Source organism: Palaemon carinicauda, chromosome 40, assembly GCF_036898095.1.
Source record: "Palaemon carinicauda isolate YSFRI2023 chromosome 40, ASM3689809v2, whole genome shotgun sequence".
In the NCBI taxonomy this organism is placed as follows: domain Eukaryota; kingdom Metazoa; phylum Arthropoda; class Malacostraca; order Decapoda; family Palaemonidae; genus Palaemon; species Palaemon carinicauda.
In genome coordinates, this window is record NC_090764.1 from 16,846,341 (window position 1) to 16,911,340 (window position 65,000).

The 65,000-nt window shown below is 39.7% G+C and overlaps 1 protein-coding gene across 1 annotated transcript; it reads right to left on the reverse strand.

The window, feature by feature from the left end:
- Positions 1–9,486: 9,486 nt before the first annotated feature.
- Positions 9,487–56,297, reverse strand: LOC137631982 (RUS family member 1). The gene is made up of 11 exons (XM_068363966.1): positions 56,214–56,297; positions 53,416–53,551; positions 40,510–40,633; positions 38,574–38,734; positions 37,373–37,565; positions 35,665–35,783; positions 32,989–33,191; positions 24,090–24,223; positions 16,517–16,642; positions 16,073–16,205; positions 9,487–9,814 (listed from the first exon to the last, which is right to left on the reverse strand). The coding sequence occupies exons 2-11, from the start codon at positions 53,532–53,534 to the stop codon at positions 9,759–9,761; spliced, it is 1,368 nt and encodes a 455-aa protein (XP_068220067.1). The 5' UTR covers positions 53,535–53,551; positions 56,214–56,297; the 3' UTR covers positions 9,487–9,758.
- Between the last annotated feature and the right edge of the window lie 8,703 nt (positions 56,298–65,000).

The window sequence follows — 65,000 nt, forward strand, 5'->3', positions numbered from 1 at the left end:
ATTAGTAAAATAAATTTTTGAATATACTTACCCGATAATCATGTAGCTGTCAACTCCGTTGCCCGACAGAATTCTATGGAGGGATACGCCAGCTATCACAATACTAGAAGGGGGTGTACTTACCAGCGCCACCTGTGGCCAGGTACTATAGTACTTCTTGTTGACACCTCCTCAATTTTTCCTCGGTCCACTGGTTCTCTATGGGGAGGAAGGGAGGGTCGATTAAATCATGATTATCGGGTAAGTATATTCAAAAATTTATTTTACTAATAAAAATAACATTTTTCAATATTAAACTTACCCGATAATCATGTAGCTGATTCACACCCAGGGGGGTGGGTGAAAACCAGTGTACAAGATTAAAGGATAGCTAAGTATCCCATATTTCATATAACAGTTATCTCAAATAACAATGAAATAATAAGTACCTGGTAAGGAAGTCGAATTGAACCGTTACTCTGCCTCTTTTTTAAGTTCGTCTTCCTTACTGAGCGCAGCGTTCCTCTTGGAGGCTGAATCAACTCAAAGGTGCTAAAGTATATAGGGCTGCAACCCTCTACACAACCTCTAACCCAGGCGCTTCTCAAGAATGAATTGACCACCCGCCAAATCAAAAGGATGCGGAAGGCTTCTTAGCCTACCGTAACAACCATAAAAACAACAATAAAAGCATTCAAGAGAAAGGTTAAAAAAGGTTATGGGATTAAGGGAATGTAGTGGCTGAGCCCTCACCTACTACTGCACTCGCTGCTACGAATGGTCCCAGGGTGTAGCAGTTCTCGTAAAGAGACTGGACATCTTTAAGATAAAATGATGCAAACACTGACTTGCTCCTCCAATAGGTTGCATCCATTATGCTCTGCAGAGAACGGTTTTTATTAAAGGCCATCGAAGTAGCTACGGCTCTTACTTCGTGGGTCCTTACCTTCAGCAATGCAAGGTCTTCCTCCTCTAAGTGAGAATGGGCTTCTCTAATCAGAAGCCTTATATAATACGAAACCCCGTTCTTGGACATGGGCCTCGAAGGTTTCTTGATGGCACACCATAAGGCTTCTGACTGTCCTCGAATAGGTTTAGACCTATTAAGATAATACTTGAGAGCTCTGACAGGGCAAAGAACTCTCTCTAGTTCGTTACCTACCATGTTGGAGAGGCTAGGTATTTCAAACGATCTAGGCCAAGGACGTGAAGGAAGTTCGTTCTTTGCTAGGAATCCGAGCTGAAAAGAACATGTTGCAGATTCGGTCGTGAAACCAATGTTCTTGCTGAAGGCATGAACCTCACTGACTCTCTTAGCTGTTGCAAGGCAGACGAGAAAAAGAGTCTTGAGGGTAAGGTCCTTGAAGGAAGCTGACTGGAGAGGTTCGAACCTAGGTGACATAAGGAACCTTAAGACTACGTCTAGGTTCCAGCCTGGAGTGGATAGACGACGCTCCTTAGAAGTCTCAAAAGACTTAAGGATGTCTTGAAGGTCCTTGTTGGAAGAAAGGTCCAAACCTCTGTGGCGGAGAACTGAAGCCAACATACTCCTGTACCCTTTAATCGTAGGGGCTGAAAGGGATCTCTCATTCCTAAGATGTAATAGGAAGTCAGCTATTTGGGTCACAGAGGTATTGGTAGAGGATACTGAATTGGCTCTACACCAGCTCCGGAAGACTTCCCACTTAGATTGGTAGACTCTACGAGTGGAAACCCTTCTTGCTCTGGCAATCGCACTGGCTGCCTCCTTCGAAAAGCCTCTAGCTCTAGCGAATCTTTCGACAGTCTGAAGGCAGTCAGCCGAAGAGCGTGGAGGTTTGGGTGCAACCTGTCTACGTGAGGTTGACGTAGAAGGTCCACTCTTAGAGGTAGAGTCCTGGGGATGTCGACTAGCCATTGAAGTACCTCTGTGAACCATTCTCTTGCAGGCCAAAGGGGAGCAACCAGCGTCAGCCGTGTCCCTTCGTGCGAGATGAATTTCTGCAGAACTTTGTTTATTATCTTGAACGGTGGGAATGCGTAAAGGTCGAGATGGGACCAGTTCAGTAGAAAAGCATCCACATGAACTGCTGCAGGGTCTGGAACTGGGGAACAGTACAGCGGAAGTCTCTTGGTCATGGAGGTGGCAAACAGATCTATGGTAGGTTGACCCCACAAGGTCCAAAGTCTGTTGCACACACTCTTGTGGAGGGTCCATTCCGTGGGAATGACCTGATTCCTTCTGCTTAGGCGATCTGCTGAGACGTTCATGTTGCCCTATATGAACCTCGTGACCAAAGTGAGGTTTTGACTTCTTGACCAAATGAGGAGGTCCCTTGCGATCTCGTATAGGCTCCTCGAATGGGTCCCTCCTTGCTTGGAGATGTAAGCCAAGGCTGTGGTGTTGTCTGAGTTCACCTCCACCACTTTGCCTAGCAGGAGGGACTTGAAGTTCAGCAGGGCTAAATGAACTGCTAGTAGCTCCTTGCAGTTGATGTGGAGCGTTCCCTGTTCCTCGTTCCACGTTCCCGAGCATTCCCGTCCGTTCAAGGTCGCACCCCAGCCCGAGTCCGATGCATCTGAGAAGAGATGAAGATTGGGGGTCTGAATAGCCAACGATAGGCCCTCCCTGAGAAGGAGATTGTTCTTCCACCACAAGAGAGTGGTCTTCATTTCTTTGGTGACTGGGATAGAGACTGCTTCGAGAGTCAAACCCTTGTCCCAATGAGCTGCAAGATGGAATTGAAGAGGGCGGAGGTGGAGTCTCCCTAGCTCGACGAACAGGGCCAGTGATGAAAGGGTCCCTGTGAGACTCATCCACTGTCTCACCGAGCAACTGCTCCTCTTCAGCATGCTCATGATGCACTCTAGGGCTTGGCTTATCCTGGGGGCCGATGGAAAAGCCCGAAAATCCTGACTCCGAATCTCCATTCCCAGGTACACAATGGATTGGGAGGGAATGAGCTGAGACTTTTCTATGTTGACTAACAGACCCAGTTCTCTGATTAAGTCCAAAGTCCAGTTGAGACTCTCCAGACAGCGACGACTCGTGGAGGCTCTCAACAGCCAGTCGTCTAAGTAGAGGGAGGCTCTGATGTCCGATAAGTGGAGGAATTTTGCTATATTCCTCATCAGATGCGTGAACACCATAGGAGCTGTGCTTAGGCCAAAACACAGGGCTTGGAATTGGTAGACAACCTTTCCAAAAACGAATCTCAGGAAAGGTTGGGAGTCTGGATGAATAGGAACGTGAAAGTAGGCATCTTTCAAGTCCAACGAGACCATCCAGTCCTCCTGCCTGACCGCTGCTAGGACCGACTTCGTCGTCTCCATCGTGAACGTCTGCTTGGTGACATACGCATTGAGCGCGCTGACGTCCAGCACCGGTCTCCAACCTCCTGTCTTCTTGGCCACCAGAAAGAGACGGTTGTAGAAGCCCGGGGATTGATGGTCCCGGACTATAACCACTGCCTTCTTCTGCACAAGTAGCGACACCTCCTGGTGCAACGCTAGCCTCTTGTCCTCTTCTTTGTAGTTGGGAGAGAGGTTGATGGGAGATGTGGTCAGAGGGGGTTTGAGGCAGAATGGAATCCTGTAACCCTCCCTCAGCCAACTGACAGACTGGGCGTCTGCACCTCTCTTTTCCCAGGCTTGCCAGAAGCTCTTGAGTCTGGCTCCTACTGCTGTCTGGAGATGCGGAGAGTCAGTTTTTTCCTTTAGAGGCCTTGGAACCTTTCCTAGACTTGCTCCTGGAAGAGTCTGGACGGGAGCTTCCTCGGCTGGGGGCTCTACCACGAAAGGGCGGTATGAACCTCGTAGCAGGAGTATCAGCCACTGGGGTGCGATAAGTCCTGGGGACTGAGGTAGCAACCTTAGACTTACGAGCCGATGAGGCTACAAGATCATGTGTGTCCTTTTGTATCAGGGCAGCAGACAAGTCCTTAACCAGCTCTTCGGGGAAGAGGAACTTCGAGAGCGGAGCGAAAAGGAGTTGTGACCTTTGACAAGGTGTAATGCTGGAGGAAAGGAAGGTACAAAGCTGTTCCCTTTTCTTAAGAACCCCTGATACAAACATCGACGCAAGCTCGCCAGATCCATCTCTAATGGCCTTATCCATGCAGGACATTAATAGCATGGCAGAATCCTTGTCCGCAGGGGAGGTCTTCTTGCTGAGGGCCCCCAGGCACCAGTCTAGGAAGTTGAACATCTCAAATGCTTTAAAAACACCCTTCAGGAAGTGATCAAGGTCTGAGAAGGTCCAGCAAACCTTAGAGCGCCTCATTGCAGTTCTACGAGGCGAGTCTACCAGACTTGAGAAGTCAGCCTGGGCAGAGGCAGGTACTCCCAAGCCTGGTTCCTCTCCTGTGGCATACCAAACGCTCGCTTTAGAAGTGAGCTTAGTCGGAGGAAACATGAACGAAGTCTTGCCAAGGTGTTGCTTAGTCTGCAGCCACTCCCCTAAGATCCTTAACGCTCTCTTAGAGGACCTTGCTAGGACTAGCTTAGTATAGGTAGACTTAGCTGGCTGCATGCCCAGCGAAAACTCAGATGGTGGAGAGCGGGGAATAGCAGAGACAAAGTGGTCTGGGTATACCTCCCTAAGCAGAGCCAAGACCTTACGAAAGTCAATAGAAGGCGGAGAAGGCTTGGATTCATCCACGTCTGATGAGGGATCCAGGTGTGCCGCCTCATCATCAGACGCCTCATCACCAGAGTGTAGCGAAGAGATCGGAAAGGTATGCTGAACAGCAGAGTCAGAACGAGCAGGAACAACAATATTAGTGGTTTCCTCTTCAAGAATCTGTTGAGGGAAAACCTGAGGCTCAGACTGCAAAGGCTGAACAAAAGAAGAAGCAGAAGGTAGGCGCATGGGTGGAGGAGGCTGACTCCTGGCATGAGTGGCTGAACTCAAGGGTTGCGCTTGCTGAGTGGTTGGCGGAAGCGGAGTAGCAAGTTCCTGTTCCTGCGGTGTGAGCGGAGAGCGATGAGGTAGAGGCTGCGCAGAACGTAGTAAAAGTCTCGCAAGCTGAGGCTCCTGAGGCGCAAGGCTAAGGTGTTGTGGTGCTTGCCTTGTGGAGGGTTGAGCTCGCTGCAGCGAGAGCTGAGGAGACAGACTCATGGACGGGAGAGGTTGTTGTACCTCAACCGAGTGTTGCATCACTGGTGGAGCAGCAAGTGGAAGCGGAGGAAGAGAGGTATAAGTCTCCTGATCCCATTGCTGAGGTTGCCTTAAGGAAGGCGGAGGCTGTACACCACTGGGAACAGTAAACTCAGAACGTGGCTCAACATCGTACGCCTGGCAGGCGGTACTGCGGTCAGGCGGAGCGAGCGCAGGCGGAGCGAGTGCAGGCGGAGGCGGAGGCGCAACCTTCTCAGCCCGACACTCACTCATCAAGACCGAAAGCTGTGCTTGCATGGACTGCAGTAGAGACAACTTGGGGTCGGCAGACACTACGGTCTGCTGAGGCAAAGCCTTAACAGCAGAGATCTGTTGCGGCAGAACCTTACTCCTCTTGGGCGGAGTGCAGTCGACTGATGACTGCGGCGAGTCAGAGCTGAGCCAATGACTGCAGCCCGGTTGAGCACTCGCGGACTGGACTCTGCGTTTGAGTGGTCTAGAGACCTGAGTCCAGCGTTTCTTCCCTGACAATAGATCAGCGGACGAGTAAAAGACGGGCTCAATCGTCTGCAGGTGGGAGTGACGGTCTCTGGAAGACACGCCCGCAACCACCGAGGATACTTCTGTGCGCCGATCAAGGCCTGCCGAACCCTTTTGCCCTTCGACATTGCTTCTCCCCTGGGCTTGGGAGCTTGCAAGAGGTCCCGGACTGGGAGGACGACTGGCACGCACAGAAGTATCCTCACGCACCACACTGACACTGACACTAGCACTTGGCACTGCACTGACACTAGCACTCGTCACAGCACTGGCACTAATTCCACCCACTGCACTCTTGACCTTAAGTTCCTTGACTTCGGCCATAAGAGACTTATGATCACTTACCACTGACTCTACTTTATCGCCTAAGGCCTGAATAGCACGCAAAACAACAGACATATCAGGCTGAGGGCAAATAGTAGGTTCGGGGGTAGCCACTACAGGGGTAGGAAAAGGTAGGGGATCATGAGGTGAGGAAAAAAGTGAAGAGTGAGAAGAACTCCTCCTAACTCTGCCTCTCTCTAACTTAGTTGAATACTTCAAAAGACGGACAAAATCAAGTTCCGAAAGTCCGGCGCATTCCTCACATCGATTTTCTAACTGACAGGGCCTATCCCTACAGTCAGAACAAGCGGTGTGAGGATCTACCGAGGCCTTCGGAATACGCCTATTACAAGACCTACATCGCCTATGGGTGGGGGCTTGTGAAATGTCAGACATCTTGAATCCAAAGAGTTAGCCAAGTGGGGTTTCAAAATCAAGCAAAAGATCGTTAACCGTTAATCAGGACTATATAAAAGCTATCTAAGCTAATATAAGAAGGTTTCCAGTAAAACGACAGCCGAAATCAAAGAGAAATACTTCACCAAAAGCCGTGAAAATACTCCAAGAACATAAGCGTATCCCAGAACGTCTTGCCGGAAGCACGACAGAGGAAAAATTGAGGAGGTGTCAACAAGAAGTACTATAGTACCTGGCCACAGGTGGCGCTGGTAAGTACACCCCCTTCTAGTATTGTGATAGCTGGCGTATCCCTCCATAGAATTCTGTCGGGCAACGGAGTTGACAGCTACATGATTATCGGGTAAGTTTAATATTGAAAATTTATTCTTCAACTAACTAGAATGATCTCTTCTTTTCTAGAATTGATAATTTGAGAGAGTTTGGTATTCTAAATCACCTGTTCAAGAGGAAGATACAAAATGCTTACTTATGTCTCCAGAAAGGAGACCTTGCAAAAGATGGACTTCGCCCTTTGGATGTCGGGGATTTCTATGGAGTTTTCAGTGTTTATCTAGGAGGTAGTGCATATGGATTTGAATATGAGAAAGGTTTATAAAATCAAAATATTTGAAAAGCATTATAAAATGTAATAACTATGTAAAACTGTTTGATAATTACAGTTGTGCTTGACTAATATTAATTAGGCTATGTAAAACATATCCACTTCTCCAATTATGTATGGTTTTCATCAAAAACTCCATTTTGACAAGGGTTTTCATAAATGGATTCCTGATTTGAAGTCAAGATCTTCATAATATAGTTATGAGATGGAAATGTATAAACAATATATCAGCAATGCTCAATTTCATTATACATTTCAGTGTCAAAGGCTAGGGCAAACTGTAAGAAATATGGCAATTCTATTCAAACATATTTTTGAAACCTAATACACATCCCCTATACATTTCTAATAAAATCTTCCTCCGTTACCCTCAGGAATCCTTACAGCAACTATTGCCTTCATTCTCGAGATAACTATAAGGAGAAAAAATCATGATGAATGATACCTACTCAATTAAAGACCAAGAGACTGCATTCCTAATCTCACTGGAACTACGAGGAGAAACACCATAACTGCAATTCACTCTTGTGTTTTTATTAGCCTGCAAGTCATTGATAAGAAATTATGGAATCACACTTACAAAATCTTGTATCAATTGTAAAAGTAAAATAAAATAATTTTTTCAGATCTCAGAGAAGCACGTTAATCGAGGCAAAATCTTGGCCATTCCTCAGCGAATTCTCATATGTTCTGTTGCCACATCAAGTTATAGTTAATAAAATGAACCTCATTTAATCCAATATATCTTTACTCACTAATAAAATATAATTTTAATGCACCTAGCTTCTTTTTTCATTGAAATCCTTAAGTATCATAGAAAAATGAAATCCATGTTATGTTGTTTTCCCCAACCTTATGTCGGTTTCTAGATTAAGAAAGACAGTAGAAGGCAGGAAAAGATTGCAGAAGTACAAAAATGAAATTATCACAAAGCATAAGGTAAGCGTGCAGTCAACTGCAAAACTTGTACAGGACATTCGTACCAAACATTTAGGATTGGTACAATTAAAAATCTGAACAATAAAGAAAAAATCAAAGTATTTAAATTGCAAAACTAGTGCTGACATTGATGAATGAATGGCAATATGTTCTTAATATTGAAGGATTTCTGCATCTAGATTAATGAGAAGACGTTAGGAGGAAATACAATTACCAAAGACACTTTGTGAAAAAACAATGGTATTGGAGCTGTATAAGGTACCCATCAAGAGAAGATGGAGGAGATTTCAACTGAGATGTTAAGAATGTGGGAAACCCTGCAAAATTTTGTAGAAACATGTCACACAGAACAAGGCTTTGGCAGGACAAGAAGCAAATTTACCAGCAATGCAATGTCTCATTTAAAGGCTTAAAGGTTGCTCATGAATGGCAGAGGCAAAGGACAGTGACATTGACCTAGCAAACAAGACAAAGCCCTTGAGACTGACCATATATGCATATTATCAGCACCCTAGGCCCCTCTCCATGCAAGCTAGGACCAGGTAAGGCCAGGCAATGGCTGCTGATGACTCAGCATGTAGACTTATAGGCTCCCCCAAAACCCACCAACTTTAGCTCACTAGGAATGGTGAGGTTGTAGCTACTAAAGGAACTAACGAGTTTGAGTGGGACTCGAGCCCCAGTCTGGTGATCACCAGTCAGGGACGTTGCCAAATAGGCCACCATTTTGAATAAAAAAGCAGTTGTCTCTAGATAGATTCACTGTCAAAACTGAATGTAAAATGTAAAAAAAAGACAAGTGTCCATAAAACGTATATTAGTGATTTAGTTAGTGATAGTGAACGTCGTTCCAGAGAGAGAACTCTCGATAAAGTTCTGATGACGGGAGATTCTCTCTTTATGCAGTAATCCCTACCTCCTCCGGCGCCTCTTCTATAGCCTCCCTTACGCCAGCCAAGACTATCCTCAAAGGTAAAGTGCGAGTTAATTTCTCCATATTTTTATTGCGAATTATTAATTTGTATTCATTACTGATGTTGGGACTTGGGATTTATATTTTTTTCACTAAATTCCATTACAAAACCTACAAAAGTATAACATAAGCGTATTTATACACGTGTCGAACACATCAAGTATATTTCCTTTATTTCATATAGAAACAATTATTTTATTTTAAAAGCATTTTGGTTTGCGAGAGAGCTCCCAGAATGAATTAACTTATAAAACAAGGTACTGTACCATAGTATTCACTAATATGACCTTCCACAGTGGACCTCTACTGTGGATCTACTTTTCCCACTTAAAGTAGATTCAAGCAGTCTCCTGTGCATATTTATCTAATTTAGTCATTATGTAATCACAATATTTCATTTCTTGCTATATGTTATTTATAATACTGTATAACAAATTCAATTTTCATTGTCCTTCATTTTATACAGAGTTGTATAGTTCTTCTTTATATGGTTTTCATAACCTTTTGTGACCAATAAAAAAACTATTAGCATTATGAAAAATATAATATAATGTAGCCATATTATGAAAATGTTTAAAATTCCAGAAGTCTAAAAAACTGGGAAACCTTAAACTTAAAAGGAATTAAAAGATATTGCACCCTCATACAACTGTAACATTTAAAATTAGCACATCACACTTGGAAGTAAATAAATTTGGTCCTCGTTTTATATCAGGGAGGTAAAATTAAAATAATATAAATATTCTATAAAATAATAATAATAATTTGCCCCCTTCAGTGTGAGCTTTTATGATAGCAATAAGTGGATATCCACTCGAAACTCATTAAAATCATTTTGATGAGAGTTGGAATGATTCTTTCAACATAAAATTACTGTACAATATTCACATCTGAATTCGCCATTCTCCAGCAGCAAAAAGCAGCTTCTCTGTCTGCCAGCCTGAAAGATGGAAAATGTTTTTGAGAAGCAGTATTGTGATACAGTACAGCATCTAGCATACTTTGATCTGTACTGCAGATATTTTCATATTTCTTTTAGCTTTATTTCAGTTTCTTTTTAGCTTAGTCTATTACATATTTATTAAAACACAATTGTGTAAAACAATATCGTAAATTTGTTGGTTTTATTGATTCTTATCTATACTTAAAAGTAATTTCTTGCAAGAATCATATTCTTAACTATTTTCTTGAGACTTAAAAATACTTGAAAATCCTTGTATGAAATGCATAAGTTTTGGCAAAAATAAAGACTATTTTACGATTTCTGAAGCCTCTGTTAAGGTGGGAGGGCTCTTGCACCTTTAACAAGTTGATACATGGGGTTTGGCGTCAGTGAACCACTGGATTGAAGTGTTTATTAATTACATTTTTGAAGATTGTTAAAGGGTCATGAAAAATGCTGGTACTCCCCTAAAATGGCCATAGATTGTAATGTAATTGGTAAGGCTGGATAAAATAATAACACTTGACCTATCCATATTACTTAGAAGCTATTACCTTTGATGACCCCAATATATGAAAGTGACCAAGGTTAGAAGATTAAACAAGAAGAGTCGGTCAAGGTAATCTTTTTCTTCCTCGAAAGTGCAGTAATTTGACCAGCCTCAAGAGGGTCAACAAAGAATAAATCCTATTGTTTTTATGAGTTAGGTATCATAGATAAAATCATAAAAAACTTGTTGGTATCCATATTTCTCTTAAGGCTGAATAATGGAAGCAACCATAATTTCATAATTCCTGATCAAAATTGAATGTCTAGGTTTCAAAAATATTATCACAATCTCTTAAAAAATTGGGCAAATACAATAAAAAAATGTGTGCTCTTGGTCAATTATTTTATGAGCCTTATTAATAAAAACAACAATGATATGCCCTTTGAAAAGTCTTAAATCTTCTGCAAATGAATCCTCATATCATACAGAGAAAAAAGGGGGTCTTCCTTATTCACAAGCTAGACAGGAGGAGAGGGTTGCAGGGAATTGCCTATGACTCAGTTACAAAGCCCAAAACATATCAAAAGGCCAAAACTCTTTCCATTCTTGGTGTGTGAAACTACACTGAACATAGAATCAAGTTCCCTTATTTTGTGTAATTATGCTATCAGCAACGCAGTACAAGCTTGGGCATAAGCTTCAAAACTAAAGCTATACTAAGGTCTAACAGTCCTAAAAGGTGCTTCTCTATCAAAACTCAGGCAAATATGTTGAAGCTCACTTGACAAGCTTAGCTTAATGGCCCAGATCCAAAACAATAGTGAAAGGACATAAATGATATCCCTTATTGGGTGAAAAAGACACCTATTTCAATGTGTAGATAGTTTCCTACACATGGCATAATGGTAGTAAACAGGTCAAGGTATTTCCTACTACACTACCAGCAAAAGATTGTCTAATTAAACTGGCAAATAACTTGGAGCTCATTTGAAAAGCTTTGCCAATGGCCTAGCTTCTAAATGATAATGAAAGGACAGATTGATAGCCTTTACTGGTTGACAAGGATACCTATGTCAATCTGTCAAAAGTCTGTTACATATGGCATAAGGCTAGTAAGCAGATCAAGTATTTCCTAGTACACTACCTACAAAAGATTGCTTAATTAGGTTGGCATAGTTTTGTTGTGGATTATTTAGTGATAAGATTGGTACACTTGTATAAAAAGCTTCTCTTAATACAGCATTGATTAGAGACCTATACAGTATCTGTGAAAGTTGAGTAGGTTGAAGTTTGGGCAATTTCCTATGGAAATGAGATTTTCAAGGCAACTTCTTCCCGCCTGAAACCCATCTCAGAAAGTCAACCAGAGGGGCACTGAAGGCCAAGGAACCAAGTGAGTTTATCAAGTTTATTGGGATATTGTACAGCAGTAAAAGTTTATCCAACACCTAATTACAGAGAAGGGCAGGAAGAAATATGACTCCAGGTTGAGATACTACCGCTAGAGAGTTATGGGGTCCTTTGACTGGCCAGACAGTACTACATAGGACCCTTCTCTCTGGTTACGGTTCTTTCCCTTTGCCTACAAAGACACCGAATAGTCTGGCCTATTCTTTACAGATTCTCGTCTGTCCGCATACACCAGACAACACTGAGATTGCCAAAATATTCGTCTTCACCCAAGGGGTTAACTACTGCACTGTAATTGTTCAGTGGCTACTTTCCTCTTGGTAAGGGTAGAAGAGAGACTTCAGCTATGGTAAGCAGCTCTTCTAGGAGAAGGACACTCCAAAATCAAACCATTGTTCTCTAGTCTTGGGCAGTGCCATAACCTCTGCAACATGGTCTTCCACTGTCTTGGGTTAGAGTTCTCGTGCTTGAGGGTACACTTGGGCACACTTCTATCTAGTTTCCCTTCCTCTTGTTTTGTTAAAGTTTTTTTTTATAGTTTTTATAGGAAATATTTTTTTTTTTTTTAATGTTACTATACGTACTTAAAGTATTTTACTTTTCTTTATTTCCTTTCCTCACTGGGCTATTTTCCCTGTTGGGGCCCCTGGGCTTGTAGCATCCTGCTTTTCCAACTAGGGTTGTAGCTTAGCATTTAATAATAATAATAATAATAAAACATTGCTTCCCAATATAGCACCACTGAATGATGTATTGGTGAATTGTGGTTGAGGCTGGTGGCTAAAAAGGGTCATCAGTAAAGAACCCAAAGCTTTCAGAGCAAGTCACAACTTAGAGGGAAAAGACAATTTAGCAGACTGCACTATGTTTCCTTATTGGTCACCAGGCTGTACCTTTATAGGATGAATGTAGGGACTAGGATTATATTGAGATCCTCCAAACAAATTAAAATCTCTATCATCTACCATAGATAAGGCAGTGGTAGAGTTGTCCAATGTCACTTCAACCACCTTGTAGGACATGGGGTTTTGCAAAGATCTAAAGAGCAAGATGTTCAGATTTCAACTCTTGGAGATTTATATTCAGCTCTCTTTCTTCTTGGGACCAAATGCCTAAAGAGTGTCTTAAACAGTCACCTCTATCCTCCCTCTAGGTGTCTATACAAAGTACTGGCTGTGGACTAGAAGAGGAGAAGAAAGCCATACATTTTGGACTATGTTTGCTTTGACACCAGACAATGTCAGCCAGGGCAACCTGAAAAGCTGTCTAAATTATTTGCTAACAACTATCACTTGTTTAATTCCAACTGGGATTTCTATGCCAGATATAGATGTTTGGTACCAGCTTCTGTAGACTAAATTGGCCAGGAATGGTAATATGTTTAGGACCAACCCTAGATAAACTGCCTCCTACAGGTTTGCTTGGCTAATAACTACTAAGATAAGGTACCAGCACAGGATGGTGAGGTACCTAAGATGACTAGTTCTGTAGAAGAATCCTCTCCTAAGTAATTGAACATCAACTGCAGCCAACAAGTGGGAAAAACTTGAGAGGATGTTGCTTGCTTAAAACAAAAAGGTGTCAGCTATAGATAAAAAATTTATCAGACTGAGGTAAATAATGGGTCTACATCCTCTAGAGGGTTTGGGAGTCCCAAATATACAGCTTTGAAATTCTGAAATTGTCAATTACCTCTTATAATCAACTTTTTCCAATAAATAATCTTACCTTGCTGTCTAAGGGAGAAGAAATTGTAGCTTAGCTAGTCATCATCATATATCTTATCACACCAACATTGTATCCACTGCTTAGCGGCCTGATTACATTTGTAAAGGTCTAAACCTATACAGATTGGCCCTGTTCACACCCACAAAGTATGCGGTCCATTGTCTGGATGAGATGCCCAAATGGGTATTCAGCAGAGGGTGGAGGGGAGGGAAGACCCCATTTATGAAGATTGTAGCTTGGCTAGTAATTATAACTGTCTGAACATAAAGGCTACAACAGATATTTTGAGTTGTCATTGGAAGACAAATTAGTTCAGGGCTTTCTGAGTGGGGTGTCAGTGGACCTATGCAATTGTCTGTTTATGTTACATGAGTTTTATGATGACTTACAAATCTCAACAGCTTCAGATACTGGTAGACTTATGGAAGTGGGAAAAAGTGTAGCTAGTCTCCTCATTCCAGCTCTATTGGTCTGCTCTATTGGTCTCTTTATGGTTTCCTTTATCAGTTGAGCAGGGAAGATACAACTATCCATTCCATTAGCTACCATAAAGATTTTGAAATCTGATGCTGAGTAAATTATAAAGGCCATTTAGTATACAGTACTTAGTACTGTACAGTATAATTTTTCTTCAAGATGCTATTAGCTAAAACAAGAGCTAGTATTTCATTATTGAGGATAGACGCAGGCTCATAAAAGAAACCAATTTCTTGGCATAAAGCAAATTCTATGAATTATCTGCAGTACCAATGAGGCATCTCTTTCCACTCGTCAGTGAATATCATCTCCCTCAATAATCCTTCCTGAAACTATTGTACTCTAAATAATGTCAGTACTGCTGTGGAGCTGGGTACAGAAGAGGATATGTCCCTAACTAAGGCTTGATGCCCGGAGGTCCAGTTGAGCATGCATAGAGCATTCAGCATACTTGTACTTCCATCTAAAGATAGTGTCCGTAAAATGAATATAATCTGAGACTGGTTATTAGCTTATTAAAGCCAGACTGATAGATCCTGGCCTTAATTTCCTCCTGAATGCTGTTGGTAATTTAAAAAGTAAAGAGGGCTCTCCTAGTTTGGAAAAAAGTGCTTGGCCTTGTAGCTGAGGCTACATAGAGATTTGATTTATCTATCCAACAACACTATGTTTAAAACCTAGTGAAGAGCTTCTTTGACGGATAACTTGTCTAGTAAAAGAATCTCAAAATAGTCTACACTCTTGGGAAGGACTCAAACTTCAAGGTTCTCCCTAAAATACTTTTTTGGGGAAGAAATTTACTCCCTGGCTTTGTGCCAGGAGTAAGCACAGCTTCATCTTATTAGATATCTTTGAAACCACTGGAAGAAAAATTTCATATCCTTTTCTTGATCAAAAGAGCATTTAGATAATTTCAGGTTTACAATGGAAAAATTTGAAACCAATTCCTGCAGATACCAAACAAAACTGCCTTATTAAGCATCTGAGAGGATTAAGTCTCCCTATGGGTAGAAAATTCATTAAGCCCCTCCATATGCTTATCATTAAAATCGCACCTACATCAGAATTATGATTTAAAAAGCAGAGAAGCACAAAGAATCTGATCTTGTGCTATTTTATCAGAAACAATATAACTATTATCTGTATAAATATTAGGTTTGTTGTGAAAAAAAGTTGAAGACATAGAAAAATAAGTAGTTAGTGGTGAAACCAATTGGTATATAGGAGTGGGTCTTTCTCCTTCAGTCTTTACAGCAAAACTTAGCTGTTGGATACCCATGAGATACCACTAATTTTTTCATCATCGCTTCTTTCAAGGCTCACATGTGTATGAAAAAAGGACTCTACTTTCCCTATACAGTATCAAGAATGCAAAATTTCTGAACACACGAGCCTTGTTTGAGAATAATAAACTTACTGTTCAAATAAAATGTTTGATATTGGAGCAACCTATCCAACTACTCTATCTCCTTCCTTTCAAAGATCACACACAAAGGTCTCAATACATTTTCATTTGGCAAACTTATTCCTAACAGTGGATTACTTATGTAACCCTTCATATTTCATACCATTTCATTTTCATCCAACTCATAGAATCTCACCCATTACTGATGGTCACTCAACATACAATATGGCCTTCAGGGTGGGAACTCAATCTTACCTCAAATACTACCCAACATTCCAGGGTAAAAAATTAAAATTCCTATCAACTTTGACTAGTCTGCATCTGGGACATGGTGTACCAAGCTTACAACCAACATGATCTTTGAATAATTCTATTACATTCAAACTAATCAAACATAATAAAACTAGGTAAAATGCTACTTTCAACTGATAGTGTCAAGTAAGAAGAGTGCCTTTATACTGAACATATCTTTCAATTTAAATAAAGTTAATCAAAGAGTAAAACCTCAATTCAAGGAGAAAACATTAAAGACAGCTTATTATATACAACTTAGGAGCACCCCCACAACATGACGATAACATTAATATAAGTTCTTTAATACTAAAATAATGGGTTCAAGCAAGGCATTGGTTTGTATTTAAAAACATAAAATTACTTTAGTAATTATAGTTTCAATTTTGGACATAATGGAAGGTGATCCTTGATTACAAAAATATGTTTGTATAGTACATATAAAATAACCCACCTTTCATTCTAAGATGCTGCAAAAAGTCTGGATATGTCTTTTTACTATGCATTTTTACAGCTGAAATGATTTCACATAGGGATGAGGATGATGTCAAGCTTGGTGCCACATGCTCTGACGATAACACAAAATCCTGAAATTGGTATAGTAAATTTTAAGAAAATGTTTTGTTACATGAAATACTTATTAATCACAATCCTGTATAAACACTAATCTCATGTGGTTCTACAAGTTTTATATTTTAAGGAGTACTGAAAGCTCTATATAATGATCTTTATTTCTGAATTTAATCTTGTTATTCTGGTCTTGATATCTTTATAAGAAATAGTCTTCCTTTTCATAAAATATGTTATAAAAAATGGGAAAAGTCTGTTACTTCTAGGATGTTTAATGAGACCAGTCTTTGCATAAGAGCTATTACATAAAACTAAAATTTAAACATACCTCATACAGATGGGCATAATTAAGGACACTAATGTATGCAATGTAGAAGGCTTCTAACTCTTCTTGAGGAGAGAGGTCTTTTCGATATAAAATAAAAATATGTCTAGGTGACACTTCCCCTACAACCTGCAATTTTTCACAAAAACTTGTTAATGTGTGTTGTATTGAATATGAATAAAATTTGTATCTGAACTTGATGTGGCTTTATCTCATAACTTTCTATATAAAAACATTAATTTCTTCATAAAAATGATATTTTAATTATAAAATAAATTTTTGAATATACTTACCCGGTGAATATATAATAGCTGCAACTCTGCGGCTCGACAGAAAACATACTAAAAAACTCGCGAGCGATCGCTATGAAGGTTGCGGGTGTGCCCACCAGCGCCAACTGTCGGCCAGATACCACTCTTGTATGTAAACAAAACCTTCAATTCTTCTCGTCCCGCTGTGTCTCTATTGGGGAGGAAGGGAGGGTCATTTAATTTATATATTCACCGGGTAAGTATATTCAAAAATTTATTTTATAATTAAAATATCATTTTTAAATATTTAACTTAGCCGGTGAATATATAATAGCTGATTCACACCCAAGGAGGTGGGTAGAGACCAGAGTTAATTATGTTTACAGCGTATAAGCTAAGAGTTTTTTCATTTTGGCAGTTATCAATATAACAAAACCAAAATAAATAGGTACCTGGTGAGGAAGTTGACTTAGACGATTACTCTGCCTTGTAAGTCTGTCTTCCTCACGGAGCCCAGCGATCCTCTTAGGATGCTGACAGACTCCCAGGAGCTGAAGTATCAAGGGCTGCAACCCATACAACAGGACCTCATCAAACCCCTAATCTGGGCGCTCTCAAGAAATGACTTTGACCACCCGCCAAATCAATCAGGATGCGAAAGGCTTCTTAGCCTTCCGAACAACCCATAAAACAATATTAAAAACATTTCAAGAGACAGATTAAAAGGATATTGGAATTAGGGAAGTGTAGTGGTAGAACCCTCACCCACTACTGCACTCGCTGCAACGAATGGACCCAGTGTGTAGCAGTCCTCGTAAAGAGTCTGGACATCTTTTAAGTAAAATGACGCGAACACTGACTTGTTTCTCCAAAAAGTCGCATCCATAATACTTTGCAGAGATTTATTTTGCTTGAAGGCCACGGAGGTTGCTATATCTCTAACTTCGTGCGTCTTAACCTTAAGCAAATATCGGTCTTTCTCATTCAAGTGAGAATGAGCTTCTCATATTAAAAAAATCTGATAAAATATGACAAAGAATTCTTTGACATAGGCAATGAAGGTTTCTTAACTGAGCACCATAATGCCTCAGATTTCCCTCGTAATGACTTAGTACGAGCTAAATCGAACTTAAGAGCTCTAACAGGACATAATACTTTTTCCAGTTCGTTGCCTACGATCTCTGATAAGCAAGGAATATCAAAAGATTTAGGCCAAGGACGAGAAGGCAGTTAATTTTTGGCCAGGAAGCCAAGTTGAAGTGAACAAGTGGCTTTTTTCTGTAGAAAAGCCGATGTTCTTACTGAAGGCATGAAGTTCACTGACCCTTTTAGCCGAAGCCAAGCACACTAAGAAAAGTGTCTTGAGGGTGAGATCCTTCAGGGAGGCTGAACGTAATGGCTCAAACCTGTCTGACATGAGGAACCTTAGGACCACGTCTAAGTTCCATCCAGGAGTTGCCAAACGACGTTCCTTAGAGGTCTCGAAAGACTTAAGGAGATCTTGGAGATCTTTATTGTTGGAAAGATCTAAGCCTCTATGTCGAAAGACCGAAGCCAACATGCTCCTGTAGCCCTTAATCGTGGGAGCTGAAAGGGAGCGAACCTTTCTCAGATGTAAAAGAAAATCTGCGATTTGGGCTACAGAGGTACTGGACGAGGACACAGATGCTGACTTGCACCAGTCTCGAAAGACTTCCCACTTCGACTGGTATACTCTAATGGTAGAAGCTCTCCTAGCTCTTGCAATCGCACTGACTGCCTCCTTCGAAAAACCTCTAGCTCTTGAGAGTCTTTCGATAGTGTGAAGGAAGTCAGACGAAGAGCGGGGAGGCTTTGATGGACATTCTTTACGTGGGGCTGACGTAACAGATCTACCCTTAGAGGAAGACTTCTTGGAAAGTCTACCAGCCATTGAAGTACCTCGGTGAACCACTCTCTCGCGGGCCAGAGGGTAGCAACCAACGTCAACCTTGTCCCTCCGTGAGAGGCGAACTTCTGCAGTACCTTGTTGACTATCTTGAATGGTGGGAATGCATATAAGTCCATAAAAGACCAATCCAGTAGAAACGCGTCTATGTAGATTGCTTCTGTATGTAGGACTGGAGAGCAAAAGATTGGTAACATTTTGGTCAACGAGGAGGCAAAGAGGTCTATGGTTGGTTGACCCCAAGAAGCCCAAAGACTCTTGCCCACGTCCTTGTGGAGGGTCCATTCCGTGGGTATCACCTGACCCCTCCGACTGAGACAGTCTGCCAAGACGTTCAAGTCCCCCTGGATGAATCTCGTCAACAGGGAGATGCCTCGAATTCTAGACCATAAGAGAAGGTCCCTTGCGATCTCGAGCAGCGTGAAGGAGTGTGTGCCTCCTTGCTTGGAGATGTACGCCAAGGTTGTGGTGTTGTCTGAGTTGACCTCTACCACTTAGTTTCGAAAACGCTTCCTAATATCATCAAGGCCAAGTGGACTGCTAATAGCTCCTTGCCGTTGATGTGCATGCTCTTCTGACTTGAGGTCCACAGACCCGCGCATTCCCGACCGTCCAGGGTCGCACCCAACCCAAACCCGACGCGTCTGAGGACAACACGTGGTTTGGGTTCTTGACTGCTAGGGATAGTCCCTCTCTCAGACTGATATTGCTGTCCCACCATTTCAGGCATGCCTTTATTGGTTCGGAGACTGGGAATGATACCGTCTCTAATGTCTTGTCCTAGTTCCAGTGAGAGACTAGATGGAACCGGAGAGGCAGAAGGGGTAGTCTCCCTAGTGAGACAAACTGCTCCAGGGATGAGAGAGTCCCTACGAGACTGTTCCAACTCCTGACTGAATAAACGTTTTCTTTTCAGCATTAGTTGGACTTCGAGCAGGGCTTAACTGCGAATCTCCATCCCCAAAAATAGAATAATCTGGGATGGGATCAGTTGGGACTTTTAGGTTGACCACAAGTCCCAACTCCCTAGCCAGACTCAACGTCCAATGTAGATCCTGCAGACAGCGAAGGCTGGATGATGCTCTGAGAAGCCAGTCGTCCAAGTACAGGGAGGCTCGGATCCCCGATAGCTCGAAACTGGTACCCCACATTCCTGTAAACAAACCTCAGAAACGGTTGGGAATCCGGGTGTATAGGAATGTGGAAGTATGCCTCCTGAAGGTCGAGAGAGACCATCCAGTCGCCTTCCATAAATGCTGTCAAGACAGCCTGGTAGACTTCATCGTGAAGTTTGTCTTGACAATGAACACATTGAGCGCACTTGCCTCTTACGTACTCCTGCAGTGAACATGGCTGCCAAATCATGGAGCCATCCCTGAGGGACTTGTTCCTGCAGAGAACGTGGCTGTCAGATCATTGGAGCCATCCCTGAAAGCCTTGTTTATGCATGACATAATTGTACAGCAAAACTTCAAAATCTCGAAAACAGCTGTTAAGTTGACCTGTAAAATCTTGGAGCGTCTCATGGCCAGGCGCCAGGGAGAGTCTATGAGGTTTGAGAAGTCTATCTGGGCAGAGGCAGGAACTCCCAAGCCGAGAACTTCTCTCGTGTCATATCAGACTCTCGCTCTATACGCCAGTTTAAAAGAAGGGAAAGCAAAGGCTGTATCCCCCAAACTCCTCCTGGTGATAAACCAGTCGCCTAGCAAACGTAAAGCTCTCTAGGAGAGCGAGAGAGCACTAGCTTATAAAACAACGGCCTCGAAGTAGCTAGGCCTAGTGTAAGCTCTGACGTTTAGGCGAACGAGGAGCAGCAGTTACAAAAAGATCCGGACAAAGATCCTTAAAAATCAGCATGATTTATTTAAAGTCCATAGAGGGCTAAGCAGCTTAGGCTCTTCTCCGTCTGACAGAGTCCTCAAGGGAATATCAGTAGGAGGGGGAACAGCAACTTCCTCATCTGAAGGAACCTTGTCCGATAATAGCTGAGTCTCAAGCAAGGGAGAGACCTACCGTGGTGGCAATGCTTTACAAGCAGAGTCCACACGCACTGGTGCATTAGTAGCGGACCAGGACGCAACGTCATGTAACTGCTTGACAGTCTGTGAACTGTCAACAACAACAGGTGCGAGAGACCAGGACGCAACGTCATGTAACTGCTTGACAGTCTGTGAACTGTCAACAACAACAGGTGCGTGAGGACGCACAGCGTCCACTCGAGACTGCTTTGACCGCCTAGACTGAGCAGTCAAAACAACTCTAGAATGCGGAGGTTGACGCTCAGCGTCAAAACAAGTCAACTCCGATTGTTAGCGAATGTCCTGAACGTCAACAGGAGCATCAGCAAGTGGCCTAACGTCCAAATGTGGCTGAAAATCCACACGAGACCGCATCGAGTGTGGTTCTAAACAACCTGACTGACGTGACTTAGCTACACCAACGTCAACAGGACGCACAAAGGAACGTTAGGGTGGCTGAAAGCCAGGATCTCGACGAGATAAACGGCTAGGCTCAACGGACTTATCGGCAGAATAGTCTTCCATAAGGGAGGCAAGCTTATTCTGCATGTCTTGCCGTACAACCCATTTAGGATCAACGGAAATGGTTGCGGTAAGAGACGAGGGTAACGTCTGTGACCGCAAAACCTTGCCAACAAAAAGACTCTCGGAGTCTGTGTTACGCTTTTGTTAGGCGGCGAGCAGTCTTCCGATGACTGCATAGGGTCAGAGCTGTCCTAATGGCTACAACCAGGACGCTGGACCTGTCCTGAAAGGACTGACTTTCGCTTAAGGGCCTCGAAACCTTGTTTCAGGTTTCTTATGCGAAAAGCCTTCGGATGACAAGGAGAAAATCGTCTCTCTCGCCTTATGGTAGGGGTGATCTTGGTAAGATACACCCGATACCATAGAGGGAACGTCTGTTCGCTGATCAAGGCCTCTCGAACCCATAAGTCGTACGACATTACTTCTCCCCTGGGCTTGGGAGCTTGCAAGAGGTCCCGGACTAGGCGAACGACAGGCACGAACAGACGAACCCTCGGTCGCAACACTGATAACACTTTGCGCAATATCACTTTATCACTACGATTTTCTGTTTTGCACTTATTTCACTGAAATCGAAACTTTTACTGATTTCTACCTGAAGCACACAATTCTACCCTCATCAAAAGGTAGTAATTGCGAAATCAGTCGTATAATGCAAGCACATTAATACCAGCAAAAAACAGTAAACATATTTTAAGATAAAAAATTCAGTGGCTGGGGAAGAGACTAAACACTAGTTCATTCAAAACTACGTTTTCAATCTCTCACCGTACATTGCCTGGGGACGAGAATAAAAAACTAAAAAACGTTTTATCCTTTCTCCCCGTACAGAGACTAGGGACGAGAGTAACTCGAGAACAACATTACCCGCTTGAACGGAACGTTTTCTCTCCTCTCTCTCCCTCCGTCTCTATCTCTCTCTCTCTCTCTCTCTCTCTCTCTCTCTCTCTCTCGATTTCGCACCTAAGAGAAGAGCCCACTTACGTTTCGTCAAAAAAACATGTTATTTGACCAAAGGAAAAAACTGAAAGGTTTTTCAATTAAAAAGTTCCTTTAAAATAGAATTTAAAACATTTAAGCTTTGAAAGAAGAATGAACAAAACGTCAGAATCGATTTACTCTTTCTGCAAAGTGAAACCGTGATACTCTCTCTCTCTATCGTAACGATAGAGCGCAAACTGTGTAGCATAAATAAACTAAACGTTAGTTCATCTTTGAAACAGTACGAAGACTATTCAAAGAAAATCTTTCATAAAATATCTATTAAAAAATATTCATTTAAAAAGTTTTAAATCATTAGCTCTTTAAAAGCTATTTACGATTGAAAGGGCTCAACGTTGTTTAACTTCGGTTTCCAAGTTAGGACCGCCTACTCTCAGGAAAGGTCGCAAATAAACAAATCATTAAAATTTATTTTTATGTTTATTATAAATGGAAAGTTAATCGAAGAGGCCTAATAAAGGCGGTGAGATATAAAATATATAGAGGAAAATCTATAATTAATTTATAACGTGATAAGATAATTGCTAAAAGCCTAAACACACTTCCGTCTAAGGGAAGGGTCGGCCATTTAAAAGTCAAAGAAAGTTCATACTCTCTTTGTCATCAAAAATTAAATCTATCCAAAAACGAGTTCAAGATTTAAGATGAAGATAAAACACCTGCACTGCGAAAGCTCAAACCAAAATGAAGTACTTCACCAAATATGTTGAGAAAACTCCAGGTTCTACAGCGAGTATTGATACGTCTTGTCGTCAACGTCGACAGAGAAGAATTGAAGGTTTTGTTTACATACAAGAGTGGTATCTGGCCGACAGTTGGCACTGGTGGGCACACCCGCAACCTTCATAGCGATCGCTCGCGAGTTTTTTAGTATGTTTTCTGTCGAGCCGCAGAGTTGCAGCTATTATATATTCACCGGCTAAGTTAAATATTTAAAATCATATTTTTCTAGGAGATAGAAACCTCAAATTCTAAATGGCTCAGCACTGTGAGAATAAATTTAAATGAGCACCACCAAATTTATAACTTTTTTTATAAAAAATTGTTTCATACAAAATCATTGATTATGATTAGTCACTTATAGGTGTTATAAATAGTCCTTGTATAAAGGCAGAAATAAAATGGCAATTATTCAGTAGTGCATATGTCAAGCTGATCACTATAGTTTCAAGTTAAATATGTTAGATAAATAGTCTAAGAGGTTGTTTAAGAATGATCTTGAGATAAAAAATCCATGCTAGCAATTTAGAACAATACCAATTTCAATAATGCCTATAGTTTTCTGATTCATTGATAGAAATTTTCTTGAATATTTTACTAAATTCTGATATTTCAAATTCTTCAATGTTTCATTACTCGAATGATATTTTATTGATGTCATAACTAACGAAGCAGTTGAGAAATAGCTGTCTATATATTGAGGAAAGAAGAGAAAAAAAAGTCCCCTTTTGTGTCTTTTTTTATATTGGCTACCCCAAAAAATTGGGGGAAGTGATTGGTAGATATATATAATTTATATACTAAGATGCATAGTATTCCATGGAAAATTACTGACAGCCACTCTCAGCACCTCGTAGGTGCTATGATGAAAGGCTGCTGACAGCTGCATTCAGGCAAGAGAAGGCACACTTTTGAGCATTTTCCTATGCCAACAAGTTTCTAAACTTTTCCAAGAAAAAAGTGCCATATGAGCATATGTGATGGGTGAGAAATTACTGTAGCCTAATGGTTTTGCATGAAAAAGATTATCATTTTCTCTTACTTAAATTTTCTATAAGTAAACATTATCACTAATCTAACAAAATAAATTAACTATAAAATATTCAATATATAGAATGACTAAAGAGACTTACCATAAATTTCTCCTGGCTAAAATCTTCTAAAGTCCCCTTGAAATAATTTCCAAGATCACTCTCATTCCTATTTATCTGGAGCACTTCATGGAAAGAACATCCCAAAGAAAGTCGAAATCCAAATGCAAAATAATCTGAAATAATCATTTACATACAATCTATATGTAGGTTTTTTCTGTAATGCCTTTCATATTTCAATATTTTTCATTAAAGAAATCCCGCTATGACAATTTCCAAAAACCTTATAACAAAACAGATGAACCATGAGGCCATAGCTTGAATAAAGTTGGGGGAATGATCATTGAAAACAAAAGGATGAATAAAATAAAATAAAGAAAATTTAATTTACTCACTAGAACAAATCATAAAATAAAAATGTCTCTAGAAAAAAAAAACCATAGAAATAATAGTGTAATAATTTTTTAAAAGGAGTGATACAGTGCTATTACTGTTTGAGATTATGAAAAAGTTCCTTAAATTACCTAGTTTCCATAAATTGCAAGTTACACCTGTTTATCTGCTTGTACACTTATAGTATACTGCTGTATAACCTAACTGAATATAAAGAACCATCAACAAAAGTGTTTGTTAAATATTTATGCATACAGAGGAAGTAATCTTAATAAATTTCAATAATATAATGTTAAGAGACAATTTAGAGTTTAAGGTTTAGGTCATTTTTGCGATACAGTTCTTTTTACACTTAGGTAAGTCTTTGTGAAATTCTTTCACCAATGGCATGATTCTTGAGTGCAAATTAACTTTTGAGAAGCAAATTCATTTTGTTTCTTCTTCAATTACACTAAAAATTGGCTTAAAGTATTTTAAGAGTGTATACTATAATAGGTTTATAAAAGGTAAAAATTATAAAGAAAGTAAAAAATATGACAAATTTTCTAATTAAAAAATTTTACTCTAGATTTATGTATCTACTTTGCGTTTTTTCAGTTGGATTACTGTACATGTATTGCTAAAAACATCTTTTTTACATATTTACGCAAGTGCATCCAGTCCCGTATGCAACCTTTTTCTGACCAAGGTACCCATTTATTTACTGTTTTCCTCAAGAATTTGAGGGAAAAATATTTATGTTTGTAGCCCAAATACAGTAACAACACCATTTTCTATGATTTTGCACAAAAAATAATACAAGTTAGACGATAACTAAATATGACTAAAGCTTAAAATTTACCCAGAAAAGACGCATATGAGAATACTGTATACTATCGTAGCAACATCTTACTGGTGTGTGGGCATCTAGTATATGTATTGCATATATTTCTAGATTTAAGGAAAGAGGCTCACCACTGCTTTGTAAATAACTGTGAAGTATGATGAGCAGCATCCTTATTATCCCCAGTGCTGAGGAAAATTACCGGTAAAAGCCCATACGTATGCAAACTAATGTATATTCAACCAATCTTTACAAAAAAATTTGAAGCCAGATTTCTCAAAATACAGTATGAAATGTTCAGAGAAAAATTACTAATGTTTTTGGCTTTTTTTAATATTGATGAATCTTTATAATTTAAATATGAAAAGATAGGGAATTTTATAGCCAACAATCTTTAATTTCCCCTTAAAAAAATAAAAACTTCAATATGAGAAATAATCATTTTTGAAAGTGACTTCTATACATTGATAAAATAAATATAAAAATAAAAATGTTAAGAAAACTTCCAATGAATAATGTTTAGCACACAAAATTATCTTTCAAATGTTTCTAAATTGAAAATATCAGTTGAGAAACAAAACTTTAATAGGACTTTTAAGTAACCACAAAATATGTTATTTTTATTAATAAAATAAATTTTTGAATATACTTACCCGATAATCATGTAGCTGTCAACTCCGTTGCCCGACAGAATTCTATGGAGGGATACGCCAGCTATCACAATACTAGAAGGGGGTGTACTTACCAGCGCCACCTGTGGCCAGGTACTCAATCATTTGTTGTTGACACCTCCTCAATTATTCCTCGGTCCACTGGTTCTCTCTGGGGAGGAAAGGGAGGGTCGATTAAATCATGATTATCGGGTAAGTATATTCAAAAATTTATTTTATTAATAAAAATAACATTTTTCAATATTAAACTTACCCGATAATCATGTAGCTGATTCACACCCAGGGAGGTGGGTGAAAACCAGTGTACATGATTAAAGGATAGCTAAGTATCCCATATTTCATATAACAGTTATCTCAAATAACAATGAAATAATAAGTACCTGGTAAGGAAGTCGAATTAAACCGTTACTCTGCCTCTTTTTTAAGTTCGTCTTCCTTACTGAGCGCAGCGTTCCTCTTGGAGGCTGAATCAACCCAAAGGTGCTAAAGTATATAGGGTTGCAACCCCTACTAAAGGACCTCTACACAACCTCTAACCCAGGCGCTTCTCAAGAATGAATTGACCACCCGCCAAATCAAAAGGATGCGGAAGGCTTCTTAGCCTACCGTAACAACCATAAAAACAACAATAAAAGCATTCAAGAGAAAGGTTAAAAAAGGTTATGGGATTAAGGGAATGTAGTGGCTGAGCCCTCACCTACTACTGCACTCGCTGCTACGAATGGTCCCAGGGTGTAGCAGTTCTCGTAAAGAGACTGGACATCTTTCAGATAAAATGATGCAAACACTGACTTGCTCCTCCAATAGGTTGCATCCATTATGCTCTGCAGAGAACGGTTTTTATTAAAGGCCATCGAAGTAGCTACGGCTCTTACTTCGTGGGTCCTTACCTTCAGCAATGCAAGGTCTTCCTCCTTTAAGTGAGAATGTGCTTCTCTGATCAGAAGCCTTATATAATACGAAAGCCCATTCTTGGACATGGGTCTCGAGGGTTTCCTGATAGCACACCATAAGGCTTCTGACTGTCCTCGGAGAGGTTTAGACCTCTTGAGATAATATTTGAGAGCTCTGACAGGGCAAAGAACTCTCTCTAGTTCGTTACCTACCATGTTGGAGAGGCTAGGTATCTCGAACGATTTAGGCCAAGGACGTGAAGGAAGCTCGTTCTTTGCTAGGAATCCAAGCTGAAAAGAACATGTAGCCGATTCGGTTGTGAAACCAATGTTCTTGCTGAAGGCATGAACCTCACTGACTCTCTTAGCTGTTGCAAGGCAAACGAGAAAAAGAGTCTTGAGGGTAAGGTCCTTGAATGAAGCTGACTGGAGAGGTTCGAACCTAGATGTCATAAGGAACCTTAAGACTACGTCTAGATTCCAGCCTGGAGTGGAAAGACGACGATCTTTAGACGTCTCAAAAGACTTAAGAATGTCTTGAAGGTCCTTGTTGGAAGACAGGTCCAAACCTCTGTGGCGGAGAACTGAGGCCAACATACTCCTATATCCTTTAATCGTAGGAGCTGAAAGGGATCTCTCATTCCTAAGATGAAGAAGGAAGTCAGCTATTTGGGTCACAGAGGTATTGGTAGAGGATATTGAATTGGCTCTACACCAGCTTCGGAAGACCTCCCACTTAGACTGGTAGACTCTACGAGTGGAAACCCTTCTTGCTCTGGCAATCGCACTGGCTGCCTCCTTCGAAAAGCCTCGAGCTCTAGCGAATCTTTCGACAGTCTGAAGGCAGTCAGCCGAAGAGCGTGGAGGTTTGGGTGCAACCTGTCTACGTGAGGTTGACGTAGAAGGTCCACTCTTAGAGGTAGAGTCCTGGGGAAGTCTACTAGCCATTGTAGTACCTCTGTGAACCATTCTCTTGCAGGCCAAAGGGGAGCAACCAGCGTCAGCCGTGTCCCTTCGTGCGAGACGAATTTCTGCAGAACCTTGTTTATTATCTTGAACGGAGGGAATGCGTACAGGTCGAGATGGGACCAGTTCAGTAGAAAGGCATCCACATGAACTGCTGCAGGGTCTGGAACAGGAGAACAATACAGAGGAAGTCTCTTGGTTATGGAGGTGGCAAACAGATCTATGGTAGGTTGACCCCACAAGGTCCAAAGTCTGTTGCGCACACACTCTTGTGGAGGGTCCATTCCGTGGGAATGACCTGATTCCTTCTGCTTAGGCGATCTGCTGACACGTTCATATCGCCCTGGATGAACCTCGTGACTAGAGTGAGGTTTAGACTTCTTGACCAAATGAGGAGGTCCCTTGCGATCTCGTAAAGGCTCCTCGAATGGGTCCCTCCTTGCTTGGAGATGTAAGCCAAGGCTGTGGTGTTGTCCGAGTTCACCTCCACCACTTTGCCTAGCAGGAGGGACTTGAAGTTCAATAGGGCTAGATGAACTGCCAGCAGCTCCTTGCAGTTGATGTGGAGAGATCGTTGTTCCTCGTTCCACATTCCCGAGCATTCCCGTCCGTCCAAGGTTGCACCCCAGCCCGAGTCCGATGCATCTGAGAAGAGATGAAGATTGGGGGTCTGAATGGCCAAGGATAGACCCTCTTTGAGAAGGAGGTTGTGCTTCCACCACAGGAGAGTGGTCTTCATCTCTTGGTTGATAGGGATAGAGACTGCTTCTAGAGTCGAACTCTTGTCCCAATGAGCTGCCAGGTGGAATTGAAGAGGGCGGAGGTGGAGTCTCCCTAGCTCGACAAACAGGGCCAGTGACGAGAGAGTCCCTGTGAGACTCATCCACTGTCTCACTGAGCAACTGCTCCTCTTCAGCATGCTCATGATGCACTCTAGGGCTTGGCTTATCCTGGGGGCCGATGGAAAAGCCCGAAAACTCTGACTCTGAATCTCCATTCCCAGATACACGATGGATTGTGAGGGAATGAGTTGAGATTTTTCCAAATTGACTAATAGACCTAGGTCTCTGATTAAGTCTAAAGTCCAATGAAGATTCTCCAGACAACGACGACTCGAGGAGGCTCTCAACAGCCAGTCGTCTAGGTAGAGGGAGGCTCTGATGCTTGACAAGTGAAGGAATTTGGCTACATTCCTCATCAGAAGGGTAAAGACCATAGGAGCTGTGCTTAGGCCAAAACACAGGGCTTGGAATTGATAGACGACCTTTCCGAAAACGAATCTCAGGAAAGGTTGGGAGTCTGGATGAATCGGAACGTGAAAGTATGCGTCTTTCAAGTCCAAAGAGACCATCCAGTCCTCCTGTCTGACCGCTGCTAAGACCGACTTGGTCGTCTCCATCGTGAACGTCAGCTTGGTGACATACTCGTTGAGAGCGCTGACGTCCAGCACCGGTCTCCAACCTCCTGTCTTCTTGGCCACAAGAAAGAGACGGTTGTAGAAGCCCGGGGATTGATGGTCCCGGACTATAACCACTGCCTTCTTCTGCACAAGAAGCGACACCTCCTGGTGCAAAGCTAGCCTCTTGTCCTCCTCTTTGTAGTTGGGAGAGAGGTTGATGGGCGAAGTGGTCAGAGGTGGTTGAAGGCAGAATGGAATCCTGTAACCGAACCTCAGCCAACTGACAGACTGTGCGTCTGCACCTCTCTTCTCCCAAGCTCGCCAGAAGGTCTTGAGTCTGGCTCCTACTGTTGTCTGGAGAAGCGGAGAGTCAGTTCTTTCCTTTGGATGACCTGGATCCTTTCCTGGACTTGCCTTTGTACGAGTCTGGACGGGAGCTTCCTCGGCTGGGGGCTCTACCACGAAAGGGCGGTATGAACCTAGTGGCAGGGGTATCAGCCACTGGGGAGCGGTAAGTCTTAGGAACTGAGGAGGCAACTTTAGACTTACGAGCCGAAGAAGCTACAAGATCGTGCGTATCCTTCTGTATCAGGGCAGCAGACAAGTCCTTAATGAGCTCTTCGGGAAAAAGGAACTTCGAGAGCGGAGCAAAAAGAAGTTGAGAACGTTGGCAAGGTGTAATGCTGGCGGAAAGGAAGGAACACAGCTGTTCCCTTTTCTTCAACACCCCTGATACAAACAAGGACGCTAGCTCGCCCGATCCATCTCTGATGGCCTTATCCATGCAGGACATTAACAGCATGGCAGAATCTTTGTCCGCAGGAGAGGTTTTCTTGCTGAGGGCCCCCAGGCACCAGTCGAGAAAATTGAACATTTCAAACGCTCTAAACATCCCTTTCAGCAAGTGATCCAGGTCTGAGAAGGTCCAACACACCTTCGAGCGCCTCATAGCAGTCCTTCGAGGCGAGTCTACCAGACTTGAGAAGTCAGCCTGGGCAGAGGCAGGTACTCCCAAGCCTGGTGCTTCCCCTGTGGCATACCAAACGCTCGCTTTCGAAGTGAGCTTCGTTGGAGGGAACATGAAGGAAGTCTTGCCAAGATGTTGTTTAGACTGCAGCCACTCCCCTAAGATCCTAAAAGCCCTCTTGGAGGATCTAGCTAGGACAAGCTTGGTATAGCAAGACTTAGCTTGTTGCACGCCCAGCGAAAACTCAGAAGGTGGAGAGCGGGGGATAGCAGAGACAAAATGGTCTGGATAAACCTCCCTGAGAAGAGCCAAGACCTTGCGAAAATCAAGAGACTGTGGAGAAAGCTTGGATTCGTCCACGTCTGATGAGGGATCAAGGTGTGCCTCCTCATCATCCGAAACCTCATCCCCAGAATGAGGCGAAGAGATCGGATACGAATGCTGAACCGCAGAGTCAGAACGAGCAGGAACAATAACCGTGGTGGACGGAGGAGGAGCAGTAAGTTCCTGTTCCTGTGGAATGAGTGGAGCGTGATGAGACCGAGGCTGCGCAGAACAAGGTAAAGTTCTCGCAAGCAGAGGTGTCTGAGGCGCAGGATCAGGGTGCACGGGTTGAGCTCGGTGCAGCAGCTGAGGAGACTGACTCATGGGTGGAAGAGGTTGTTGTACCTCCACCGAGAGTTGCACCACCGGTGGAGCAGCCAGGGGAGGTGGAGGAAGAGTGGAGTAATCCTCCTGATCCCAAACAGAAGGTTGCCTTAAAGAAGGCTGAGGCTGAACAACACTGGGAACAGCGAACACAGAATGAGGCTCAACATCGTACGCCTGGCAGATGGTGCTGCGACTAGGTGGAGCGAGCGCAGGCGGGTTGAGCACAGGCTGAGCGGGTGCAGGCGGAAGGAGTGCAGGTGGAGGAGGAGGTGCAACACTCTCAGCACGACACTCACGCATCAGGTCCGAAAGCTGAGCTTGCATGGACTGAAGCATAGACCACTTGGGATCAGCAGAGACGGCAGCAGACTGAGGTAAAGCCTTAACAGTCGAGCTCTGTTGTGGCAGAACCTTACTCCTCTTGGGCGGAGTACAGTCGACAGATGACTGAGGCGAGTCGGAGCTGAGCCAATGACTGCAACCTGGCTGAACACTCGCGGGCTGGACTCTGCGTTTAAGCGGTCTCGAGACCTGAGACCAACGTTCCTTCCCAGAAAGAAGATCAGCGGACGAGCGGAAGACGGGCTCAATCGTCTGCAAGTGGGAGTGACGGTCTGTGGAAGACACGCCCGCAACCACTGAGGATAATTCTGTGCGCCTAACAAGGCCTGCCGAACCCTTATGCCCTTCGACATTGCTTCTCCCCTGGGCTTGGGAGCTTGCAAGAGGTCCCGGACTGGGAGGACGACTGGCTCGCACAGAAAAATCCTCACGCACCACACTGGCACTAACACTAGCACAAGGCACTGCACCGACACTAGCACTCGTCACAGCACTGGCACTAACTTCACCCACTGCACTCTTGACCTTCAGCTCTTTCACTTCGGCCATCAGAGACTTATGGTCACTTACCACTGACTCTACCTTATCACCTAAAGCCTGAATAGCACGTAAAACCACTGACATATCAGGCGGAGGGCACACAGTAGGATCGGGGGTAGCCACTACAGGGGTAGGAACAGGAAGGGGATCATGAGATGAGGAAAATAAAGAAGAGTGAGAAGAACTCCTCCTAGCTCTAACTCTCTCTAACTTAGTAGAATACTTTAAAAGACGGACAAAATCCAATTCCGAAAGTCCGGCGCATTCCTCACATCGATTTTCTAACTGACAGGGTATGTCCCTACAGTCAGAACAAGCGGTGTGAGGATCTACCGAGGCCTTCGGAATCCGTCTATTGCAAGACCTACATCGTCTATGGGAGGGGGCTTGCGAAATGTCAGACATTTTGTTTTCAAGAGTAGTCAAAGGGAGATCCAAAAAACAAGCAAAAATTCGTTAACCGTTAAACTGAACTAAATAAAAGCTATCTAGCTAATATCAGAAGGTTTCCAGTAATGCGACAGCCGTTAATCAGAGAGAATACTTCACCAAATATCCCTGAATAAACTCGAAGACCATAAGCGTATCCCAGAACGTCTAGCCGGAGGCACGACAGAGGAATAATTGAGGAGGTGTCAACAACAAATGATTGAGTACCTGGCCACAGGTGGCGCTGGTAAGTACACCCCCTTCTAGTATTGTGATAGCTGGCGTATCCCTCCATAGAATTCTGTCGGGCAACGGAGTTGACAGCTACATGATTATCGGGTAAGTTTAATATTGAAAAAACATTGTTTTAATAGGGCGAGTCCCTTACATAGATGTAAGTTTTGTTTGCATGTACATGCTGTAAATCTGTGTTCCAGTGTTGGTTGTGGTAGAGGGTCCTCAGTGATTGCATGGAAATTTGTTTCTCTCTATTTTCCCTTCTTTTAATTTCTATTCCTCGTTTACTGTATAATTTTCTTTTGTTTCAATATTCATAAGGTTCTCTATGTGTATATATCTTTTATGGTAAAAGTACAAATGAGTTAATTTTCAATAACATTTTTATATTTCTGTTCATTAGCTATCCTTTCATTAATTAGTTATTTTCATTTATAATGTATAGTATTTTTACATCTAAATTGTAATTGTGTTTGCATATATTAAAGTACAAAAATGAACATGTCACCTTGCTGCCAGAAAGTGATAAATCACTTAAACTATATTTGAGGAAACAAATTTAATTGTATACACAGTACTTGGTTATAATCATTGAATTTTTTCAAGATAAATGTTTGGTAATGTACTTACCAGGAATAAAAGCAGGACCAAATAAAAGAGGTTCAGCAAGATTAGTTTCCTCAATTCCAGGAATGGATGACCTTGTGAACCAAGTAGATAGAACGTGTAGTAATCGAGGTTTGTTGAGCGACTCCATTTTAACGGCCCGTACAGCGAAGTAGTTGGTAAGGAGGTGCAAGCCAACGCATATAAGAAATGTTATCCAAGTGAACCTAACAAAAGAAAGACAAGATTAAGAATCTTGAACAGTAAGGAAACAAATAAAAATTACCGTAATTAATTTTCAATAATTTTTTTACTACATATAAACCTCTTCTTTAAAAGTTTAATATCACCATATTTGTGCACAGACCACAAAAAAAAAGTAGAAACAAAAAGAAAAAGTTTGGTTACAGCAGTTCACAAAGAATTGGGTAAAAGACTAATGAAAGATTTGAAGGTTAAGCTTCATGTTATTAAAAGCACATCTCTAAATTTTCGCAAAACACCTACTTTGGATAAGGCTTTGGTGGCTGTTCAATTCCATACCACATCGGTATTCGCTAAACATTATCTTAAAGAATCCTGGATTGCTTATCAGGAATTCTGGGCTTTAGATTCTATAGTGGCTGCTGGTAACAAAGTTAAATAACATTTTTGGGCTAAGTTACCGTAATTTTCATTTTTACTGACTTCAAGAATTTTACTTTTAGTTAAATGGTGTTGGGGACTTTATTTAGGGAAATAAACTGGAGTCCCGTATGTCAAAATGTATTTTGAGATGGTTTATCAACAATAATCATTCTATACTACAGGTGAATCTAGAAAGTTAATTATTTCTATTATCTTAAAAACTATAACTAACCAATCTCATTCCTTCACTGGCAATCCACATCCATCAAAGTATGGGAGTCAGCAATATGAACATCATATACATGCAAATACTCCCCCCACCCCCCCACACTGACTTGTGGTGTCAAGGGGTAATGGAATAATTTAGACTTTGAGACTGAAGACAAAGGCAGTATAGCTTATCCTAGCCAGTAATTATTGCCATTAACTGCTAGACTGTTTCATTACTTTACTAGAGGTATAAATCTACTGAAAGGAAAAACAAGGAAAATTTTTAGTCTAGATAAATGTCAATAAAACCAAAATAACAGAGAGAAGCTATACGAACATCAGATAAGTATAGAAAAATAATAGAAAATTTTATGATCAAAATTCCGTTATTCATTCATATCAAGGGAGCCCGGAAAGCTCTAGTTTATCTAGAAGCTTGTTCAATATTGTATTACAGTATACTATAGCTGTCTTTGACTTACAATCTACTCAGCTCATCCATTCAAGTTTATGACCAAGAAAATTTTCAAGAAAATAAGAAAATTAGTCTAAAAATTAATTTTACAAACTACTGTACATATAGATGGCTGAGCATAACCTAAAACTTTCACATAATATGTTCTGCTCTAAAAAAGATGATGAAAAATTACTTAAAAACAAGAGCAATGAGAGATTTCTGACCTCCGCCAAAGATTAATGAAGTCATCCATATCCTAAGATCTATCTGTGGTGGAAATTTTCTAAAAATCTGTCAATTTGTTTTGACGTTATCTTTAAAATGGCAAAAAATGCAAATCCGGATCATCTCCAAAATTTAATGGGGTCGTCCATGACCTAAGATCTACCTATTGACAAAGTTTTGTCAAAATTTGTCGAGTAGTTTTGGCGTTATCTTTAAAATGGCGAAAAATAGAAATCCGGATCTTGGATCTGGACCCAGATCACCTTTAAGATTTAATGGGGTCCTCCATGACCTAAGATCTATCTGTGGTGAAACTTTTCTCAAAATCCGTTGACTAATTCTGACGTTATCTTTAAAATGGCAAAAAATGCAAATCTAGATCTACCGGATCCGGATCCAGGTCATCTATAAAATTTAATAGGGTCGTTAATGACCTAAGATCTATCTGTGGTGAAAATTTCGTCAAAATCTGTTGAGTAGTTTTGACATGATCCTGTCCACAGACACAAAGACAATTAAAATAAATAAACTAGAATCTGGATCATCTCCAAAATTTAATGGGGTCGTCTATGACCAAAGGTCTATCTTCGGTGAAAATTTCATCAAAATCCGTCCAGTAGTTTTGACGTAATCCTATCCACAGACAAATAAATAACCAACTTGATCGTAACATCTTTGGTGGCGATTTTGAATGCATAACTAAAGGCATTATGCAAACATTAAACTGTGTCGAACTTGAGACCATTATGATTCATGTCCAATAGACAGGAACCAAATCCTTTCACAATCTGATGACTATCTATGCTATTTCAGACGTCATACTACTTCTAAAGAAAAATTAGTCTCTGCATAAGCATCAAACTTAAACAGCCCACCTATCAGAAACTGGGTAATCATGTTCCAAAAACATATGATACTTGTACAGTATACAGTATATTACTGTCAGTGAGATATCTAGAAAAGTACAACTGAATTTGCAATGGTGAATATGATAAGCAAATTCAGAACAGTACAATGTAGATATGAACTATTTCTAATAACAAACATACCGTCGAAAGGGCCTATGCATAAAAAAAAGTATTTAAATTACTTGTATATAGGCAATTCTACAGTTGAATTGTTCTTATTCTAAAGTCTATATAAGCAAAACATTACAAAATAATCACTGCTCTGATCCTTACACTTGACTAGTCATAACAAAAGGGAGAATGGTGATATTTGTGATAAGCGCTGCAAGATTGACCATAGTTTCCTGGCTACCATCCTTAGCCGAGACTTCTGCCATATTGTCCCCACGGGCCTATGGAGGAAAATAAAATAATTTATTACCAATTTCTTAATAAAAACAAATCAAAATAAATATGATTTGAAAACCTATAATAAATTCTCAACACAAAGTAAAGAGATTTCTTTGGTAAATCAAAGACTAAAAGTTTTAAATGGCTGTGAAAGCAATCCACTATCCTAAAATACATATCAAATACAGTATTAGCGACAATAAAAAACTAACTATATTTTCCCTTATATGACAATGACTTGACAAAGCCTGAAAAAAAATTAAACATGCAATTACAGTACTTTGGACAAAACTAATCTTTTCAAACCAAACCGATCACAGTACTGTACAGTATAACCATGTTCACTTAGGAATACGGTATATCAAATTTGATATACAGTGCATCAGGTCTTGTCAAGAATAAAATGTCGTGCAAAAAGTCGTCTTGTTTGAAATATGATGCATATGCTAAACCTTGTATAACCCTGTAGATTTCATTTATTGCACAGCCCTTGCTTATAACAATGTCATTTTTTGTGTATTTTTATTTTTTATTTTTAAGTAAATTCTTGGTGAATTCACTATTCATGGGTCCTAAGAAGGTAAGTGAGATAACCCAAAGAATAGAGAGAATCATTAGAATCACTAAAAATAATCAAGGAAAAGAGTGAAAATTTGAGATTATTAAAGTTTTATTAAAAGGAGACTCTCCTTGCAAACAATAACATCTCTTCCCCTTCTTCCCAACCATCCTCGTAGGCTATCAACTTTTCTCGACAAGGTTAAGAGTGATTAAATTTCAATCAATTTCATCTACTGTTGTCTATGTGTTGTATTTAAACGTTCTAGTAATAATTATATGATAAAATGTATGTGAAGGTCCTGTAAAGAGTAGGGTTCCCCTGCTGTATGGGACCAGAAAAGCAGTCCTTAAAGTTAAATACTGTAAAGTAAATCACTTTATACAACACCATTAATGCATAGTATGCCATATAAAGTATTGTTACCAGAATTATTTCACTTCCCTTTATTTCTTGTGGGAAAAATTTATTTGGCAAACATTGGTTTCTATATAAGTCCTACATACTGGAAGGAAATCACGACACATCCCAAGGTACTATTGTATTAATAATTGGCAAATTTTGTGGTTACAAAAGTCTCTCATATGCTTGAGCCTCTCTTGGAAAGAAAGATTGTAAATGGAAATTAACCAGAGGTACAATAAAGCATATGTGTGAGCAGATCTGTCTCATTATTCATGTCCTTTTAGCAAGAGTTACAAGAAATTAGCAAGCAAGGAGACAGAATCTACCATAATAAATATGAGGTGTTGTAAAAACAAATGAAATTTGTTTACAAAAGATTAGCACATAAAAGAAAACTACAATCACAAATAAAAGGGAAAAATATTTTCTGTTTCTCCAAAAGCTTCATAATATGAATCTCCCTCTATCCAATAGAGAAGTAAGACTTATAAACTCAATCAGGTGAAAAAACTAAAGTGACAAAGGAAAAGCATTCCACCTTTCATTCAGGTTGCGCTAAAATAATGGTTTTGAGATAAAGTAAATGCGGTTTATTTCTAATAGCAAAATCTACAAACAAATACGAACCTGATGATAAGTGAATGCAGCCCGTGTAGACCCACCCGCTACTCCAACCAAAGAAAGCATCACAGCTGAAAAACACATAACAGCAAGGAATGGCACTGGTAAAAGGGGAGCCACCAGTTTCAAGAAATGGCTTAGATCATTAGCGACATCAGCAAACAAACGCCATTGTTTACTGTTACAGTCCAGCTGACTTCTGAAAAGAAAAATTGGAAGGTAGGATGTATAAAAAGATATCATTGGGCAAAGTACCATGGTATACTTAAAAAAAGAACTTATTAGAAACTAATTCAATTGAAAATGAAAATCTTTAATGTTAAATAATCTTTCTTACATCCAATCTCTGGATTGACAATCTGACTGCATGGGAAAAAAAAAAACCTATGTTCAGTCAGCCAAACAATGTACAGTATATGCTCTGACAGACTCATTAAGGATACTGTATGCTGATTGGCTCTTCTGATCCTAAAAGGGATTGAAGACTTGGGGAGAGAAGAGTTGCACTTGGGGTGGAGGGAAAATAGCGCAAAATATCGATCTTTGATTAATGGTGTTTTCTCTCAAGTGAGGTAATGTTTCTTAGTGTCAAAAAGTGTAAATTGTTCAGCCATATGAGAGAGAGAGAGAGAGAGAGAGAGAGAGAGAGAGAGAGAGAGAGAGAGAGAGAGAGAGAGAGAGAGAGAGAGAGAGAGAGAGAGAGAGATCATTCATGTTTTGCAGTTGTTATATATACTGTACAGTGCATACTTTTCACTTTTGTACAGTATATATTGTATGGTAATGTATGCTGTTTACTATTATAGTATACAATATGTTATGACAGTGCATATAAAACAATACAGTACTGAGTACACAGTATGTTAACGAAGACACATTTACAAACAAATGTAAGAGATAGTAAAGTAAACAGAGCAATCTTACATAAAATTGAGTAATTTATGTTGTGTTAAACATGCCTCGACTGGTTTAACAGAGCAATCCTTTCCTTTGGTATTGTTTACATAGTACAGTATTTCTCATGACTATAAAATCAATGTTTCAGAACTTCTCTACAAGCTTCTAAAGAACTGCATTCTTCCAGCTTTAATTCTTGGCTATGAAAGAACTCCACTCCTATGAAATTATGAATTAATATCCATTCTAAATGAATAGAAAATAGATCTCCACAGACTACATATTTCATTGATGCAAAAACATTACGTACCCTCTCATATAAGCAAAAACAATTGATGCAATCATTCCACAACCATCTTTCAAAAGCCAAGTAATGGTTGCTGCTAGTGTTGTTGCAGAAGCTTCTCCAACTCCTAAACCAGCCAGAGCTGCCTTTAAGCTGAGCGCTCCAGCAATGCTACTGCAGTAGGCCTGGAAATAAAGTATTGTGAAATTACTCTTTTAAATAAAATTACAGGCAACCACTTCTTAATTATTAGATATGAGATAAACCCTTGATAATTTGACTTCTCTTTAACTACTATATTAATTTGGAGAATCCGACAGTTTCAGAAGGTAAGATGGTTTCTAGTATAAAATATACAGGTAAGTAAAATTTGGGGTTTGGAAAAGTTTAAATATTTTGATTGAAATAAGAAACTACTGTATGTATTAAATCATTATGATAAAAATTTTGAGAAAATGTAGCTTTAAGAAACAATATATACATTTTGTATATAAAATACATCATCAGGATAGTCTGAAAGCACAATATTTTTAACAAAGCTGGTAAATATAAGAAAAAAGTAGCCTTTAAAATTGTTTCCTATTGAATAAAAAAAAAATAAAAATGCTATGCCACATTTATTAAAAATAATCTAACATAATACATTATACTTATTAGATATTGAAAAATTATCGTCAGAAAATTTCAAAATTCTAATTCCCTTTTGTTATGATTGTTAGCCTTTACAATTTGTCACCACACTGTTGAAGTAAAAGATTCGTGGATATACAGAACATCTACTGCATTTAATAAGTGGTAAATAACAACTGATGAAACATTTTGCATTCTATTAATTTTTACATGAACAAAGCTGTATGTGACACAAAGCAATTAGGGAAACATCAATAAAAGGTGTTGATACATGGTGTATGTTTAGGATTGTTGACAATTCAATGTTAACTATTACAGATAGCTTAACTTATAAACAATATGCACAAATTTTATCCTCATCTCCTCCCACGCCTATTAACGCATAGGGCATTGGTTAGACTTCGCCAGTCGTCTCTATTTTGAGCTTTTAAATCAATACTTCTCCATTCATCATCTCCTACTTCACACTTCATAGTCCTCAACAATATAGGCCTGGGTTTTCTAACTATTCTAGTGGCTTGTGGAGCCCAATTGAAAGTTTGGTGAGCTAATCTTTCTTGGGGAGTGCAAAGAGCATGCCCAAACCCTCTTCATCTACCACTCACTGTGAAATTATCCATATATGGCACTCAAGTAATCTCTCTTATAGTTTCGTTTCTGATCCTGTCCTGCAATTTAACTCCCAATATTCTTCGGAGGGCTTTGTTCTCAAATCTACAAAATCTGTTGGATATTGTTTCATTGTCATACCACAACTCATGTCCATACAGTAACACCGATCTCACTAAACTGATATATAGCCTGATTTTTATGTAATTTCCGACAATTTTATTTCCAAATTTTACTACCTATCCATTGTCTGATTTGCTTTTTTAAATCTTTTATAAACTCAAATTCTAAAGATCCTGTATTAAAGATCACAGTTCCTAAATATTTAAATGATCCCACCTCATTAATCCTTTCGCCTTTTATAAGGCTTATTATTTGTTATACTTAACAATTCTTGAATTAATGATGAATTCATAGTTCTGCATTTAATAGGTAAATTTTTCATTCCATATAATTGCTTCATCAAAGTACAATTCTCGGGTTGTGGTACCCTGTTGGTAACATCCTTGCCTTGTATTCGCCAGACCTATTATATAAGGGACTTATCCGTACTTTATTTTAACTTGAAGAGTAGAAAATAAACAGTATATGTGCAATTCTCTTAATTTCTCTGGAGGTTACACTATATTATATATAAAGTGTAAATGGTTATTCTAAATCCCAATAACTTATCTTGCAAAGAGCACAAAGGGATTAAAGTACAGTGTACATCTACACTCACCTGAGCTGAATCCCAGAACTGATAATGAAGATAATCAGGAGAAACTGAATCTGGATATCCTTGAGGAAGAAATGCTTCACGAATCCAACTCTTCACATTTTCCCAAGACATCACTACATCAGAGCTGAGCAAAGAGTAATGTTTCAATTCATTAGACATATTTGTTGTCAAACATCAAAAATTCTAAAAGTCATCTAAATTTTTCCTAACTATACATACCAAGTCCTTTAATAGAAAATCGATTCAAGCGCATCTGGAAATTGGCAGTTAAAACTTACAACAATTTGTTGGCAGTAGCCAGCAATTACCAAAAGCAGGGAAGACCCATCCCTCTTGCCAGTACACTGAACAGCCACTTTGATTGCATCTGAGACTTATCGGGGAAGATGAAGGCTGGAGGGTAGTACAGTTAGGAAAAATGATATTTTAATTATAAAATAAATTTTTGAATATACTTACCCGGTGAATATATATAGCTGCAACTCTGTTGCTCGACAGACAAATAACAGTAAAAACTCGCCAGCGATCGCTATACAGGTTGCGGGTGTGCCCACCAGCGCCAACTGTCGGCCAGATACCATACTCGATGTAAACAAAGACTCAATTTCTTCTCATCCCACTGCGTCTCTATTGGGGAGGAAGGGAGGGTCGTTTAATTTATATATTCACCGGGTAAGTATATTCAAAAATTTATTTTATAATTAAAATATCATTTTTAAATATTTAACTTAGCCGGTGAATATATATACTGTAGCTGATTCACACCCAGGGTGGTGGGTAGAGACCAGTTAAATATGTTTACATCGTATAAGCTAAGAGTTTTTATCTCATTTTGGAAGTTATCAAAATAACAAAAACAAAATAAATAGGTACCTGGTAAGGAAGTCGACTTAGACGATTACTCTGCCTTGTAAGTATGTCTTCCTTACGGAGCCTCGCGATCCTCTTAGGATGCTGACAGACCCCTAGGAGCTGAAGTATCAAGGGCTGCAACCCATACAACAGGACCTCATCAAACCCTTAATCTGGGCGCTCTCAAGAAATGACTTTGACCACCCGCCAAATCAACCAGGATGCGAAAGGCTTCTTAGCCTTCCGGACAACCCATAAAAAACAACATTAAAAACATTTCAAGAGACAGATTAAAAGGATATGGAATTAGGGAATTGTAGTGGTTGAGCCCTCACCCACTACTGCACTCGCTGCTACGAATGGTCCCAGTGTGTAGCAGTTCTCGTAAAGAGACTGGACATCTTTCAAGTAAAATGACGCGAACATTGACTTGCTTCTCCAATAGGTTGCGTCCATTATACTTTGCAGAGATCTATTTTGCTTAAAGGCCACGGAAGTTGCTACAGCTCTAACTTCGTGCGTCTTCACCTTAAGCAAAGCTCGGTCTTCCTCACTCAGATGTGAATGAGCTTCTCGTATTAACAATCTGATAAAGTATGACAAAGCATTCTTTAACATAGGCAAGGATGGTTTCTTAACTGAACACCATAAAGCTTCAGATTGGCCTCGTAAAGGTTTAGTACGATCTAAATAGAACTTAAGAGCTCTAACAGGGCATAAGACTCTTTCTAGTTCATTGCCTACGATCTCCGATAAGCTGGGAATATCGAAAGATTTAGGCCAAGGCCGAGAAGGTAGCTCATTTTTGGCTAGAAAGCCAAGTTGCAGCGAACAAGTAGCTTTTTCCGACGAAAATCCGATGTTCTTGCTGAAGGCATGAATCTCACTGACTCTTTTAGCCGAGGCTAAGCATACCAGGAAAAGAGTCTTAAGAGTGAGATCTTTCAGGGAGGCTGACTGTAAAGGCTCAAACCTGTCTGACATGAGGAATCTTAGTACCACGTCTAAATACCACCCAGGAGTAGCCAAACGACGCTCCTTAGTGGTCTCAAAAGACTTAAGGAGGTCTTGCAGATCTTTATTGTTGGAAAGATCTAAGCCTCTATGCCAGAAGACCGATGCCAACATGCTTCTGTAGCCCTTGATAGTGGGAGCTGAAAGGGATCGTCCTTTTCTCAGGTATAAGAGAAAATCAGCTATTTGGGCTACAGAGGTATTGGTCGAGGATACAGAAACTGACTTGCACCAGTCTCGGAAGACTTCCCACTTCGATTGGTAGAGTCTAATGGTAGACGCTCTCCTTGCTCTAGCAATCGCACTGGCTGCCTCCTTCGAAAAGCCTCTAGCTCTCGAGAGTCTTTCGATAGTCTGAAGGCAGTCAGACGAAGAGCGTGGAGGCTTTGGTGTACCTTCTTTACGTGTGGCTGACGTAGAAGGTCTACTCTTAGAGGAAGACTTCTGGGAACGTCTACTAACCATCGAAGTACCTCGGTGAACCATTCTCTCGCGGGCCAGAGGGGAGCAACTAACGTCAACCTTGTCCCTTCGTGAGAGGCGAACTTCTGTAGTACCTTGTTGACAATCTTGAACGGTGGGAATGCGTAGAGATCCAGATGTGACCAATCTAGGAGGAAGGCATCTATATGTATTGCTGCTGGGTCCGAGACTGGGGAGCAATAGATTGGAAGCCTCTTGGTCAGCGAGGTTGCAAAGAGATCTATGGTTGGTTGACCCCAAGTGGCCCAAAGTCTCTTGCACACATCCTTGTGGAGGGTCCATTCGGTTGGAATTACTTGCCCTTTCCGAATGAGACAATCTGCTATGACGTTCAAGTCGCCCTGGATGAACCTCGTTACTAGGGAGATGTCTCGACCTTTTGACCAGATGAGCAGGTCCCTTGCGATCTCGTACAACGTCAGTGAGTGGGTACCTCCTTGTCTGGAGATGTACGCCAAGGCCGTGGTGTTGTCCGAGTTTACTTCCACCACTTTGCCTCGAAGGAGATACTCGAAGCTTTTCAAGGCCAGATGAACTGCCAACAGCTCCTTGCAGTTGATATGCATGCTCCTCTGACTCGAGTCCCCACAGACCTGAGCATTCCCGACCGTCCAGCGTCGCGCCCCAGCCCAAGTCCGATGCGTCCGAGAAGAGAACGTGGTTGGGTATCTGAACAGCCAGGGGAAGACCCTCTCTTAGGTTGATATTGTCCTTCCACCAAGTCAGATAAGACTTTATCTTTCCGGAAATCGGGATCGAGACCGCCTCTAGCGTCTTGTCCTTTTTCCAGTGAAAAGCCAGATGGAATTGCAGAGGACGGAGGTGTAGTCTTCCTAGTGATACAAATTGCTCCATGGATGACAGCGTCCCTACCAGACTCATCCACAGCCTGACTGAGCAGCGTTCCTTCTTCAGCATCTTCTGGATGGATAGCAGGGCTTGATCTATTCTGGGGGCCGACGGAAAAGCCCGAAAAGCTTGACTGTGAATCTCCATCCCTAAATACAGAATAGTTTGGGATGGGACCAGCTGCGACTTTTCCAAATTGACTAGGAGTCCCAATTCCTTGGTCAGATCTAGAGTCCACTTGAGATCCTTCAGACAGCGACGACTGGAAGAGGCTCTGAGAAGCCAGTCGTCCAAATAAAGGGAGGCTCGGATGTCCGATAAGTGGAGGAATTTGGCCACATTCCTCATCAGCCTCGTAAATACGAGAGGAGCTGTGCTTAGGCCAAAGCACAGGGCCCGAAACTGGTAAACCACATCTTCGAAGACGAATCTCAGAAAAGGTTGGGAGTCTGAGTGAATGGGGATGTGGAAGTAGGCGTCCCTTAGGTCTAGCGAGACCATCCAGTCTTCCTTCCTGACCGCTGCTAAGACTGACTTTGTGGTCTCCATGGAGAACTTCGTCTTTGTGACAAAGACATTCAGAGCACTGACGTCTAGCACCGGTCTCCAACCTCCTGTCTTCTTTGATACTAGGAAGAGACGGTTGTAAAATCCCGGTGATCGAAGGTCCGAGACTTTGACCACCGCTCCCTTCTCTAGCAAAAGAGACACTTCCAGTTTCAGGGCTTGTCTCTTTTCTTCCTCTCTGTACCTGGGAGAGAGATCGATGGGGGACGTCGCTAGAGGGGGTTTGCGTACAAAAGGGATTTTGTACCCCTCTCTGAGTAACTTCACAGATTGTTGATCTGCGCCTCTCTTCTCCCAGGCTTGCCAGAAGTTCTTGAGTCTGGCTCCTACTGCTGTCTGAAGTTGCGGGCAGTCAGACTCTGCCCCTAGAGGACTTGGATCCTTTCCTCTTCCCTCGCTTCCCTTCGGCACGAGCACCTCCTCTGCTGGAGGCTCTGCCACGAAAGGGCGGAATAAAGCGAGACGCTGGAGTGTCTATCCTCGGTCTAGCAGACAATGTAGGCAAAGGGGGAGCTTTGCGAGCCGAGGACGCAACTAGATCGTGGGTGTCCTTCTGAACTAAAGATAAGGCAATTTCCTTTACCAAGACTTCAGGAAACAGGCACTTGGAAAGGGGAGCAAAGAGTAGCTCAGATCTTTGGCATGGCGTCACTCCAGCAGACAGGAAAGAACAGAGAGACTCTCGCTTCTTCAGGACTCCGGACGTGAATGAGGCGGCTAGCTCGTTGGACCCATCACGGACGGCCTTGTCCATGCAGGACATAATGAGCAAGGAAACATCCTTATCTGCAGAAGAGATTTTCCTGCTCAGGGCTCCTAAGCACCAGTCTAGGAAGTTAAAGACTTCGAAAGCCCTAAATATCCCTTTAAGAAGGTGGTCCAGGTCCGATGGTGACCAACAAATCTTCGAGCGTCTCATGGCAAGGCGGCGGGGAGAGTCTACAAGACTTGAGAAGTCGCCCTGGGCAGAGGCAGGAACTCCCAAGCCGAGAACTTCTCCCGTGGCATACCAGACGCTCGATCTAGACGAGAGTTTAGATGGGGGAAAGGCAAATGCTGTCTTCCCTAAACTCTTCTTAGACTCTAACCAGTCTCCCAACAGCCGCAAAGCTCTCTTGGATGAACGAGAGAGAACGAGTTTAGTAAAGGCAGGTGCGGTAGCAGGCACGCCTAATACAAACTCTGACGGCGGCGAACGAGGAGCCACAGAAACAAAGTGGTCAGGGAACAACTCCTTAAATACAGCCATGACTTTTCTAAAGTCCAATGATGGTTGAGTTGCCTTAGGCTCGTCAAGTTCTGAAGGTTGATCCTCTTGTGGTTCAGCAACGTCCTCATCTGATTGTTCCTCATCCGAAAACTGATGAGGAAACGGCAACGGAGTGGGCAACGTTTGGCTCGCTGAGTCCGGTCACACTGGTGCATGCGTGACGGAGCCGGACGCAGCGTCATGGAACTGCTGCAGAGTCTGTGAACTGTCAACAACCATGGGTGCGCGAGGACGCACAGCGTCCACCCAAGACTGTTTAGACCGTCTGGGTTGTGCAGTCAACACCATACCGGGTTGCGGAGGTTGACGCACCGCGTCAAAACAAGTCACCTCTGATGGTTGCTGAACGTCCTGAACGTCAACAACCACCTCCGTGCGTCGCCTAACGTCAACGTGCGGCTGGCAACCCACACTGGGTTGCATCGGTGGAGGAACCACCTCAACTGGTAGACGCGAGAAAGTAACCTCAGCGTCAACAGGACGCACAACAGACCGCTTGGAAGGTTGTTGGCCAGAAGGTTCAGCAGCAACCTTCTCCGCATTAAAGTCCTCCATCAAGGACGCAAGCTTGGACTGCATGTCCTGCAGCAACACCCATTTAGGGTCTACGGCAGCCGGTGCGGCAACAGACGGGGTGAGCGACTGAGGCGGTACCGCTTTGCCTCTCTTAGGCGGCGAGCAGTCATCAGATGACGGCAACGAGTCCGAACTGACCCAGTGGCTACAACCGGGACGTTGGACTTGTCCTGAAGGGACCGACTTACGTTTCAAAGGACATGAGACCTTGGTCCAAGGTTTCTTACGAGAAACACCTTCGGACGACGAGGTAAAAACGGGCTCTCTCGTCTTACGTAGGTAGGGGCGATCTTGGGGAGATACGCCTGATACCATGGAGGGAACGTCTGTTCGCTGATCAAGGCCTCTCGAACCCATGCGTCGTACGACATTGCTTCTCCCCTGGGCTTGGGAGCTTGCAAGAGGTCCCGGACTAGGAGGACGACAGGCACGAACAGACGAACCCTCAAGCGCAACACTGTTCACAACACTTTGAGAAACACTAGGCACTTTGTCACTTCCCGCGGCACTTTGGCACTTTAGTTCCTTAACATCCGCCATGAGTTGATTGCGGTCACTTGCAAGGGACTCAACTCTCTCCCCCAAGGCATGGATAGCACGCATCATGTCAGCCATCGATGGTTCCTGAGTGCTAGGAGGGGGGTTAGGAACAACCACTACAGGGGAAGGATTAGGTTGAGGGGCATGAGGAGAGGAAAAATCTACCGACCTAGAAGAACTTCTCCTTACCCTATCTCTCTCTAGTCTGCTTGTATACTTCTCAAATTCGATAAAATCGAATTCCGAAAGGCCCACGCATTCCTCACACCGATCTTCCAATTGACAGGTTTTACCCCGACAATTGGAACAAACAGTGTGAGGGTCGAGAGAAGCCTTTGGAAGATGCCTATGACAGTCCCTAGCATTGCATTTTCTGAACTTTGGAACTTGTGAAAGGTCAGCCATTTTGAATTGGTCAAGGGAAAATTCCAAAAAACGATCTAAGTCATCAACAATGAATCCGATACAAAAAAGAGTTCAAGGATTATTTGAAGAAAAACCCTGTACTGCGAAAGCTCAAAACCAAATTAAAGTACTTCACCAAATATGATGGGAAAAACTCCAGGTTTCAACAGCGAGTAAAGTACGTCTTGTCGACACGTCGACAGAGAAGAAATTGAGTCTTTGTTTACATCGAGTATGGTATCTGGCCGACAGTTGGCGCTGGTGGGCACACCCGCAACCTGTATAGCGATCGCTGGCGAGTTTTTACTGTTTTTTGTCTGTCGAGCAACAGAGTTGCAGCTATATATATTCACCGGATAAGTTAAATATTTAAAATTACAAATTACTGCTCCTACACGAATTAAAACCTTTGTCCTTTAATAGGGGATTCCCTTAGGTGGAAGGAAGTCCTTACTACAAAACTGACTGGCTAAAATCTCAGGATTGCGATGAATAGTATCCTATACACCTTGCAAACCAGGGTCTGAAGTACTGTTAGGCTCACAGCCCAGGTAACAAAGGTTGTTGTAAAGAAAATTTTCATAGACTGGTAAATATGACAAGTAAGGCATAAAGAAATTTACAAATTTGCCTGTAAATATCCATCCTTCCCCAAGTATGGAAGAACAGTAGAATGAACACTTCTATGTAACGGTAATGGATAAACTGCTAGCTATAGCTGAGGTTTACCTGTACTGTAACTATATCCATCCAGCTACATAGGATTCCATCAGCTATACCCGAAGAGATAGGAAGAAGAGAGAAAAGGGGGTAAACACTCTCACTCTCGTCCTAGGATTACGTTGTAACCGCAATCTTAGTCGTGATACTTTCAGTACTATAAAAGAGTTAGGGTCACTACACCATTTGCTGAGCAGCAATCCTAGGTCAGAGTACATTCCCATAAATAATGCACAGTAAAGGCTGTCAGATGCTTCCATACTCCAGCGTCTAAAACTTAAGCCACTAAGAGATTTTTCTTGAAGGCTACAGTAGCACCAACTCCTCAGATACGATGGGGATCTGGAACGTAATACTCTGATGATAGTCTCCTGCAGCCAAAAGGAGAATGTATTTCAAGTGACTCCATTTTTTATCCTATCAGTGCTAATGAACAAGATACAAAAGTAACTCATCTGGATTATTAGTTACAGTACTGTACTTCCATTAGCATTGAAACTGTAAAGGAATCAAGGATTTTTCAGTTCAAACTACGAAATCTGGAACCAAAGATAAAAAAAAAAACCAGCCTCCAATACTCAAAATGAGAGAATAAATGCTGGTCCCTGTAGGTTACCTACACACTTAGTAAGCAGGAAAAAAATTTTCAGGGTAAGGTCCCTATCTGAGGCTTGCCTCAATGGTTCGTAAGGTGGTCTCTTTAAAGACAGCAAAACGTCTGCTTCATACAACTTTTGGCTGATGTTTTTGACAGTAAACAGAGTAATGAAAAACTTGAACTTCCTCATTCCTGTTTTCCTGAGGCTAAACTAACTAGTTTAGCTTTTCGATCTCGTGAGATTAAAGCTCTGTTGATGGACCTTGATGCTTATGGAGGTGTAGACCCAAATGGTATTTTTCCTTTGTTTTTTATAAAGACAGCAGATTTCTTAGCTCCAAAGTTATCTGTTATTTTGCGCAAGTTAGCAAGAAGAGGAGCTTTTAGCACTAGTTGGAGAATTGGTAATGTTACTCCTCTATGTAAATGTGTTTGTGGTAGCTCAAGTCCCACTGATTACCGCCCAATTTCCATAACTCCCATATTATCTAAAGTTTTTGAACGTCTTCTGGCAAAACGTCTTAATAGGTTTGCTGAAGGTAATCATCTACTCCCTAGTTTGCAATTTGGTTTTCGTAAAGGCCTTGGAGCATGTGATGCCCTTCTTACAATCTCCAATGCTGTACAGAAATCCCTTGATTGTGGTCGGGAAGTTCGTATGATTGGCCTTGATTTTAGTGCTGCCTTTGACCGTGTTAATCATGAGGCCCTTGTTTTCAAACTGAAACAGTTGGGAGTGGGTGGGTCGTTTCTTAGCATTATTATTGATTTTTTAAGTAATAGATCTCAAAGAGTTGTTGTTGATGGGCACCATAGTGATTATAGGAATGTGATATCCGGTGTTCCACAGGGTAGTGTTCTTGGCCCATTACTTTTCATACTATATACACATGACATGTGGTTTGGCCTAGAAAACAAGCTTGTTGCATATGCAGATGATGCTACTCTCTTTGCATCAATTCCATCCCCTGAATGTAGATCTAGGGTTGGTGAATCCCTTAATAGAGATTTAGCTAGAATTAGTGCATGGTGCAAATTATGGGGTATGAAGTTGAATCCTAACAAAACTCAAAGTATGATTGTAAGTAGGTCAAGGACGGTGGCTCCTCAACATCCGGATCTCAGTATTGATAATGTTTCTTTAAATATGTATGACTCTTTCAAAATTTTAGGTGTGATTCTCGACAGTAAATTTACTTTTGAGAAACATATAAGGTCTCTGTCTTCTTCAATTGCACAAAAAATAGGCTTATTGAGAAAGTCTTTCAAGATTTTCGGTGATCAATCTATTCTGAAGAAGTGTTTTAATTCTTTCATTCTACCTTGTTTTGAGTATTGTTCTCCTGTTTGGTCTTCAGCTGCTGATTCTCATCTTAATTTGTTGGACAGAAACTTACGGTCTATTAAATTTCTTATTCCTGATCTAGATATTAATCTCTGGCACCGTCGTTCAATTAGTTCATTATGCATGTTGCATAAGATTTTTCATAACTCTGACCATCCTTTACATTCAGATCTCCCTGGACAATTCTATCCTGTTCGTAATACTAGGCAGGCAGTTAATTCTAATAGCCAGGCCTTCTCCATCACGAGACTCAATACTACGCAGTACTCTAGAAGTTTTATTCCAGCTGTTACCAAGTTGTGGAATGATCTTCCTAATCGGGTGGTTGAATCAGTAGAACTTCAAAAGTTCAAAGTTGGAGCAAATGCTTTTTTGTTGACCAGGCGGACATGAGTCTTTTTATAGTTTATTTATGACATATTTGTTTTTGATGTTGTTAATAGTTTATATATGACATGTCTGTTTTGACGTTGTTACTGTTTTTAGAATGATTTATTGTTAATTTGTTCTCTTCATTTATTTATTTCCTTATTTCCTTTCCTCACTGGGCTAATTTTCCCCGTTGGAGCCCCTGGGCTTATAGCATCTTGCTTTTCCAACTAGGGTTGTAGCTTGGATAGTAATAATAATAATAATAATAATATGGATAATTTCCAAAACGAGGAAATATCCAATCCTCTCAGTCTCAGTACTGTGCCTGGTTCAAGGTTGGATAATACCCTTTTCTGTCGAGACTGAGAAGTGTCTTTCTTTTCTTAGGTAAGCTAAAAAGTCTACTGTTAGTGGAATGGAGGCTCCGAGAGAACAACGGCACCCACTAAAGAAGATGGTCCACTTTGCATGGTACAGATCAGTGGAGGATTTTCTGAGGCCTCGCAATATATCCCGCGCTGTCTCATGTGAAAAGCCTTTCTCTCAGAAGAGGTGCTGGATAACCTCCACCTGTGACGTAAAAGGGATTCCATTTGTGGAACCTCTGCAGTTGGGGTTGATGGAGCTAAGCTCTCTCAAAAACTCTACTAGTAGGAGTAGAAGGTTCAGGTACCATTCTGATTTAGATCATTTCTGGTTTACTAGAATTAAAACTTGTTTATCTTACTTCGAAGAAGGAAAAATGTCACAGAGGCATAGATGCCAAGGCTGCCTAATTTGGCGCTGGTGAGGAATAGACTAGCAGCTTGCTGACAAGGCTTATCTCATACATGTTTACTGACAGGGAACCCCACAGTCAGGAGTGTTGTCGCTGCTTTGGGATGTAAAGACTATTCTGATCTAACTATCTGGCCCTTTCAACTCAACTTATCTGCTATAACATTATTCTTGTCAGGAATGAACAGGGCTCAGAGGACTACAGCATTGCAAACTACCCATAAGGGCACCAACACAGCTATCTAACAGAGAAGCAGTGGGACTGTGCCGCCTTCCTTGTTCACATATGTTATTATAGTTGCATTGTCGTTCATCAATGCAACCGAGTGACCAACAATAAGAGGTTGGAAGTGCTGAAGTGCTAGGTAAGCTGCCTTCAACTCCAGAACATTGATATGTAGAGACTTGTCCTTGTGTGATCATTATTCTGATTTAAGATGGTCCAGGAGATGGGACCCACCCTCTCTTTGACACATCAGTAAAAAGAAAATCTGGAGGGATATACTCTATGGGAGATACCCAAAACTGATTTTCCTAGTCAAGCCACCAAAGTAAGTTGGGTTTGGTCTTGCTTCATTGGTACCAGGACTAGAGGAAAATTGGTGGTATACAACTAGTGTTTTTTTTTAAAAACCATTACAATGATGGTAAGTGGAGATAACCATGAGGAACAAGTCTCTCTAATGAGCAAAAGTGACCTAGTTGCTATTGCCATTGTTGTGTTGGTAACTGTGATCAATTTACAAAGGATGAGTTACCTTCCTAAATAGGTTACTCTGTCTTGGGATGGGTAAAACCTATTACTGTATCCATATCCCTGACCAAGTACAGTATACATTTTAAGTGTGGGAGAAAGCTTGTATTTCTCTAGATTTGCCACAATTCCCACATCGTGACTAAAAGCATGAAGTCTGTCTATATGATGAGGCACATCTAGAAGAGGCTCGCTTAGACCAAGAATCTCGCTGGGGTGAGATACCCTTAGAAAAAACACTCTCTGAAGACGATCGCCAAAAAGAGATGCATCTGGAAGAGGCCCGTCTGGAATTCTGCCTCGAAAAAGAGTCGTCTCTTGAAGAACCTGCAGAGATGAGAGAAGTAGGACTGCCTATGCGAGGCTAACCTACGATCCTCCTCTGGAGAGGAAGGATCTCGCAATGGTTGAGGCACAACCTTACAAAAGGGCTCAGAGATATGGCAGGAACATTCCACTGGCATCTCGCTGCTAGGACTGGCTGCTATTTATCCTACGAAGGGGAACCCTCTATCCTTTAAGAGGGGGACAACATCTGCAACCTAAAAAAACAAAAGGAGGCTCTCTCTCTGAAGGAGGTTCCATTGTTTCTCTGGGGGAAAAATTAAGGGACCCTTGCCCATGGGCTAACCTTAAAAAGTTCACTGGTCACCACTCTTGCTCGATTATCCCCCAAAGACGGCCAATGGAGAGGAGTCCAAAGGAAGAGTACTGGGGATTAGAGAACTAAGGAAGACCCTGTAGGCAATGAATCTTTATTGGACTTCTTTCTTTTCCTGCCATACATCTCCCACTGGGAGGATGGCCATTCCCTACCCTCATCACAAGGTGATGCTTGAGAACGAGCATCCCCTCTCCAAGCAAGGAAAACCTAGTGAGGATCCACAGTCACCGCACTCATAAAGGTGCCGCAGACCTTTGGTGGCACTCCAGGACATTTCTGCATTTCAACAGTCATTACTTCCAAAATCACAAAAACTCTGGAAAAGGGTAAGAAATTTTTAAAATAAAATCTTGAATATTCCCAGTCAGAGAAAACATTCATCCATACTGACGGCTGACATCTAAGCGAGATATCAGTGTCCCACCTGGGCAACAGTCCCCTCCCTGCTATCAGAAGGTAACTACCTGTCGGTCGTTAACACTTCGTTGTAAGTTTTTAACCGCCATATTCCTAGCTTCGCTGTAATCATTCTCCTATGTAAAGAACGATGGTTTGTATTTGTGTAAGACCAAATAACAAAATAAATTCTGAACATGAAATACAATACTGCACAATATTGTAATTTCTAAGGCTACTCTTAATAAAAAAAAAAAATTTCAGTCAGTAACTATATTTAAACACTATCCTTGTAGTTAGTTGTATCAAAAGGGGCATGGCATTTAAAAAAAAAAAAAAAAAAAAAAAACATTCTTGAAATGGTAAATAAAGTATGTCATCCAATGCTTCCATTTTTTCTAACTTGACACTATAAAATGTTTTATTTGCTTTATTCATACAGTTTTCTATAAAAAATGTGTGAGATAACAGAGATTAGTTCCTATTTCTACAATTTTGGTAAACTTATCTTCCATGTACCCAGGGCTGTATACTCTTAGTGCCCTGAGGTACATAAAAGTAAATACAGAATACTTTATATATTTACAGTGGAATGAGGGATATTATATCTGTCTATGGTAAAAATATGGGCTATTTTAATTAAATGGGTTTGTGATGAATCACTACTCTATATACTCACTGTACTCTTTTTTTATTATTTATACAGAAGGTGGATTAAGCTTACCCATTTTGAGATCCAGCTACAGGTACAAACTTGTTAGTACTTTTACTGTACATATAGCACTTTTCAGGTCCCATTGGCCCTTTCTTCTCCTGGAAAAGTAGTGGTCCATCTTTTGACATTTTGAGTTCAGCCAAATCTGAAACCAATGAATTATTTCAAAAATGTATGAAATATAATGAACCTAAATAAAAAATACTCATACATTACATACTTTCATACTATATTTTCAAGTTGCATAAGGGTTCCTACCATAGTTTACAGGTAATTTTTGCATACAGTATATGAAAAATAATCTGGTATACTATTCATGAATATCAAAATTTTTATACCAAGTTTCTATATAATGCTTCTTATCAATTCTGTACTGTATTATTTGGACCTCGATACATTATTTTGAAGTTTATTATTCCCCTAATAAACTTGAAAATGTGAAATTAATTTCTTACTAAATATAATAGGTAAAGTAACATTGCTATGTTTGAAACTAAGCTGATCATAAGATCAAATATTTGTATACAGTATCCTATTGTTCAATATATAATCTCTCTCTTTCTCCTTCCCATGCCCTTTGTTGGATTTCAGCTTCGTCAGGATGTCACGTATCCTTGCAATCATGTACATTTCAATGTGATATAGCTACAACACAATTAAATCACCATAATTCAATAAGCATATATGCACAACACCATCATGTCACAACCGCCAAATGTGGGCATTAGCTAATCATCAGCGTACGTGCACGTTATGATTACGGATTTACATAAGATCCTCTCGAAATCTGCAATTTTTACGTATTATATCATGGTTTTTTAATAAGCTGATGATTTTTTTTTTAGGTGGCCAAAGGCAGGCAAATGAGAGAGATGATTGTACAAGGGTAGTGTGTAAGAAGTCGGGTTACCGAATGATTGCCCACACAGCTAATGTATATGCACAACATGTTCCACTTGCCAGAACAGAGGAGCAAGGAGATAATGTTGAACTGTGAGAGAAGCGAGCCAGGGCAAGCCAAAGAACATTAAGTGAATAATTAAATTAGTGTGTTAGTTCAGCAGACCAATGTAGTCGTAAACATGTTGATAGACAGTTATGAAGAATTGCCCTTTTATGCAAGCAGCATGCTGATGATCCATCAAACTGCGCACATAACTAGTCGTTCGGCATACTGCTCTAGGTAAAATTATAGTTATCATTATCATTATTACTTGCTAAGCTACAACTATAGTTGTAAAAGCAGGAGGCTATAAGCCCAGGGGCTCCAACAGGGAAAAAAGCCCAGGGGCTCCAACAGGGAAAATACCCCAGTGAGGAAAGGAAACAAGGAAAAATAAATATTTTAAGAAGAGTAAGCGTTATGGACAAAACATTTTGAACAGAAAAAAAAATTGTTTTTCTGTGTAGAAAATAATGTGCTTTCTTACCTGAATTTCAACAGCAAATAAACCAAAAACCCATTAGACCTTCTAAGAAAAGGGGATATTTTTCTCAGAAATCTAATGGTTTTTGCTCTGCCGCGCATTCGCGGAAAGAAAAAAATATTAAGCTCCTATGTACTGGCAACCTATACATGCTAAGCCACACACGCTAACCCCATTGATTATTATGTTTTCAATAATTAAGTTTTTATTCACAGTGAAAATAAGTGTTGTTTTCGAAGAAAATGAATGTTTTTCTATAAGAACCGCCAGTTTTTATGTAGAAAAGCTTTTTCCGTCCCAGCCTGTTTTATAGCATAAAATCTTTTCCCGTCCTTAATTATAATGAAACCCTGTTCAAAACGTGTCACCTAAAGGCGTATACGTATGATAGCAGCCACCTGTATGTATTATTATGACTAACTTAGAATACGGCAGTGTAAGGGAGGTCGCAGGGGGCGTTAGCTCCCCCGTTAGGTAAGTAGGTGAAGACACTGCTTGTAGATTAGGTTAGGGGGGGAAATTTTAGGTTAGTTGATGTCCATTTTTAATCCATGCTGGAGGACCTGGCCACTGATATACAAAGGCTCCAACCTTTCCTAGTAAAACTTACTTTTCCCTATAGAAAAACGGACGCTTACAATTTAATCAATATTTGGGTGGCATTATGAGACGAGTTCCCAAGTATCAGTTGTTGAATGCCACAGTCAAAACGTGTCATCCAAATTCCAAAAACCTTCTTTATCTGCATCTTTTCCCACCTTTATGTGGGGTCGACGTTTCTGGCCAGCGTTCTCCATCTACCTCTGTCCCTCACTTCATCACCGGTTAATCCCTTTGATCGAAGGTCATCCTTGATACAGTACATCCACCTTTGCTTTGGTCTCCCTCTCCTTCTCGTTCCCTGTACCTCCATTTCCATCACTCTCCTCCCAATAGACTGTTCATCTCTTCTCATGACATGACCATACCACCTCAGTCTACTTTATTGGATATAGTTCTCTAACTCCTGTGGTACCCCTAATTACCTCATTCCGTATCTTATCTCTTCTTGTCACTTACCCCCCCCCCCCCACATCCATCCCAACATTCGCATCTCTGCCACATCAAGTTTCTTCTCTTCTAAATTCAAAAGAACCTATGCATACTTAACGAAAAGGCCATAAAAACCATCCACAATACATGGAGCCAAAGTAGACCTACATAGTAAAACCGCTAAATATGACGTTGTCTCATTGCCATTGCCAAACTAACATTGCGAATATCTCAAGTAACATATGCCTATGGCGTATTACTGCTGCATTATGTGGAGGATAACTTTCTCTCTAGAAATATGCAACAGTTCATGATATTTAATTTTGTGTATTAATGTAGATCACCTACCGACTAATGATGAATAGGTCTGAGCTCGAAACGTCAAGTGAAAATTGAAACAGATGGCAATGTTTACGTTTACGAAATTCTTCTTATTTTATGAGTCAAGACATTAGATCACCTTTCCCACTCGCTAAGACACACTAGAATTCTATCCTTACTACTTTTTACATTAATTCTATATTTATATAACAATAGGGAAATTACAGAAGTGTGGAGGACACACTAGAATTCTATCCTTACTACTTTTTACATTAATTCTATATTTATATAAAAATAGGGAAATACAGAAGTGTGGAGAGATGAAAACCTAACATAGGAAGTAGGAGAAAAATAAATGCAACCATATTTGCATCAACATCTTTTTAATGTTGGCACGTAAAGTGAGACGAGAAGAACATGAATGAAAAATAGGGGTAACATACAATACAAAATAAAAGGAAATATGTATGAATAACCATCAAGTACTTTATATTAGAGCAACATAGTAGAACAAAGATGTATGTATAATCATAAGAAAATCATAAAAAAATAGTGGCATCCTTTCCGTCATGTTATGTCCTGTTATTTACTTTGAATATAAAAGATTAATTAGAGAGATAATTGAAGATCAAAATAAGATCCCTTATGGATAGTTCTTGAGTATTACTGTTGATGAAATCTGAAGGAATTAAAGAGTGAAGAAACTGAGAGACGTGGTAAAATGATTTAGCGAAACAATTTTGTAATATACATACAGTTCACAAACACTCAAGCACACACACGTATATATATATATATATATATATATATATATATATATATATATATATATATATATATATACATATATATATATATATATATATATATATACATATATATATATATATGATTACTTGCCAATATATATATATATATATATATATATATATATATATATATATATATATATATATATATATATATATATATATATATATATATATATATATATATATATATTTTACTTGCCAAGCCACAACCCTAGCTGAAAAAAAAGGCAGGATGTTATAAGCCTGGGGCCTCCAACAGGGAAAATACACCAGTGGGGAAAGGAAACAGGAAAAATATAATATTTTAAGAACAGTAACATCAAAATAAATATTTACTGTATAATATATATATATATATATATATATATATATATATATATATATATATATATATATATATATATATATATATATATATATATATATATATATATATAAAGAGAGAGAGAGAGAGAGAGAGAGAGAGAGAGAGAGAGAGAGAGAGAGAGAGAGAGAGAGAGAGAGATTATTTATATTATGATTAAAATGAAATTAGGTACTATTTTGTAATGATACAAAGTATGCTAATTTTACTTTAGAAAAAAAAATCAAAATAGATTAGTTATTTCCATTATAAAGGGTCAGGCAAAATGATCTGACATTCGTGAACGCCTTCGACAGTGTGTGGACACTAATGGATCCCATTTGACTGATTTAATTTTTAAAACATAATGAAACAGAATGGCATTATATGAACTTTTCAAAAATAAAAACACTTTTTTGCTTCTTTACTTTATTTGCTTCTTATTAAACCTACAAATGTGTCAGATCATTTTGCCTGACTCAGTTCATTAAAGAAAATAAACAGCATTTGATTCTGGCATTATATGAACTTTTCAAAAATAAAAACACTTTTTTGCTTCTTTACTTTATTTGCTTTTTATTAAACCTACAAATGTGTCAGATCATTTTGCCTGACTCAGTTCATTAAAGAAAATAAACAGCATTTGATTCTGGCATTATATGAACTTTTCAAAAATAAAAACACTTTTTTGCTTCTTTACTTTATTTGCTTTTTATTAAACCTACAAATGTGTCAGATCATTTTGCCTGACTCAGTTCATTAAAGAAAATAAACAGCATTTGATCTTTAGAACTCGCTCTATAATTTTCACAGATCAGTGGAGAGTAGTTTATACAAAATGTAAACATTCACTAGTTGTGTTAATCCCTTTTCTTGGAAGAGAAACCTTATCATGTAAAGACATTGTAAGTAAGGACCTTGTTCGTTTCTTTTTTATAGCATATTTATATATTTTTATTTATGTGTCTGTAGGTTAGGCGATGGTTTGGAGTGTAGCCTAGACTATCCTTTCCTGGGACAGGTAGCTTATCGTGTAAAAGCTTTAACCTATGCAACCGTTGACAAGCTGCAAGTCAAATAGGCATAGCTTAGGAAGCCATATTATTCTGTTGTATGATAAAAAATTAGGCAGTGAAGGGAAACATTACTTTTCCTAACTTAATATTGAGCCTTTGTATATCAGCGGTCAGTTCCTCGCGCGTTCATTAAAAATGGACATCAACTAACCTAAACTTTCCCCCCTAACATAATCTACAAGTCATGTACTTACCTACTTACCTAACGGGGCTGCTTACACCCCCCTGCGACCCCCCTTACGCTGCCGTATTCTAAGTTAGACATAATAATACATTCAGGTGGCCGCTATCATACATACCTTAGGTATAAAGGAACGCTAGGAATAGTCTCATGATACATGACCAAGTCGGGTTTGATTTACCCCTCTAATACCCTAAACCTAACCTGATATAGGATTCTATAAGTCATGAAGTAAAATACAGATACAGGTATTACAACCTAACTTCACAACTAATGACAGGTGTTGTTGTAGAAGGATGGCTATTAGCTATCCAAGAAGAGGCGGAAATATTGAAAATTTACATAAAACAAATTTTTTTTTTTTAATGTAAAAATTATATTTAGAAATGTACATTTATAATAGAATTATGATTTCATGAATAGGAGTGATGAGACTCCAGTGGGAAAAAGCCCTGAGTAGGTGTTGTGGGATTCAGAAGCAAGCCGCTGTCTAAAAACATTGGGGGAATTCACCAAATTAGGATTTTATGGTTTTACACTGAAACCCCATATTTCTATGCATCTGCTGGTCGAGGTGGGCGAACCAAATAATTCCAAAGAAATTAGATGGCAAATTTGTCAAAAATCACATGAGAAACTCATAGGAAAATCATATTTGACATTTAAAATCACTTGTCAAATACATGATGTTCATGAGATTTTCTATCATCCATTATAGTATGTACAGTAGAGGCTAAGTACTGTACCTTAGAAATGCCTCACCATTACTAAAGAATCATAAATTTCATAAAATTAACACCACTTAGTGAACAGAACTTAACAAAATTACATGAATGGTAGAATATTGTTTTGGAAAATATTTGTTACTGGTAAACTAAGTAAATATAATTACAAAAAAGGCAGGCTGAATGTTGTAGATTTGACAGTAATAACTATGGGTGTATTGCGTAAAAGTATAGCATTAAAATACTGTATTTTTATACAAAGGACAGTTATTATTTTGTTTTCTACAAAAATTTGTATAATTATGCAGTAGCTATTATGGTATATGACTAAAATGAATTAAGTTGAGTTTAAGTAATCAGTTTACCTAAAATTTGCTTTGTATCTGATCATACGATTAAAAGTAATACAAACTGAAATAGAGTTGCACAGTACCATACATTATCTCATAAAGTCATTCACAAGTACAGTAGTTGAAAAGAAATTAAAGAAGGCTTCGCCTAAGTTAACATTTATAGGGTAAGTAGAAAGCAGTTCCGGTAGGCCCTGCTGCTTCCTCCGGTGCCTTAGATGACCGCGGAGGTAGCAGCAGTTGGGGACTCAGCAGTATGAAGCTTCATCTGTGGTGGAAATGTGGGAGGTTGGGCTGTGGCACCCTAGCAGTACCAGCTGAACTCGGCTGAGTTCCTGGTTAGGCTGGAGGAACGTAGAGAGTAGAGGTCCCCTTTTTTGTTTTGTTTCTTGTTGTTGTCGGCTACCCCCCAAAATTGGGGGAAGTGCCTTTGGTATATGTATGTATGTATGTAGAAAGTAGAGGTAGGATGTACAGTAGTGGCTGATAAGGACACACTTCAAGATATTGTGGCGGGCAAACGGTACTTTACCTGTGGATCCTCTGTTAGTTTTATAGCCTAATCAGGCTTTGTGTATATGTTCCAGTAGCTTATTCAAAGAGTTATGTTATTTTAGAAAGATATGCTTTATGATAACTTTATTTCTTGTTGAAAAATACATAAGCAAGGAAGAAGTTTATAGCTCTTGAGAACTGGTTACACCATCTTAAGTAAAATTTCTCTACAAACGATAAGTTTCCTTTGTCAAATCAGGTAGAAATTCTGTGGTTTCAAAATAGAAATAAGAAATAAAATGAAAAGTAATTGAGTTAAAGATGAATCTTGCATATCCAGATTTATGCAGGTAGCTGTTTTTTTACATTTCTTCACTTGTGTAAGAGATTCAGGAAAAACAATAAATATGAAAGTTGCATAATGAAGATTTTTTTTTTTTTAATAACATGCTTGTTTGAATAGATTGAAGTAAGTTATTGTAGTGATAGAAATGGAGTTACTGTCTTCCAGAATAGTATTAATTTAGGCAGGAATTAGACTAGGCCTAATTTACCTATAGCTGTAAGCTATTAGTGGGGCATAGATTTCCTTAAAATACTGCACTTTGAACAACTGTTAATAGTGTATTTTGATGAGCCCAACCCTCTATGTAGGTTTACATTTACTGATTGTAAGATTAATTGTACAGTGTTTATCAAATACCATGTCTGAGGGGTGAAATACACCAATACATATTCCAATCATGCTAAGTGTTCAGTGAATGATAGGGATGTGATAGCCAGAACTATATCCTTCATAACTCATACTTAGGTAGCTTTATCTTATCCAGGTTTTATCTTAATAAGTTTGATGGTACGTACATTATATTTTCTAACAAATAAGATAAATTTGAAACTTGAGATCATTTTGATACTGATGCTTGTTAATCCACTGGCAAAGTTCTAGTAATGATAAAATCTTGTTTTCTGTGGTCTGTCTGTGTCTTACCTTTTCTAATTCAGGGTATAATTACTGATAAATAAATAAGAATTGTTCTTTAATTTAGGATATGATGACTGATGAATGCACAAGTATTGTTTGGATAAAGTGATTATAATTCATTAATAAAACAAAACAGCTCATTGAAATTCATAGCAAAGGAATTTTAGAATTTATTTTTTATTTCGTACTGATTGTGGTAATTTCCAAAGCACTATGTTATGTACAGTAATACAGTACAGTACTCACATTTACAATTTGCTTTGAATATTCTGGTGTACTTTTCAGTTCAAAGTCTGTCCATTCAAGGTCTGTGTGCATTTATGGAAGCATTTCTTATACATTATTTAACTTCACCAGAACCATTGGGTCATCTTCAACCACACATGATACAATGCATCATTTGGTATTCCAAACAGATTAAGCATGTACTGTAATTAATAGAATTTGAAATTAGGGCGAAGTTATTTAAGAATTATCTGTAGAGCTACTGGGACAGATGTTACAAAAGATGTATGACAACTTGAATAATGTTGTCCTAATTCAAGTTTTAACAACCCATTTCTTTTAGGCCAAAAGTGGCTAACAATAGGATCCTAGGTTATTTTTGGATTATTTTTTTTTTGTTTTTTGTTTTTTAAACCAGTGCTTCAGGAGTTCAGAATTTTCAAGAGGAATACTTTATGTAGAAAAACCTTCCTCATATGCAAAATGAAAATGGCTTAGTCGTTCACTGTGGCCAAAAGGGGTCATGTTTAAATCTACAAAGTAATTATTTAATTGGATTTTAGATAACAGATTAGACCATTTTTATTAGCTTTTCCAAGCTTTTGTACTTTTAAAATCCTTTTTCTACATACTTTACCATCTTTTTAAAGTACAGGAACAGTCAAAGTATCTTTCTATGTCTAAAACCATCACGAAAGTAGTGCTGACTAAGGTTTGGTCAATCCAAGCTGAAGCTTAATCCACCAGCATTATGATATAGAAAAATAAACAAAAAGTGTATTTTATGAAAGATGGTCAAGATGATTTTCCTTTTCAAATCTCGAACCCATTCAATTTGGATTCCTTTGGATTACCCCCCCCCCCCCCCCCCCCCGCCTTGAGGGTTTAGGATCTTAGATTAACTATTAAAAGATTTAAGAGCCCATCTAGACAGGAAGAGAGCTGATAGAGGAACCCAGCATAGGAGGTCGTTTGTATCAGCTTCTTGGAATCAACTCCATTGTATAGGCCTTTAACTCTGTAGAAACGGTTAGAAAACTGGTAAATTTGTGCTGTTTACAAAATTAAAACAACCCTTTCATATCTTCATAACAAGGAGGTATCTGTTTGAAGCCTTTTTGCTATCAGCTATATATGATTTACCTGTTCAGGATTAGCCAAGGGGTAAAGAGTTGGGTTAACAGTTTTCATATTTGGATTTATACCAATGTCATTTAGCTTTATGCTTAAGTGAAAAGCAAAGTAATTTTTTTCATTGAGTTAAGACTGGTTAGCATTTACAATATTTCACAGTACAATATACTGAAGTGGTGATACAGTTCTTATATGAAGCAATTAAGTTTATGTTTCATAGGAAAGAAATTTGACTTATTGAGGATGCCCTGGGGGCAATAAAACTTCTAATACAATATTAAGAGTTTTATCTTGGACATTACCATTTTTTTTGCAAGTTGTCCTTGTGATACTAGTTTTTTTTCATAATTCAATATTATTTTTGTGGGGTTTACTTATCAATCAGACTATCGGAAGGTGGGATTTATATTTTCTTTTCCATTTCCAGTTTGGAGTTGTGGAAACTCTCTCGGCAGACAATGTATGACAATTGAATGATTGTTATGAAATTAAGTAAATTACACGTTTCTACCAGTGTTGATAATATTGAAGGTTTCTAATCTTTAGGAAGGTTATGATTCGATTTTTCTTTTGTTTTTCCCTTGTGTTTGACCTTCATAAGTGGACATTTTAAGATGTTTATTTTTTCTTTGATATGTTTTTCAAGTGGCACATTGATAATTGAATAGCAGTATCATTTTGCTAGATGATATCCCTTGGTTATCATTATTTTTATGATAGTCCTTTTCATCTTTGCCGCTTATGATTAAATGCGTACTTTATTGACCTTAAACATTAATTCGTTTGTGTATTTGTTAGTAATAGGATTTGAAAAACTGTCTGATTATTGATTTTTATATAAAAGAAAAATAAAAACTGACTTATCCTTCCTTCTAGAATGGAATGCTGATAGCTCCACATTCGTCTTTTCTGTGAATCTTTTGCTGATAGACAGATATGCTCATACTTGAGAAGAGGATATCTTTAAGCAGATTTTCTCTTGAGAAGAGAACTAGTTTAAGCAGATTTGCTCTCACTTGAGAAGATAACTTCTTTAAGAAGATTTTCTCTTACTTGAGAAGAGAACTGCTTTTAGCAGATTTGCTTTTACTTGAAATGAGAAGTACTTTAAACAGATTTGCTCTTCAGAAGAGAACTAGTTTAAGCAGATTTGCTCTTACTGAAGAAGAAAACTACTTTAAGCAGATTTGCTTTTACTGAAGAAGAGAACTGCTTCAAGCAGATTTGCTTTTACTTGAAATGAGAAGTACTTTAAGCAGATTTGCTCTTGAGAAGATAACTACTTTAAGCATATTTTCTTTAAGACGTGTGAATTATGTACACACACATTTTTTCCTTCAGAACCCAAAATTTTATTTCGGTAATTGTGTTTAGTTTTTGGTCTTATCAGCACGAGGAAGTGATTTTAATTTTTTTTTTTTTTTTTCATATTGAAGTTCTTTAAAAACATACTTTTACATTTACGAAAACTTTCAAAAGCCCAGGAACTCTCTAGTAATCGATAGTAAATGTTACAACCTCATTAGAAATTTACATCACATTGTTTACAAAGAAAGATAATGAGGATTTAAAAATATGACGATAATTGAGTAGGTCTAAGGACGGATTCTGCGCTTGCCTATGGTCTCATCAACATAACGATATGATATTTGATGTTCTTTGCGTATATTACAATGACGCAAAACTATGATAACGTATTTTTAATAGTAGACCTATGTGTACTACGGTTACGCATATTTTTTAATTCTTACGCTAAAGACGAGTTGGTCCACTGGAAAAGGTCTTCATTTTAAGACAAGTTAATATTAATATTCAAGTAACAACTTGTCTATCTTGGCTTATCGTTGTTATAACTTTAGTTAAGAGTTATATAATTTGGAGTTATGATTTGGTGCGCTGAATAGCCTTGTTCTTCTTGGAAGGAAATACCTGGTGTTACTTGGCTTTTGATAATAATAATAATAATAATAATAATTATTATTATTATTATTATTATTATTATTATTATTATTATTATTATTATTATTACGGGTTTACCTCGTCTTCTTTAATTTAGAAGATGATATCAAATAAAGAAAGAGTTGTTTTGGGAAGTTAGAAATGTACTTGGGCAATAATGAGAAAAAATAGACCTTTATCTCAAATGTTTACACACCGCTCAAGGCATTGGTATCCAAGCTCAAGGTCTATAAAGTTTATTTTATAAAACTTGATCCCGCTGTACCGGAGTGCGGAAAGATCATTTGTACGGAATCATGTATTTCCTGTATTTTACTAGACTAGGTATTACACTTTTCTTATTTGATTGCAGTTGAGTTTTTTTTTTTTATTGTAATAAAAACAATTACAGAAATGGGGAACAAAGAATAAAATCCCTGTAAAGAATGAGTTTTAATTTCACTAAAAGGTTAGGAAGTATTCCTTAGCCATGTATTTAATTTCATTGGCAGTTTAATCGGTAGAACTTCAAAAGTTCAAACTTGCAATAAAT

What these genes read in the sequence shown, in the direction of transcription:
- LOC137631982 (XM_068363966.1), bottom strand. Translation starts at nt 53,534, where the DNA reads ATGTCAAAAGATGGACCACTACTTTTCCAGGAGAAGAAAGGGCCAATG. An exon ending in AGTTCTGGGATTCAGCTCAG is followed by an intron (nt 38,735 to 40,509) that starts GTGAGTGTAGAT and finishes CTTTATTTCCAG; the next exon opens with GCCTACTGCAGTAGCATTGC. An exon ending in ATTATGCCCATCTGTATGAG is followed by an intron (nt 16,206 to 16,516) that starts GTATGTTTAAAT and finishes TACCAATTTCAG; the next exon opens with GATTTTGTGTTATCGTCAGA.